The following is a 72,089-nucleotide window of genomic DNA, read 5'->3' as shown; positions in this document are numbered from 1 at the left end:
AATTATCCAGTTAATATATTTTGGATGTGGTGGCAGAAAATGTAAATCATGTGATGTGTTAGAGTTAAAATAATTTTTTTTATAAAAGCTTCTATTTCTTTAATCTCCCTAGTCACTTAATATACATGTCCTCCAGCGTTCTCTCGGTAATAAGAGAGAGATAAGGTAATAAGAAAACAAGCCCCTGGATCTAGTGAGATCCTTATGACACTGAAATGTACTATTTGTCAGAGCAATGCAGAGAGTTTCAGAAAGAGCTGACCTTCAAGCTTTTAATGTTTTGCTTCCCCAGGTTAGTGCACTGACTGGAATCCATGGGGGGCAAACAAGCGAGGAAAATGGCCCCCCACCATCTAAGATTCTATTGGGTTACCTCTGAAAAGCGAAGACATGCCGCTCACACAAGAGGAAGATGGCTACAAGGACTTCAAAGCTATAAAGCTTCATCCCAACAGCAATTTGCTGAATAACAAAATTCTTTGGAGAGAAGGGCCCGGATGCCTGGTTACCTAAGAGCCTTCTTTACACACTGGTTAAAATATAATGGCATGTTCCCTCTCATTCCTGTGATCAATTGACTTAGCTTCTATTTCCGCCCTCGAAAAATAAAGCATGATGAGTGTTGTTCTTACTTTAGACCATCTAGAAAATATTTAACTCCTCAGGGAAGATGAGGCCAAGAAAAAAAGTATAGGAATGTTGCAGAAACGTGTGACTTGTTGAAGAACCATGGCCCTGGAGTATTGGCTAATGACTGGTAACCCGTGCTGAGGGAAGCCTCCCATGGAATACTAAAGAGATCTTCCCTTGTCTCTATCATTTCAACATTTTCAACTTAGATGAAGACGTAGAAGGTGAGTTTCTGAAATTTGTGGCTCTTAAAAGGATGAGAAGGAGAACTTGCATAGAGGATTACAGAATCTCCATTTAAAGGGATTTTTCCTTGTTCATATGAAGTGATGGGCCCTCCCCCACCCCCTGTAAGAGAATAGGAATATTATGTTCTAGAGAGTTCTTTGTGCATTAAAAAAAAATCAGATTGCTTTGAATTCATATTTATTTAGGAAAGGTCACCATAAGAGCCATTATCTAAATCAAAGCTATCACATGTCATTCTGAAGGTACCATCAGAACATTTTGTCTGGTTTAAGGCCACATCTTACCTCTGTAAGTGGATGAGGCCCAGGTATTCTCTAAATTCCCTCTGTTCCTTGCATTTGAATGTTCTTGAGGTCAGGGCAGGCAAATTTGCAAAATAAAACATTCCAACAGTAGACTTCTGAGAAGGTAAGGATGAAGATTTCAAACATCTCTCTCTGAGAATCAAAGCTATTAAAATGTATTTAATGGATTAAAAGTGATCTCCACTGAAACTATCTTTTGTATGAGAAAGAAGAAGAAAAAGAATACACAAGTGTATCTGTTCCTTTTAGAGAAAGATACACAGGAAGAAAAGACCAGAAATCCATTAGATTATAGTTACCTACAGCAGGTAGGTTAGAAAACTGAGTGGAAAAGATGAAAGAATAAGAACAGGGAAGAAGACATGGGAGAAAGAACACTTCTTTGAGTAAACATTTTTGAGTACTTCAGAATTCAAAAATACTATAGAATTTTTAGAACCATGTTAATTTTTCTCCTGCTCAAAACTCACAAGTAAATAAATACAAGGAAAACACATGAATTGAATAATGTTTTTTTTAAAGACATTTTTAAAATGTTTATTTATTTTGAGAGAGAGAGAGAGACAGAGAGCATTGGGGAGGGGCAGAGAGAGAGGCAGACGGAAGATCCAAAGCAGGATCTGTACTGACGGCAGACAGCCTGATGGCCTAAGTCAGATGCTTAACCAACTGAGCCACCCAAGAGCCCCAAACTGTATTATACTTTCAATGAGTAACATAACTACACTTGAAAGGGAGAGAGGAAAAACTAACCCAAGGACTTTTACCTTGTTTTTTGAAACAAAAAGTAACTTTAAAGTAACAGTCAATAGTTAAAATTTACTGACAAATTTTATCAGTTTTTGTGTTCTCTATTTATTTGTATCCTATGTCTCCTCTCCAGGCTTACATTTCTTCTCACTAAAGCAATCTTTCAAAAAGCAACTTTTAGTTGAAGTGAAGATTTATTGGTGGTAGAGTTCGTTACACTTTATATGTCTGACAAGAACTTCATTCTGCCCTCACCTTCAGAGACTAATCGAGCTGAATGTAATATTCTAGAATGACAGATCTTCCAACATCTTTTGACTTCTTGTCAGGTCTGTTCCTCTGCAGATCAGCTGTTCTTTCCACTCGATGACTTTTAAATAATTATGGACTATCTTTATCTTTTATACTTTTCAGATCCATTACTCTTGTCTACATGTGAATTTATTTTTTATTATCTAGCTAGGAACATGGAATGTAATTTTGATCTGAGGATTTAGACATTTCTTCAGTTTGGGAAAACCATTTTATTATTTCTTTGGTGATTGTATCTCTGCTAGTCCTCTTTAGGGGCTCCCTTTGGAGTTTCTTGGTCTACCTTCCATGTCTTGCAACTGTCTTTTCATGTTTTTAAAAATCATAGTCTGTGTCTCTGTATGCTGAGCCCTGGGTTAGCTTCTCAGTACTACCTTCAAATGCACAAATTCATTCTTTGTGTTTAGTTTAGATTACATAGTCAATTGAGCTGTATGGTTTTTTGTTTTTAATTTCAATAACTTTACAAATCTTTTCCAACTTTTACAATTGCTTTTTTCACATTTACCCATTTGCTTTTATATCAGTATTTTAAAATATTTTAAAGCGTTTGTTTTTAATTTTTAATGGATATGTTTCTTTCAGAACTCTTGCTGAGAATCCTTCAAATACTTATTTTAACATCTGTGTTAGACTTGCTTTAAAGGATTATATTTGAGATGATCTCATGCTCTGAGTATTTGTTGACTACCTCTCTTAGCATTTGATTTCTTCTGTGATTTGGAACCTTAGTTTGCAGGCTCATTTTAAGTCTTTTGTTTTCCTTTCCGTCTTTCTCCTTCTGTGCTCACTTCTCTCCATTCTGCATACACCACCAAGTAGCCCCTGGGTTTCCGATCCAGAACATTATCTTAAACTGGTTTTTGGAGTTTCCACACCATGATAGTATCATGCCTTTCAAAGCTCCAATCATCAGTCAGGATGACTTAACTTAGTTACTGGCTTAGTTACTCCTCTGTCTCTTATAGACCAGCAGATACTTATAAATCAGTCCTAGGGAGCAGTGGGCACTATCTTTTGAAAATGGAAGTACATAGGGGCGCCTGGGTAGCTCAGTTGGTTAAGTGTCCGACTTCAGCTCAGGTCATGATCTCCCAGTTCCTAAGTTTGAGCCCCACTTGGGGCTCTGTGCTGACAGCTCAGAGCCTGGCGTCTGCTTCAGATTCCATTTCTCCCTCTCTCTCTGCCCCTCCACCCACTCAGGCTCTGTCTCTCAAAAATGAATAAATGTTTAAAAAAATATTAAACTGAAGTACATACATTGAAATACACAGATCTTAAGTGTATGGTTAGATTAATCTAGAAAAATACATATGCTTGAGTAACCCACACCCCCATCAAGGTATAGAACATTTCTATCATTACAGAAGTTCTTTGATATTCCTCCCAATCAATTTCCCCTCTACTCCAGCAGCCACTCTTCTGATTTTATCACCAGAGATTAATTTTGCTTGTTTTAGAACTTCATGGAATCATATATTGTCCTAGTCAGTTCAAGGTGTTGTAGCAAAAATACCATAGACTGACTGGCCAAAATGAAAACATTAATTTCTCACAGTTCTGGAAAGTGGGAAGTCCAAGTCCAGGGCACAGATTCAGTGTCTGGTGAGAACCCACTTCTTGGTTCTTAGATGGCTGCCTTCTTGCTGTGCCCTTGTGTCGCAGAAAGAAAATGAAAATGAAATGATAGAGCTCTCTGGGATCTCTGTTATAAGTGCAGTAATCCCATTCATAAGGGATCCACCATTACGATTGAATCATCTCCCAAAGACTCCATCCAAATACCATCATATAGGGGATTAGGCTTCAACATATGTGTGAAGGATAGGAAGGATGCAAACATTCAGTCTATGGCTTATAGCATGTACTCTTTTGTGTCAGGTTCCTTTTGCTCATTCATGTTGCTATATGTGCCAGAAATTCATTCCTTTTCATCATTGAGCAATATAACAGTATTTGTTTACCCATTCTCCTGTTAATAGACATCTGGGATATTTTCAGTCTGGGGCTATTATGAATAGAGCAGAGCTGCTTTTTTGGTGGATAAATGTTTTCATTTCTCTTGGGTAAATATCAAGAAATTGAATTGCTAGGTAATAGGGATACTTAGTTTTAAAAGCAACTGTTGTGCCTTTTTCCAAAGTGATTATATCATTTTATACTCCCACTGACACTATATTAGGGTTCTAGTTGATCCACATCCTTGTTACCTGATGCAGTGTTTTTTATTTTAGCCATTCCAGCAAGAGTGTGGTGGTAAGAAATTTTGATATTAATTTACAATTCATAATGACTGACGACATTAAGATTTTTTTCTGTTTCTGGGCTCTGTGTGTGTGTCTGTGTGTGTGTGTGTTCAAATCATTTGCCTAATTTTTTTGTTAGTTTATTTATTTATTTTTAGAGAGACAGAGATAGCACAGGTGGGAGAGGAGCAGAAGGAGAGGGGGGGAGAGAGAGAGAATCCCAAGCAGGCTCTGCACTGGCAGTACAGAGCCTGATGGAGGGCTCAAACTTAGAAAGCTGCAAGATCATTACCTGAGCTGAAGCCAAGAGTCAAATGCTTAACTGACTGAGCCACCTAAGTGCCCCATTTGCCCATTTGTGTTACTACTGATTTGTAGGAGTTACCTATATTCTGGACATCAGGCCTTTGTCAGATAGAAGTATTATGAATGTATCTTCCTTTGGGAAGTGTCTGTTAGAGTCTTTTGACCATTTTGGAAAATTCAATTGTTTCTGTTTTTATCATAACTTATAGGAGTTCTTTATGTACTTTGGATACAGTTTCTTTGTCAGATATATGTTTTATGAATGTTTTTTGCCACTTGGTAGCTCAGCCACTTTTTATTGGTGCCTTTTGAGGAACAGACATTTTTAATTTTGGTGAATTCAATCTATCAATTTTTTCTTTGATTATTGGTATGTTCTCTGTCTTGTTTAAGAAGGTTTTGATGAATTCAAGATCATGAAACTCTTCTTGAAGCTTTTTAGTTTGGGCCTTTATTTTAGGCTTATAATCTATCTCAAATTAGCCTTTGTGTGTGGTATGAGGCAGTATTTGAGGCTGTTTAATTCTCCTTATAGACACCCAGTCATTCTAACACTATTTACTAAAAACTTTCTTTTCCCTGTGGACTCACTTGACTGTGGAAGTGTGCACCTATACCATTAAGTTTTGCAGTGATTTTTTTTAAATGCACTTTATTTATTTATTTGAGAGAAAGAGAGAGAGAGCAGGGGAAGGGTAGAAAAAGAGGGAGGGAGAGAGAAGGAGAGAGAGAGTGAATCTTAAGCAGGCCGAATGTCCAGCACGGAGTCCACTGTGGGGCTCAATCTCACAACCATGAGATCATGACCTAAGCTGAAATCAAGAGTTGGGTGCTTAATCAACTGAGCCACCCAGGCACTGATGAAGTAATTTTTTTTTAAACAGCAATAATAACTAGAAAAATTCTATGTTTTATTTTTTTTCCTTAAGTTTATTTATTTATTTTGACAGAGACAGAGACAGTGTGAGTGGAGGAGGGGCAGAGAGAATCCCAAGTAGGCTCTGCACCATCAGCACAGAGCCCAACACAGGGCTATGTTTTATTTCTTAACTATTTTTTTTCTCCTGTGCTTTGGCTTAGACACTTTCTATTGATTTGGCATCAAGTTCACTTATTCATTCCCTGCTAACTGCACTTTGCTGGTAAGTCCATTAAAATAATTCTTCATTTCCATATCATGTTTTTCATGTCTGACACTTGTACTCATTTAAAAAAATTTTTTTTTTCACTGCTGTTCCTCCATGTTGGTCGTGGGCAATTTCTACATCTGGTTCTTTTAACCATTTCCTCTTTCTTTAAGTTTATTTATTTATTTTGAGGGATAGTGAGAGAGAATGAGTTAGGGAGGGACTGAGAGAGAGGGAGAGAGAGAGAAGTCCAAGCAGGCTTTGTGCTGACTGATGTGGGGCTCGATCTCATGAACCATGAGATGATGACCTGAGCTGAAATCAAGAGTCAGACTCTTAACTGACTGAGCCACCCAGGTGCTCCTAAATATTTCCTTTCTTAAAGTTAGGTCACATGTTCTTGTTTTTTTCACCTGCTTATCATTTTTTATTGAATGTCAGATATTATGTACAAAAGAATAGAATAGACTAATGTAAATAGTATTTATGCCCTGAATAGGTCATATATCTTCTTCTTCAGGCCACTAGTGTGAAGGATTGAGTTAATCTAGGCTGCATTTGAGCTGGGTTTGGGCTTTGCTGTTATTTTCAGTACATTTTGTTTACCACAGTCTCAAATTACTTAAGAACAGGAGCAAATCCTCTTTCGCAGGGTCTGATGGCCTCAAGATTAGCTCTCATTCCTCCTGCTCTGCCCTCAGCCTTCAGCTACATAGGAAAAGGCTCCCAGATCTCTTGCCTCTTTCCCAGTAGCAGGTAGTCACTTTGTACTTTTATTTTTTTTTAATGTTTATACCTAAAGGAGAACAACCTATAAAAGCTAAAAATAGAAGGTATGTAGAACAAGACATCAACAAAACAGAAACAAAAGCTAGTGTGGAGCAATAAAACGCAATGAGCTATCAAGCCATAGAAAGACATGGACACACTTAAAAGTTTCTTGTTAGGGAAAGAAGCCAATTTGAAAAGGCTGCATACTGTAGGATTCCACTTACGTGACATTCTGGAAAAGGCAAAACTGGAGACGGTAAGATCAGTGATTGCACTGGGGCTGGGGGGAGGAAAGGAGGAGGCATTGGGGGAACACAGAGGGTTTTTAGGTCAGTGAAACTGTTCTGTATAAGACTATATTGATGGACACATGTCATCATATATTTGTTAGAATCCATAGAATGTACTACACAAAGAGTGCCCTAATGTAGACGATGGGTTTTAGTTAACAATAATGTATTGATATTGATTCATCAGTTGTAACAAATTGTACCATACTAATAAGAGATGTAAATAATAACGGAAAGTGGGTGGTGAGGTAGGGATATGTGGGAACTCTGTATTTTCTGATCAGTTTTTCTGTAAACCTTGAACTGCTCCTAAAAATAGTCTATTAACTTTTTAAAGGCGGTAGTGTTGAAATCAGACAAAGCAAGTTCAATCAATGCAAAAGCATTAAACTGAACAAAGATAAATTGAGATTGATAACAGGTATAATTAATATACAACAGTCATTAAACTTTATGAATTGAAAAAAAACACCACTAAAACATAAAGCAAAATGTGATAGAAATCCAAGCACAAATACAGAAAAACATAGGGAATATTTTAGCATACTACCATTTTTCTATGATAATTTAAATAAACAAAAAGAGATACAGAGATTACATAGTCTGTGATCCAGTGAGGAATGGATGTTTCTGCATGAAAATCTGACTTTCATTTATCTTTCTCATTCTGTTTCCCTGAGAACTTGATAAAGGTAAAAGGTCAGCTAAGTTTTAGGCAATATTATTTATGGTAGAAATAACCCTTAACAGGTAAATTGCTGCTGGACTAGGAGATACAATAAGTGAGCTGATTGGGACATCATAGCCTTAGGCTTCTCTGAATTTTGTGACTTTTGTAACTGGGCATGTCTCTACAGGGACTCAGGAATCTATGCCTGTGAAGTGATTACAAAAGGTTGGCTAGTGGGGGCTTGGGGCTTCTAAGCCAGGGTGATTCTTATACCTTCCTGATGTAAATCTCATTCCTTCACACCTGAAATGTCATTTGGGGAGCATGGAAGAGCTGTGTAGAGTGTTTCATTGTATTCAAATTGTATTCAAATACAACAGGCACTCCTGACATTGCTTAGTGTCAAGCTTTGGTTTCTATCTTATGTATCTCTGAGTGAATGGTGCTGAATGAAGCAGGTGAAGGTTGCATAAGTCTGAAAGTTTTGTTAAACTTAAGAAGACTCCCTGGTGAATACTGCCAAGTGGCACACTCAATTTGGTTAGTTTGGGGGAGTTTAATAAAAGTATTGTTTACATTGGGCAGGGTAGAGGGAAATAACAAAAGGTCATTGAATATACCAAGGCTAGTAACTAGTATCTGAAAAGATAAGAACCTGGAAATACACAGAGCCATACACAGAGAACTGATTGACAGAAACTGTGAGTTCTCATTGAGAAACTCAACCAGTTTTTCCTAATCTTGCATGGAAGGAGCCAGAAGAAAAAAAAGTCCTGACCTCACTTTCCTCCTTTCCTTTGTTTTCTTGTGGAGGCTTCTGATGGCTGAACCTAAAGAAATCAAGTCAGGCAAAGATTTTTTTAGGCAGAACATAAAAAACACAAATCACAAAAGAAAAATTTGAAAACTGGACTTCATCAAAATTAAAAGCACTCATTCTTTAAGAGACACTTTTAACAAAATGAAAAGACAAGCCATGAACTAAAAGAAAATATTTTCAAAACACATATTGGGTAAGGGATTTACATCCAACACATATATAGAACATTTAGAAATCAGGAATAAGACCAAAAAAAAATTTTAGTGAGCAGACTATACAGACACTTTCCCAAATATAAAAATGTCCAGCAACCACACACTCAATATCATTAATTATTAAGGAAATGCACATTAAAACCACAATGATATATCACTACCCACCTGTGGAGTGACCAAATGAAAAAAAAGGCTAACAATATGAAGTAATAGTGAGGATATAGAATACCTTGAACTCTCATACATTGTTTGCAGGAATGCAAAATGGTATAGTCATTTTGAAAAAGTTTGGCAATTTCTTATAAAGTTAGACATGCTTACTATGTGTCCCAGACATTTGCCTTATGTATTTACCCAAGTGAAAGGCAAAAAGTGTCTATGCAAAGACTTGAATGTTCATAACAGCTGAATATTCAAAACACTGAGTGTCTCTAACAGTTTTATTCATGATGAAAGAAAGAAAGAAAGAAAGAAAGAAAGAAAGAAAGAAAGAAAGAAAGAAAGAAAAGAAGGAAAGAAGGAAGGAAGAAAAAAGGAAGGAAGGATGAAAGAAAAGGAAAACTTGATACAATCCAAATATCCATTAACTGGGGAGCAAAAAACAAATTATCGTATCTAGACAAATAAATGTTCCTTATCAGTATAAAGGAAGAGATTACTGATCATGCAACAAGATAGACGAATCTCAAAAGCATCATGTCAAGTAAAACTGGCAAATACTACAAGATTTATATTGTATTATCCCACCTATATGATACACTATAAAAGACAAAACCATAGAGACAGAAAATAGGTTAGTTGTTGCCAGGCACTGGGGATGGGGAGGAAGAGCTCAACCTGCAAAGAGTTACAGGAGAAATTTTTGGAGTGGTGGAAAGGTTCTCTATTTTGACTATGCTGGTAGTTACATGATTGTTTACAGCCAAAATTCTCAAACTTGACACTTAAAAGTTGAATTTATTTTTGTGAAGAAAAAGGAAAGGGAAGGAAGGAAGGAAGGAAGGAAGGAAGGAAAAAAAGAAAGGAAGGAACAAAGGAAGGAAGGAAGGAAGGAAGGAAGGAAGGAAGGAAGGAAGGAAGGAAGAAACAGAAGAAAGGAAGGTAGGAAGCAAAGAAAGAAGAAAAAATGGGGGCACCTGGGTTGCTTAGTCAGTTAAGCATCCGACTTCGGCTCAAGTCATGATCTCACAGTTCATGGGTTCGAGCCCCGTGTCAGGCTCTGTGCTGACAGCCAGCTCAGAGCCTGGAGCCTGCTTCAGATTCTGTGTCTCCCTCTCTCTCTGACCCTCCCTTGCTCATGCTCTCTCTCTCTCTCTCTCTCTCTCTCAGAAATAAATAAAACATTTAAAAAATTTTTAAGCAAAAAGAAAGAAGAAAATATGGAGACATGTTTTCTTCCTCGTTCTGCATCTCTCCTTGAGATTTCTAACCTTGGTACCTTTCATGAAGAATAAAAAGAACATAAAGTTTGATTAGATGGACTCCACCCCTAGCTCATAGTCAAGTCTCTCAGAGATGCAATTTCCCCTTTTGAAAAGTGAGATTAATAATCACCTATATCAGAAGGCTGTTGTAAGGATCCAGTAGGATAACATTTGAAAATAACTGGCAGGAACAAGTGCTCAGAAAGTCCCATTTATATAAAAGAGATAAACCAGGAAAGGCATGGTGGGGGGCGGGGGGCAATATGTTCCCTTCCTAGAGCCTTTTCCAGCTCATCGTGACATTGGTACAACTTGTCCTTTTCTTCTGATGCTCCCAGAGTTAGGTGATGAGTCACCTTCCCAGAAGACAATCTAGTTCTGGGGGTCTATCTGATTGATCATGTCCCCCAGCACCCAACTAATTTACACATTTGTTCTCCAGTTTGGAACATCAGCTGGCAAAAATAATATGGCAAGTGCTTCTTCAAGAACCCTAGCCCTCAGCTTTTATTAAGACTGCATAAAAAGGTAATTTCCCTTATGAGGTCGGGTCTGCTTTGCCTTTCTCTCGGTTGGAGCAGCCTGAGGATAAGGGCAAATGCCACTGAGATCTTGGCTGATCTCACTTGGACATAGAGCTCAGGCTTATTGTTAGGGAAGCACTAAGAGCCAATTAATTTAGTGGCTTTTTATCATGAATTCAGGAGTAGCTCAAGTTTTCCTTTCAAAATCATTCAGCCATTAAAGTTGCATAATCCTGGGAGGTTTTGAAGACACTTAACTGATAAATGTTTTTCCCCTCCATACATTCTCTCTCATGTTTACTCATGAAGAGTGAAGCAGTTTTATAATTTGCACGAAGGTTTGGCGTATGTAGGCCCTTGTGTTGAAAAAGGAGAAAGGATGGTGCCATCTCCAAAACCACTGAAGAGGGGGATTTGATGTGTGAAAGCAGAAAACTCTTTACCAAGTTCTGATTCCCTTGCTTTGGCCCACAAGAGCCTGAGACCTATGGCACCAAGAAGCTTCCTTGACACCTAGGCAGGCAAACGCTTGTTGGCCCGATGGTTAAGTTGTGAACAAAGCAAGGTTTGTCTTTGGAAATTTCCATCCCTTCATTCCCTGTTTCTAAATCATTGTCTCTTGTAATGGCCTCCCCACTTCCTAACATGCTTCACCCAGTCCTGACTTTGAAGGGTACCCCAGGCTATGGACCTGTAGTTCCCAAACTTGACTCCATGTTGGAGTCGTTGGGTGATCTTTTAAATATTCGTCTGCCCTGGCTGTACCATCTGATCAGTTACATCAGAATCTTGGAGGGGGTTATAGACATCAGCAATTTTTTAAACCCCCCGAGATAATTTCAATGTGCAGCTAGGATTGAGAACAGCTGTTCTGGACCAGAGCTTCTCCAAGCGTGCTCTGAATCATGGACTCTCCTAGGGTATTTGTGGAAAATGCAGACTCCTGGGCCCATCACCTCTATGGGCACTGGATCTTGTGGTGAGATCTGGGAGATCTGCAGTTTAACAAGCTCCCCAGGGGATTCTTAAGTGCCCCAGTGTCTGAGGACCACTACTAAACCTTTCACTAGACTATTTGTTTCTCAAGGTATGGCGGGTCTTGCTCCCCACCAGCCATACTAGTCTTTCAGTTCCTCAAAGACAACCACTGAACCTTTGTACATTGTATTTTCTCACTTGGAAGGTTCTTTCCTCTCTCTCTTTGCAATTAGAAAGTTGGTGAAGAGGGACACCTGGGTGGCTCAGTAGCTTGAGCGGCCGACTTCAGCTCAGGTTACGATCTCATGGTTTCATGAGTTCGAGCTCTGTGTCAGATTTGCTGATGTCAGCCTGTCAGCACAGATCCTTTGTACCCCCCGTCACTTGCACTATCCCCCCCAAAAAATATTTTTAAAAAATTGTTGAAGATAACACTGATGAACTATATTCCCCCAGAAAGTCATTTCAAAGTGCATGTTTTGAGGGAGAAACGAGTAGACTCTGGAGGGCCAAGATCCCAGCCCTTGGGACAGTTTGGTTTTTACTACATTATCTGCTGTCACTGGAAACCATAGAGAGATTGCTCCAGAGACAGTGAGAGAAAATCCAGTAGGCTTGATGTAGGTGGGGAAGGAACAGGAGGGAAGACCAGTGTTATGGTGCCAGGTTGGATGTATTAAAATGGGAGCCCTAGGCATTCAGTGAGAGAAGGCTGTGCCAAGAGACACATTAAAGGTAACCAGGGGGACCAGGACATAAAGCTTGGGCCTGTGACTGGGAATGGGTGCCACAGGGAAGAGAGGGGTCAATGGAGAGAGGAACAGCAAAGGTCAAGGCTGAGTGGTGGTGGATGCACCCAAATAAAGGGCAAAACCACTCTATCCACCTTGAAAAATTATTGATGATGGGAAAATATGAGTGGAAAGTTATTTTAATCTCTCTCTATATATTGTAATTGGGAAAGTATAATTTAATTGAAAGCTGATTAAATCAACTACCTATCAACTGTATATCTTTTAAGAAAGCTTCCATTCTTTAGGACAGTGTTTCTCAAGCTTTAATGTGCACATGAATTAACTGGGAATCTTATTAAAATGCAGATTCTGCTTTAATAGGTCTATGGCAAGGGCTGAGATTATACATTTCTAACCAGCTTCTGGTGCCCCTGGCCTGAACACTTCCCTTTGGGCAAGGAAGTTTGAATATTTGGGACTCATCATTGGGCTCTTGGGATAGCCAAGTCCAGAGAAGCCTACTGAATTATCAACTTTTATGCTACATTACTTTCTAGTTGAATATTTGCACGCGTTCTAATCCTCTAAAAGTTCCTATTCCAAAAATGATACATGATAGCTCTCTTTTAACCAAAATACCCATTTAAGTGGAAATCCCCAATTTTGACATACCAGATAACAAAATTTACTGCCATTTTGTTGACCTGCCCCCTGAATTGTTTAATTTTTTTCTTTTTCGTAATGTTTATTTTTGAGAGAGAGAGTGCAAGATGGGATGAGGCAGAGGGAGAAGGAAACACAGAATCTGAAACAGGCTCCAGGCTCTGAGCTGTCAGCTGTCAGCACAGATTTGCTTCAGGGCTTGAACCCACAAACTGCGAGATCATGACCTGAGTTGGAGTCAGTCATTTAAGCCACTGAGCCACCCAGGTGCCCCATGAATTGTTAATGTTGAGATAGTGGGTATTGACTAGATTATCTATGCTTTTGTGCCTGACACAGATGGATTATTAAATATATACAGATTTAGACATGAGGAAACATTTACACAATTTTCTTTTTTAACTTTCTCTTTTTGGTCATTCATGCACTGACTCATTTGGTAAATCTTTCTTTCAGAAATGGGGAGACAGGGCACTGAGTAAAGTATAGTCTTTGGCAGTTCCCTTCATTACTGGAATTATATTAGGAAACTATCAAAGTAACTAGATTTCACAAGAGGATCAATCAATGCTAACTTGTCATGAGCATCACCTCTGGTTTCTGCATCATCAGGCTGGCACGGATGTGCTGGTCAAGTTCACCAAGAATCCTGCCAGCATTTAATCCAAGTGTAGTGTACACTGGGTAGATGGAGAACAAAAGTCCATAATGTCTCTGCAGCTGCCGTGTGACAACAGGTACAGTAACAGTAAAGCAGGTTGGAAAGGAAGCCATCCAGGGACACTGGGAGCACATGGAAATGTGTCTTGTGCATCAAGCATCGGGCTGAGATGGGCTGGTGAAGGGTGGGCTGAGCCCATGTAGCTTTTCCAATCAAGACCACAGCTGTACTTCAGGAACAGACTAGACTGTGTGCATATATGTAGGTAGATTAAAACACTCAGTTGGCTGAGACTTTAAAAGTTCATCTAGTCCAACACATTGCATCAGAAAGTCTCGCATAATTTCCACGCACACAGGAACCCCTTCCACTATGAAACCTCAGCATACATGTTGGCTTTACCACGTTCCCCGCAATGACCTGCTCTGGCATCTCCCATGGTCAGGAAACATTTGTTTATGTTTAATATGAATCAATTTTTAAAATGTTACTGAGCTCTTACTAAAAATCTGGAAAATGCTTGGCTCTGTAGGGAACCTTGGCATGTGTAAAGCATGGTTCCTGCCTTCCATTCACTGAAGGTCAGCTCTTCTCCCAATTTTAGTAATGCTTCATCCAGAATTAATTTTCCCCCAAGCTCCCATACTTTATTTACAAATTTGTTGTAGTGTTTATCACATTATGCTTTTTATTACCTTTTGTGTGTCCATGTGTACACATATTATCTCCTTGCTGGATCAATATGCTTTTTTTTCCAAGTAGGCTCCATGCCCAATGTGGGACTTGAACTCATGACCCTGAGATCAAGAGATGCATGCTCTTGGGACAATGTGCTTCTTTAGGTATAAAATGGAGAAGTTGAGATCAGCTTGAGGATCCGTTTTGTCAAACAATGTGAAGGAACTTAAGAGAGGATCTCTGTTTTACTATCCAATGTTAATGCCTTTGATAGAGCAGAAACTTGATAAATTCCTGTCAAATTAGAATGAACATTCTGTGCACAAGAAGTAGATATAATATTATTCACTGTGGCCTTATTTGCTGAGGCAAACAATTAAGCAGCCTAAATATCTATTTATAAGCTGCTGGTTAAATGTAGTTTGGGACACCTTACATAATAAAATACCCTAATGAAAGGATGGAGGCAGTCTATGCATACCAATATGGAACAATCTCTAAGATATGGTGTTAAGTAAAAAAAAAAAAAAAAAAAAAAAGTGAGATGCAAAATGATGGGTATGCTAATATTTGTAATTTTTGTAATTTTTTTAAAAAGGCTCGCAAAACTGGCTCCAGTGAGGTGATATGAACTCCCTTCAAAGCACACCTCTAGACACAGAGGTGGGAAACTGGGCCAATTTCCCACTGTAAATCCTCTGGTACAATTTTAATTTCTGATGCCATATTTGGATTGACTATTTAAAATGTAACAAACTTTGAAACTTAGAAAAATTATCATGATTAGATTGCTGCATTCTCTTAGCCTTCTCTTCTCCAAGAGCCTTAGTTTTCCTTCCTTGAGAATACCTATTCCGCTCTCCCGTACCTGGCCAGACTTTGTTAGGCAAGGTATCGATGCACCTTGTACAAAAAGGAACATTTCTTAACTGTAGCCTCTTGATTATATAGAGAAGGTGGCTACCTCCTAATTGTGCAAGCTGCAGGAATATTCAGGCGAGGAAAGAGCCACTTCCAGAAAGAAGCTGTTGGTGAAACTGGGACTCACAGCTTCCAGCTTCCCAGCAGCTGTGTGAGTGTGACAGTCGTCTGCTGGCCGTGCCAAATAGGGGCGTCTCCCTCACAGTGGTCCACCTGAGTGGATCTGGGCTTCAGTGAAATTCCTCAGCAGTCTCCCATGCTCCTTCCTGTCCTGCACCCCGCCGGCCGAAGTGAGGACAGCCAGGCTAGAGAGGGGACATCGGATATGGGCAGCCAAAAAGATTCCTTCTTGGGTCATTCTAGAAGCCATCTTGCACCAATCTCCACATCTGTTTTTTTTCACGACTGGGTTCAGTGTGTCTAACTCCAAGTGACTCTTCAGTTTTTAGCTAAAATATTTCTTCTAAGGCTGTTTCCTCTGTTATGACTTATCACTTATCACAACCGTCAGTTTATTCAACCTGTCTTTCTTAATCTGCTGAGCCCAATGCCTGTCTTTTTTTTAAAAAAATTTTTATAGTTTATTTTTCAGACAGAGAGAGATAGAGCATGAATGGGGGAGGGGCAGAGAGAGGGAGACACAGAATCTGAGGCAGGCTCCAATCTCTGGGCTGTCAGCAGAAGCTGATGCGGGGTTTGAACCCACGAACTGTGAGATCTGACCTGAGCTGAAGTCAGATGCTTAACCGACTGAGCCACCCAGGCGCCCCCACAATGCCTGTCTTAGTTAGCGGCATATTTCTAATATCTTGCACAATGCCTACCACATCTATTAGGTACTTGAATGCATGCTGGCTGAATGAATTAATTAAGTTATACTCCATGCTCACAAAACTTTCAAAAGGAAACATCCAGAGACATCTAATAAAAGGAACATTTTATTTGGAGAGAACTTGATCATTATTTTATCTTCATTTTCCATTAAGGCAGTAACAATCTTCCTGGTGGCAGGTGGGGGAGAATCATCTGAGGCTACATTAAGTTCAGTCAAAGATAAAGCCAACCACTTTGTGTTCAGATGCAGCAGAAATAGAGATTATGGGCTGGGAGAAGCCACATATTGGCTTCTCAACCCGCTGCCAAGGAACAGATCCAGGGGTGAAGCATTTCAATTGCTTTGAAAAATGGCTAAGTTCCGTGACATGCCATTCCATAATGAAGATACCTCGGTGATGAGCCTTTTCACCATGATGGAGGGACTCTAGTGTTGGTTCACAGTACTCTGTGCCTTTTTAGCCTTCAGTATTTTTTCATGGAAATTGTATAATCTATTAGGGCTGCTCAAATTCACACCGTTCCTCTGGTTTTGTTTCAGAATTCTTTAAATGTCACATCCTGAGCAGAGGATGGCGCTGTTCATTGGCACATATTGGCCCCTTGAGCTTGGGGGTGGCAAAAAGTTTCTACAGTACCAAAAAAGTAAACGTTGATAGTATGGCCTTGCAGCAATCAGATACACTAAGATCTAAGAGCAAATGAGAGCAGAGCTGAATAGTTAGCCATACCACAGGCAGCACCTCTGTGGGTGGGGATAGAGGCTTTGCTATGGCTCTACACTTCCCCCTAGTGGTTTCATGCTCAATTACACCCTCCTTGGATGTAACCTGTCTATACAGAGTTAACAGTCTTTCTGAAGGCACAGTATTGAAGATGTTAGACCCGGTGTGAGCCCAAATTCTAGAGTTAAAACCAGAAGCTTCCTATTGGTTAGCAAAACCAAAACTTACGACATTTGGGACTCTAGTTCTGAGGAAAGGTTCTGATGATGTTTTACTTCTGCAGGTCTCCAGAGACTCTTGAGACCCCGCTCCCCCCGCCCCCCCCAACTGCCTGACTGGTTTGTCAGATGCTCCAAATGGCCCAGACATGAGGATGGGCAGCAAAGGCAGGCCATGGAGAAGGCGTGGTTTGGAAAGAGTGTAGAGCAAAGCGAGAGGAGACAGAGTGTAGGAGAAAGGGAACGGAGGGTGAGGCTTGTAACAGATCAAATGCTGGCTTCCAGAAACAGACTTTATGGACTGGTTTGATGACTTCCCCCCTCCTGGTTCTCACCTTGAACAAAAAAAGCAGCCAAATTAAGCCAGTTTGAAGTATTGTTAAAATTAATAACACTGCAGCTTCTCTATGTGACTAATAGCAAAAGCATGAAGGATGACTAGAAGATAAGTTTTTTTCTCTAGATTTTCAAAGAAGCAATAAATTCAATAATAAAAAAATATTTGTAAGAGGTTGGGTTTTTCTTTTTTTGCAAAGAATTAAGCATTTCCTTTAAATACAGGACAGGATACCTGACTGAACAAATATACACTTTTGGAATCCTCTATCATGTCACCAAGTTGAAAACTTTGGAATGGCTTGAATCGTCCCCCTGCTTCTTACAGGTACCCCGTACTCAGCAATCAGGAATGTGTGCGTCACCTCCCCTCTGGGCCTTACACCTTCTTCATTCCTTTCCCCATGAGGCAAGCAAACACTGTCATGACCATTTTGGGATTCACTTCAACCAGGTCTTCTGGAAGGGCATACACTCTCGCTCCGATTTTTCGGGCCATAGAGATGGCATACCTAAAAGGGAGAAAAGAAGAAGAATGAGGGGAGCCTGAGAAACAAAGGATGAAGGGGATCCTGTAGGATCATAGTTACAGTCATTCCACATACTCCATACCACACACCACATGCCACACACCACATACTATCAGGACTCATTCCGGGGATAGCTGGAGCCAGTCACTGGCATCCTTCCACTTTTGTAAGCAAATCTTGGCTCAACAAAGCTCCGGACTCTATCAGGCTTTCTGTCTCAACTCATGATAATTCCAAAATTTATTTGTCCTTAGACCTCCCTAGCTCCCGCCACTTCTGATGCCTTCGTCACGAGTAGTCTCTTGGGCTGCAGAGCAGCAGAAAAGGTCATAGAGCTGAACAAGAACGTGTCCTGAGAGAAGTCTGCAGATCACATTTCAACGACAGAAACATTTTTACAAGGGAAAAATGAGGGGAGATGCACCTGTAATACTTTGATATCACACATCAATTTTATTATTTGTCCCGTTCCAATCCTTGCCCACATAGGCAGGCATTTATTTATGTCACTATATATAACACCATATATAACACTACAATAGCCAGAGTTTGATATTACACATTTTTCACATAAAATTATCATAGCTCCATTGGAACATTTTGGTCTATTTATAATTATAGGAAGATAATTTTTATGTTATAATCTATTTTCAAATGAGCCCACACTATTACCTGGAAACTCTTTTATTCACCTCATAGATTACCTAGTAACCTCTTACAACAACTACTCCAGATTCTCCATTCTACGCAAGGCCCCATTATGCTCTCTGCCTATAAACTAACTTTACTCTTACTCTATTGATCACATTAAATTAAGAGCATCAGGCAGGAGTAGTCCTCATTTTTTCTCCTTGCTCATTTCTGGATCACTACCTCTACATTAATTATCAATGAAACAAAAATGTATTTTTCTATTATAGAACACAGAGGGAAATTGTTGAGAAATTAGAAATAAGAGCTTCAAAAATCATGCAAATCTCACCACCGTAACATAACCATTTTTAGCATTTTGTAGAATTCCTTTTACCCATTTTTCTAAGTAATTCTGTATCATGTCCTTAGAGAAGAGTGCTTGGGATTCTGGGCTCTGAAGTCAGACTTTGAACCTCAGCTGGACCACTTAGTAATCGTAAGACCCTGGGTTCTGTAAGCTAACTTAAGGTACTTCAAATTCCTTAAACCTAATCATATTCCCCTTTAAAAACTAGGTCTAAGTCTTTTGTTTTTCCCCCTTGAGTCTTCACACATATTCTTCCCTCTACCTGGAGTATTCTTTCTGCCTCCTTCCCCTGTGTACCCTCCGTCTTTCTTACTAGTCTCCTCAATTCATCTCATCTTAGATGTTACTTGCTCTGTAGAGCTTTGTTTCCTTTCCTGTCCCCTCCATAGCACCCTGTAGCCCCCCAACCCCATCTTTTATAACTACCATTCATAATTCTAGCATACAAGGAACATAGGACCTCCACTTTCCCAAACTGTGAAAAGAAGCATACTATTGAGGTTATGAATAAATAGGGCTGCTGCTATTCAACTTGTTAATTCTGGAACTCTGTGATGGGTTGAATTGTGCCTCTCCCCTCCCCCCAAAGATATATGGAAGCTCTATTCCCTAGTACTCAGATTATGTCCTTATTTAGGAAGAAAGTTGTTTTGGATGTAATTAGTTAAGATGAGGTCATGCTGGAGTAGAGTGGGGCCCTAATCCACTATGACAAGAGACCTTAAGAGAAGAGACACAGACATGCACACAGAAGGAAGACAGCCACATAGAGTCATAGACACAAAGGGAAGATCATGTGACGATGGAAGCAGAGGCTGGAGTGATTCATCTACGAGCCAGGACCGCTGGCCATCACCAGAAGCGAGGAGAGAGGCATGGGACAGACCCTCCCTCACAGCCTCAGAAGGAACCACCCCTGCAGACATCTCAGTCTTGTCCTTCCAGCCTCCACAACTGGGAGGGAATACATTTCTGTTGTTTTAAGCTGCCCTGTTTGTGGTATTTGGTTGTGACAGCCATTGGAAACTGATACAACCTGTTCTAAGAAAGGCACTACTCCAGAGGACAGGTCAGCAAACTTTCCATAAAAACTCAGAAAGTACATAGTTTAGGCTTTGTGGGCTTTGTTGCAACTACTCAACTCTGCCCTTCTAGCAGGGAAGCAGCTACAGAATATATATAAATGAATAGGCATGGCTATGCCAATAAAACTTTATTTATAAAAGCAGACAACATATCAAATTTGGCTCACAGACTGTTGTGCGCTGACCCTCACTCTCAAGGAGCTGCCCTCAAGCTGGTAAAGACTCTAGTCTTCAACCCCACCTCCACCCATACATATCCACAGGGTGGATGTTTATATTTGGGCCTGCCATGTACTCTATTTAGAAAGTCTCCCATAGATTATAATTAGGAAATTGGTTTTAAGAAATTATAGACTTGCTTCTTGTTGTTCTTGGTCTTGTCCCCCTGCTAATACTAGGACTCTAAAGCTGCTATTGTACAATATCTAAAATAATGACGATGGGACACAGTAAGTAATGAGAAAAAGCATCAACGGTGCAATAAACTGTGCAAAGCCACAAACAATAGACTTTAAAGCTATCCAGTTGCCAACTGGGTCCCCCCTACTGCCTGGCCTCACATTTGTTTACGTACTTTGCATTGTTGAGTTTTTCTTCATCATTCAGGTTTTCCGTCTTCAGAAGGTCATAGTTAATGGAACCTGGTTGAATGGCATCAATGAGATCCAGAACAGGCAGACTTGTGCTAATCTTCGGGTCCTGCGCAGAGAGAAAGAGTTGGTTTATCAGTACGCCCCCAAGTTACTTCCATTCAGCTCAAGGGAAGTGGCTGGTTCTTTCCTCTTAAGTAGGAAATGTATACAGCCTGGTGTGGGAAATGCCACAGTGTTCCACACAGTGTTTCAAGTCAACTGTAGTTTCTGTAGGGGCGTTACCAACTTCCTGGTGCCTCGCTAAAATGAGGAAACCCAAAGTCTGCCAATAGGCAGGGAGACCTTCTCAAATAGTGAATGGGAAGAAGTTTGTATTACATCCCAGAAGTGACTGGCAGGGATCGTAATGAGGGCCCCGCTGCGCAGGAGTTTCAGAGGACGCTCCTTTCTTGGAGAACTCTGGCAAAGAATAGAGTCCGTAGGTCTAAGTAGGTGGTTGTGGCAGCTGGGTGACTGAATGCAATGACAGTCACTAGCACTGGTCAGTGCCTCATTGTTTGCCCAGAACTTTCTCGTAGGCTACCTCACGTGTCACCGTAAGCCTGAGATATAGGCGTCTCATCTTAATCTATAGTGAGTGAAGAGAGTTTCGGAGGTTAAGTGCCTCTCTGATAAGTAGTAGAACCGGGACCTGAACCTAGGAACTTGGATGTAAATCCTGGGCTCTTTCTCTGGCACTGTGAAACGCTGTGATTTTCAGGCCTAGAGCCATGAAGGCTCCCATCTGCTCTCCCCTGTCCTGGGGACCTGTGAGCACATGTGGAGAGGCAGCTGGCCATCACCATCGGAGCACAGTCAGATCCAAACACTGCACACATTGTGGGTCCACAACAGAATAAATTCTTTTTTCGTAATGTTTATTTTTATTTTTAATTTGAGAGAGGTTGACAGCATGAGTGGGGTAGGTGCAGAGAGAGAGAGAGAGACAGAGGATCCAAAGTGGGCTCTGTGCTGACAGCAGACAGCATAATATGGGGCTTGAACTCAAAAACTGTGAGATCATGACCTGAGCCAAAACTGGATGCTTAACTGACTGAGCCACACAGACGCCCCTCAAAATAAATTCTTAGCACGAGACAAGCTACAGGACCCTTGCAAGATGCTAAGTCTCTAGAATTGGTCCTTTGGATAAGACAGAGAATGATATTTTAAAAAATATAATGGGTCCATTTTTATTTACCCCTTGGTAACATGAGAACTACCACAAAAGTAAATCAATATGTAATCACAGTCTAATTTCCAACGTTAGCCTGAGCCTTGCTGAACAGCTGCAAGGGAAGCAAAATGGAAGGGTTTGAGTTTGGGCATCTCTCCTGCTTTCTGCCACCATCTTGTCAGTGCTGATGTGCAGAGATGGCCAGCAACTAGCGGCATTCACAGATGAGGAGGGGACCAGGACTATTTCTAAAATGGTTAATCAAGAGTGAATTGTGTTCATTTTTAAAAGGTTTCACTTAATTGGAATGTGAGGCTAATCTGACTTTTTCTGTGTGTGTGTGTGTGTGTGTGTGTGTGTGTGTGTTTACTTAATCAATTCTATAATGACTTGGTGAGAAGACAGGAGAAAATTAGCCCAGAGCAACACAAGGAGCAAATGAGCTGTCAAACATTCCAATGAGTAAGTCCCACGAGAAGGCTCCAGAAGCCACAGGGTGACCTAGTGGGCCTCCGAGGGAGGTAGCTGTTTTACAGAGAGATTGCACTTCTGGGCTAACGACCCAATCTCCACCCAATTCCTGCATAGTAATGGTTAAGTGACCTAGAGATGCACACTGCTCTGTAACCTCGCCCTGCAGGTAAAGGTGCATTCCACTCACTGATGGATCATCCCCTGCAATGATTAGCTGTAACCTCTATTCCCTGAGCTCGTTTCCTTACCTATTAAGTGAGGAAAACAGTAAAGCTGCCTTCACAACGTCTGTCAGATGATACGAGACATAAACAAGGAGCGCCTGCTACTCAGGGCACATTCCATACTGAGTGTGCTCCCAAATTTGGCCTGTTGTCTGCTTTTATAAATAAAGTTTTATTGGAACACAGCCATGCCCATTCATTTATATATTTTTCCATAGCTGCTTCCTTGCCACAATAGCCGAGTCCAGTAACTCTGACAAAGCCTGCCTTTCCAAGCCTTTTTTGTTAGACCTTGTTCATGCCTCTCACCAGCCTCTGCTCCTACCTCTATTCAGCTCTCCAGATGGAAGGGTAAGCCGTTATCTGTGATGAACTCACAGGGAGTGGGCACTCCTTCTAGAGCACAACTCAGAAATACTTCCTACTCTTTTCGGTGGGGTGAAATTTTAATGTTTTTTTCCTGATTTTGAAGCAGAAGACCGAATCATGACAAACCACCTCAGCAATCCTATTAATACAAATTCTGAAGGGGTCCCCTGCCCTAACTTCTGACCTTTAAACCAAAAAAAACACAGTTAAGACGGCCCAGACATTATGACACGAATCAGGTGCACAAGTCCCTAGAGGAAGGATCCAACTAATGTATGAAACGCGAGTTAAGAAATTTAATAAAATGTAATGCTGTTTTTAATAAAAATAGGATTTGGCTACAAGTACACAACTACTTTTCTCTGGAAAAATATCACACGGGGAGATCTTTTGGCATTTTACATTTCACCATCATTATGATAATAATCTGAATTGTGGAGCCGTGCACATTTAAAAAATACTATATTTTATGTTACTTTGGAAGAAACATGCCTAAAATAAGGTGCTAAAACGATAGATTTTTAAAATAAATTATTTCAGTAGAAAGTGACAAGAAATTTGTCAATGAAACAGCCCATGACCATCAAAACAATAATGGGCCATTCAAGCAAAATCAAAATTGGAGGGGGAAGCCTCAGATACCTCACACTGAAGGTCACTTTAAAATGGAGTGAAAACAATAAAGATTAGCATAGAGCTCAGGTGGCTGTGAGCAGTAGACTAAGATTTTTACCTTGAAACTGGAGATGGATGAACTTTTCTCCGCTTCCTTCAATGTTTCATTCACCCAGTTGACAATAATGTCATCATTGACCTTCTGCCCGCCTCCAATTTCTTCAAGAATATTCAGTGTGTACCTGAAAAAAAAATCAAGAATGATTTCTGGAGAAAAGTTGCTAGGGAATTCAATAACTCAGAAAGTAGCCAGGGTAGAAATGTTCTTTTCTGGCTAGTTTATGCCTCAGCAGGTAGCCCAGATACTGTTAGGTTTGTGGGAAAAAAAATAAATTAAAATAACAACAATATGTTCCTTTTAGGATAACTTAAAGTGTAGCTTAATCACTGTTATGGTGAGATGCAGAACAAATATGGCCTTCTAAGCACTGTCATTGCTCTGGGTAGGAAGAGAAAGCAGAAGAGAAGAGACGGAAAGGAAAACAAAGCAAAGGATTCAAAACAGTGACATGCTTCTTAACATAAAAATAGACGAACAATTCAACGTTTAAAAAAAAAAACCCCACAGGGCCAACATAATAAGGAAAAAATATAAAAGAGTCTCCTTCTATCATAAAAGAAATATTAGGAATACATGGACTAAAGTTAATCTCTAGTCTGAGCATAAGAATCACCCTAGACACATACTATTATGAGAACTGAGTTTTGGGAGGATTAAAAAGTTGCTTCAAACTCTAGGAAATGAGAGACTGGAGGGGAAGGTGCAATAAATAAAATGACTTCCTCCCACAGAACCCAAGGGGAAGGTCAAGATGAGAAATGCTTAGTCTGGGCCCAGAGATAGGATCAAATGCTGAGGAATTAGTGGATACAAATGGGATAAGTCTAGGTAGCTTTTGAAAATAATCCTCTTATAATAAGGCCCTAGTTTTGATCAGTTCATAAAGATGATGGTTTCTGGTATACCTGGCTTCTTGTTTCCTGAGAGTGAGCAGGGAGATTGAGTTATGAGCATTTACTGTAACACTTAGGAATTTCTGCCTGGTGAACGTGGTAAGAGAAGTAGATGAACTCATGCTTCATCGGGTCATGTCTATATGCAGCCTCATGGGACAAAGTGAGTTCATCTGCTGGAGGCTCTACTCATCTCAGGGATGTATTCTCACTTTCCCTTGTCAGGAGGCCCATACTGCTTTGTTGACAGGGTAGGGACCAAGGGCATAAAGATTTTGAGTTAAAAAGCCATCTAGGGGTGCCTGGGTGGCTCAGTAGGTTAAGCGGCCAACGTCAGCTCAGGTCATGATCTCACAGTTTGTGGGTTTGAGCCCCGTGTCAGGCTCTGTGACACAGATTCTGTGTCTCCCTCTGTCTCTGACCTTCCCCTGCTCACGCTGTCTCTCTCTCTCTCAGAAATAAAAAACATTAAAAAAATTTAAAAAAGAATAAAATAAAAAATAAAAAGCCATCTAAACCCAGCAGATTCAAGAAAAGCTCTTTACCTCCCCCTAGAACTGCCTACAAGAATGTAGATAGAGGGCCTGCTCCGGGAAGAGAGCTGTCCCATAGATAATTGCTTGCATTATTCTCTGAACTAGGTGCGGTAGGCAGGGAGGTACGAAGCAAGTCCTATTCGCTCAAAGTCCTCCATGTCCATTGTTTATGAGAGGCCCACCAAACATTTGTTTACCAAACATTCACTTTTTTTCACCTTTCTGCAAATTGCGTTCTTCCCTTTGAAGTCCCAGACCCCTGACCCCGTCTCCTTATTTCTGAAGGATGTATATACCTCATTTTGCCTGACCATCTTTGGAATTTCCATGTCTGTGTGGATTCCTGTTCACACAAAATCAAATTTGATTTTCTCCTATTAAGCAGTCTCATATTAATTTGGTTCTCAGGCAGGCTAGAAGGGTTTCGAAAGGCAGAGGAAATGGTTTCCCCCTGCCAACACCCTAAAGTGGACAGAAGCTAGGGAAGGAAGTGGTACACACAGGCTCACCTCTATACAAAAGTCTATCTGTGCAAACACAAATAGCCAGCCACCAAGGAACAAGGAAACTTAGAGACGTGCAGAAAATCATGGAGGCAGCTGACTGCAGTCAGGGGTCTGAGTATGGCCCCTCGTGGTGACACAGAGTTCTGCTGAGTACAAAATTGCCTTTCCCCCACCTCAAGGAAGGTGTAGCTGTTTAAGTGGAATCATATACCCACCTGGAAGTAAAAATGGTAAAAAGAAAGGACAGAATTAGGTCGGAGTCTCAATTCTGGACAGTCCACAGAGTACTAATTGTAGATTCAAAATTTAAAACAAAAATCAATTTGGCCCATGTCAACCTAGGATTTTCCTTGGCAGGAAGATAATCACTCCACGCCATCAAACATATTTGATGTTGAACTGGAACCTCTGGACAGGATCCCAGTATCACTGGTGTTTGCAAACTGTGCGGTGCTGAAAAGCCCTCTGTTACAGTGAAAGGGTGCCGTGAGCTCTTGCTCCAGCCACTGCCTAATTCAACAAAAGAGGATTGATGAAGGGGGCATGTGCAGCGCTGGAGGGTCTGTGATGATTATTCGCTTGCTTTTCTGCCTTCCAAGGCTTGTTTGATTTACTTAACTTCTGACCCAGAGGGACAAACCGTGGTGTTTTGTTTTGCAAGGACCTATCCCAAATTCACTATCCATGGCCTGTTTGATTTGGGGTGAATTCCTCATTTGCCTGCCTCTTTGTTCATTTGCTGGAGTCTGTCATTGCTGTCTGCTATCAGCTTACTTCTATCCAGCTTTTGTCTCCAAATTTATACACACACTATTTGCCAGCTTTCTAATCTGAGTACGATTTCCAGGCTACTGAAGGGGAAAGGGAGGTTTAAGCACAGGTCTCTCATTTGTTCTTGGGGGGGGTGGGGGGGGTAATGACATGCCATTTATTGGCCAGATAAATGACCAAATTAGCACATCTGTGCAATCCGATGAAATAAATTCCAGCTAGAACTAGCTCTAAATTGAACAGATCTGTTAACGTGCAGCACACAGAGAAAAAAAAAATCCCTTCTGGTGGCATTTACATAATTATCAGTCATTTCATCGCCTTCAACAGTAATGCATTTGTCTGTTCACTTTCTTATATGCACCATGCTGTAGTAAATGCTTATGAGAAATGTGACTTATTAACCAAGTGGGGACAGCAGCTGCAGTCTAGATCTTATCACATATATACCAGCCATAAAGTATGGCATGGGGCCACATTTCTATAAGATGTACAGAACAAAGATGCTATTACAAGGTGATTTTCAGGTATTATGAAATTCAAAATGGCCTGAGTATTTTTTTATCATTAAAACAGAAAATATAAAAGATTATTTCATATTCAAACCCAAAAGTTAACTTAACCATAGCAGCTAAAAAGACTTTTGCTTTGGTTTTTAAAGCAATCAGGGCACCTGGGTGGCTTAGTGGGTTAAGCGTCCAACTTTGGCTCAGGCCATGATATCATGGTTCAGGAGTTCGAACCCCATGTCAGGCTCTACGCTGACAGCCTGCTTGGGATTCTGTCTCCCTCTCTCTCTGCCCCTCCTCTGCTCACTCTCTGTCTCTCTCTCTCTCTCAAAATAAATAAATAAATAAATAAATAAATAAATAAATAAAACATTAAAAAAATAAATAAAGCAATCAGCAGCTGAAGCCAGTCTATTACAAATTAAAAACACACATGAAAGGTAATAGAAAATAAGTCACACATGTTTCTGAAAATATGCTGGTAGGGCAGCCCTGGGGCACTTTCAGTGATGTTTTAAATGCATGCAGCAAAATAAAAGATGTAGCTGATGTTTCTTTAGTTCTGAAGTCTTCTGTGCCAGAAAAGCCTTGCAACACCTGCCTTAAAATTTCAAGGAGACCTCAGTTTAGAGATGGGTGGTTGAGCACTATACCCGGTAAAGCAAGTGAGAATCAGGTAGTGAACTCCATTATGATCATTACTGATTATACAACATCACCTGCAAACACTGACATACTTTGAGGACCATTAAGAATATCAGGACCTACAGACGGTGGCTTGGGAATAAAGCCAGAGTGCCTAGAGACACATGCCTCGTCTTTGTCATTCACTTGTTAGACATAATGTAATGTGACATGTGGTCTCTGGAACTTCCTTCCAGGTAGAAAATGAATTTAGTCATAGTAACATAGATTCTAATTAAGGGATGTAAGATTTCTGCCTGGTCAAGGCTATCAGTAGAGGGGAAAAGTGTGAAGCATTTAAAAGTAAACTGTTTTATACTTACAGATTTGCTCTCTTAAATTCTTCCTAGGCTCATGATTTTGTACCAAAAATTGTTTACTTTTATGATAATTTATTTTCTACTTATATATCATATTCTGCCTTGTTGCCACATGGTTCTCACATTGATCAGGTTTATATTAAACTCTAAAAGGTATCTAAAATTATCTTGTGAAGAACTAGCAGGAAATTCTGCTTCTTTTTTTGTACATTTTCTTTTTTTTGCTTTTTTAAATTATTTTTTATTAATTTAATTTTTTTTAATTTAAAAATATGGAATGCCTCACGAACTTGCATGTCATCCTTGCACAGGGACCATGCTATTCTTCTCTGTATCGTTCCAATTTTAGTGTATGTGCTGCCGAAGCGAGCACAGGAAATTCTGCTTCTGGCCATGATGTGGTGACAGGGACCAGATTTACTCTTTTGCCTTAAACATCCAAACACAATGAAAAACATATAAAACAATGTTGCTCAGACACTGGACAATAGGAAGCACAAAACAGTCATTCTTGAAATTAGGAAGGTAAATCTGGCGAGCCCTACGATTGTCCCAGCTTATTGCATGTAGTTTCCAGGCTGCAGTGCAGGGAGAGAGAACCCAAGCAGAGCACCAGCAGTCCCTCTGAGTTGAGAGGACAGGACTGACAACTCAAGGAAGCCAAGGTGCCTGGAGCAGAGTATCATAGAGGAGAGAGCTGCCTGGAAAGCAAAGAGTCATCTAGAAAGAAAGCTCCAGACATTTTCAGAGTGTTTGACACAAGTCTTTAGCTGAGTAAAGTGAGTAAACTCAGCACATGTGTGAGAGAAAACTACCAAAGACTGGGACCAGAGCTGTCAGAAGCGAATGGGCAGAATGATTCTTGGGACTCACACAGCACTGTAACTAATGTGGTTCCCACCAGCTGGAGTGTCAAAACCCTCATGATACATGGAGCATCAAGTTCAGTACTCAGAGGGGATTATCTCAGTATGGAGAGACAAAATTAGCTCAAAACTAAGTGAACTTAAAAGTTAGGCTCAAAAGGATCAAACTGCATTTAAGTAACTTAACTGCATCCTGGGACAAAATATAAGAATATTTAAAGGCAAACAGATATATCCAGCACATAGCAAGGTGAAATTCACAACGCTTCACACACAATAAAAAATTAGTAGGCATGCAAAGAAGCAGTGAAGTATGACCTATAATGAAGACAAAAATCAATCAATAGAAACAGACCCATAAAAAAATCACTATAATTATGTTCTATATGTAGAGAAAAGAGATTCAGGAGATGCTGAAAAGACCCTACTCAAATTTTTATACATGTAAACTATAATGTCTGAGATTTAAAAAACTATATATACTGGATGGAATTAATGTAAAATTAGACACTGCAGAAGAAGAGCTTAGTGAACTTGAAGACAAAGCAATAGAAATTATCCCAAATGAAACATACTGTGGAAAAATGAAAACAGAGGGGGGAAATGAATAGAGTATCAATAAACCCAGGGACAACTTCAAATGACCAAATAGGTGTGGACTTGGAGTTACCCAAAAACAAACTGGACTGGGTGGTACAGGAAACATATTTGAGGAGATAAAAGCCAAAAGTTTTCCACATTTGATTTAAACTATAAACTCTCAGTTTCAAGAAGTTCAACAAACCTCAAGCCCATTATACCAAAAGCCCATTATAATCAACTTGCTTAAAACCAGTGATAAGGAGAAAATCTGAAAATATGCCACAGAAAAAAGACAGTATATCAAAGGAATGAAGATAAGAATAACAGATTTATCACTGGAAACAATGCAAGCCAGAAGACAAAGAACGTTATTTTTAAAGTACCAAAAGAAAAAAAAAACTATCAACCTAGAATTCCACACTCACAGAAAATATCTTTCAAAACTGAAAATGAAATAAAGACTTTTTAGGCATCTGGAGGCTGAAATGCATCCTCACCAGTGGATGTACATATTAGAAATATTTCAGATAGAAAGTAAACTAAATCAGATGGAAATATAGATCAACACCATGGAAAGAAAAGCACCAGAAATGGCAAAGGTGTAAGTAAGTATAGCACATTTTCCCCTTATTGTGAAAGCCTCTTTAAAAGATAATTGACTTATTTATATAAATCAAAAATATTGGACAAAGATATGTCATGCCAACATTAATCAAGAGAAAGCTGGAGTAGCTATATTAACATCAGGAAAAGTAGATTTCAAAGAAAAGAATATTATCAGGAGTAAACAAGGTCATGCCATGATGAGAAAGGGGTAACTCATTAAAATGACAAGCCATCTAAAATATTTAGTAATCTAATAACAGAGTTTCAAAATACCTTAAAGAAAATTTAAAGACTTGAAAGGAAAAAAATGACAGGGAAATAACAAAGCACCCCTTTGGTTTTAAGTTTAGCTTAAAATAAAATAGGAAAAAAATAACAGGAAAATAAAAATTGGGAAAATAACAGGAAAAAAAAATAGGAAATTTTAAAAAATACTCCTTTGGTTTTAAGTTTAGCTTACAACGTAGTTTTGCTGGTTTATATCACATTCCTGAAAATGTGCTCATATTTTTCCAGGTCGATAAGATACCCAAAAAAAAGCCACTTCCCTGATACATTACCTTCTCATTAACTGCCATATCAAGGCTAATGTTAGAGTACGATTTCCTTCATTGAGATCTTGTCCACCGATGCCAACCAGAGAAAACTTAGCTTGATTCTTCCCCAGCTCCACTGCGTAGTTACAATTCTCAAGCTGTTAAGGAGCAAGAAGGAACGCATTCTAATGCCATAATCTCTATGGTCAGAAATACCAGATGAGATAACTTTTAAAAAAGACACAAAATGAAATAAATATCATCAGACTGAATGGTCTCTCACGTCTTGTCTGGTTCTGCAATTCTAGGATTCTAATCAGTCAAAGTATTTGCCATCTTTTCTTCCCTAGAACCCCTTGTGTCCACCAAAAAATATTTCTAGTGTGCTCCAAGTGCAAAACCAAAATGAATTCATTATTATGAATACTGTCATGGCTATATCACACCACAGAAATAGAGGGCCACGCCCAGTTACCTGTCCATACTATTCCTAGAACAGCTGAATTTGTGGAGGCCGACATGGAAAATCCAGATCCTCCATCTTACACGCACATAATGGCTGACGTGTGGGACAGGTATTCCCATGGCTACGCTTGGATCGTAAAGAGCCAGAGAGACAAGAGACGGTGAGAAATATTTGTGCCAACCCCATTGCTGTTTTTATGAAACAAAGTGTCCCCACAGTTCTTTGTATAAGTCAAACTGTCTGTATAAAGCTCTAATTCTTTAGGAATTAGAATAAGGATCCTGCTGGTGGAAAAGCAACCCTGTAGTTCTGCTCGCTCTAATTATCTTAATTAGAATTTTTACATCATAATGTTTAAAGACATCCGACATGGAATTATAAATAAGTAATCAACTGAAATAATGGACTCACTTTAATGAAACTATTCAGGCTTCTGATTGCTGTACTATAATTTAATCCTTGGATAAACATTACTTATGTAAGTATTCACAGGGTGCTCCTGCAGGCTTATGGCTTAACCTGCCTGTTGGAACATCAAAGAGTCATTGTTTACCTTCTTCATGTTGCCTCCCAGTTTGGGGTATGGTGGTTTGTTTACTCTGTTCCAATCAACAGGGACTTTAATCTTTTCATAGAGCTGGAAGATGACCAGGGCATCTGATAAGTCACTGAACAAAAACAAACAGAAAAGAATTCTCAGGTCGCCACCATTTATTAAGGGCCTGCAGTGGGCAGGTACTTCTTTATACATCAGCACAAGGGATATTTGCGATAACCTGGCAAAATTGGTATTAGCAGCTCCATCTGTAGAGGTGAAGAAACTCTTGACTCAGAGAAACTGAAGAAACTTCCTCAAGGTCTCTCCCAAGTGTGACTGCTTATGTTCCCATAAGCCAGAACACGCTGCCTCCAGGAAAAGAAATATGGCTTCAACAAATAGCATGGGAGACCAAATCCCATACACTTAACTTTTTTGTTTGTTTTGCCTGCTCATGAGCAGATCGCAGGCTTACAATATGTAGTAAATCTGTCTGTTTGCTGGATTCTGATTTTTCTACTGGACACACAGCAAGGATGGTCAATGGAAGTGAGTTTCTCAGCTGAAGACACAACACGGGCAGCTCCATTTGGTATTATTCCCCTTCTCATCAAGATGCACACATTTGGGGAAGAGAGTTGCACGCCATAGAGGTATCTGAAATCCCAGGGATCTTTCAAGGTCTCAGTTCTCACGTTAAAGATGAGTCCCTACATGGGGCGCCTGGGTGGCTCAGTCAGTTAAGTGTCAAACTCTTGATTTAGGCTCAGGTCATGATCTCACAGTTCATGAGTTCTGGCCCCATGATGGACTCTGCAGTGGCAGCGTGGGGCTTACTTGGGATACTCTTTCTCTTTCTCTCTCTCCCTCTTTCTCTGCTCCTTTCCCTCTCATTCTTGCTCTCTCTCAAAATAAATAAGTAAACTTCAAAAAAAAAGATCTGTATGTTTAAAAAGAAGGGATGAGTCCCTACATATTCTCACCTGTACAAATGATTGACTCGAGGGTTAACGCCCAAGGAATTCATCCAGTTCCTAAATGTCCGTTCTTCTCTCGTCTCACCTAAATTAATAAAGACCCATTATCTTTCAGGCCCCTAAAAAAATAGGCATTTTTCATGATCAAAGTTTCACTAAAGAGGTTATACTAAAAACTAGACGAAGAATGAAAAAATTAATTCAATAAACCTTAATAGATTTGGATGACACTTGTGCTGTGTTAATTCTTTTCTCTATTCCAATTCAGTGACTGTTTCTGTAGCATCTATTAGTGTATGAGCTCCTGTCCGGAGAAGTGGTTCAGAGTTGGTGCTTAAAAGGCTAACATTCTTTCAAGGACAAGACTTCTAGGCATCAGAGTGAGATCATGCAAGCTAGAGAGCCAGCATAGGAGGTAAATATATTTGCTATTTGAGTTCAGATAGGAGAGAGAATAATGTGGGCTAAATTTGGAGGGAGTGGAATTTGAGCCTCACCTTACAGGACTAGTCAAATCTGGACCTCAAAGAGGAAAGGGGAGAGGATTTGAGGGAATGGTAAGTGGTGGGGAGAGGAGACAGGGTAAATAGGAACACAAAGGGAGCGAGAGGCAAGGTCTGTGTTAAGACCATTAGGGACTCGTTTTTCAGGGATCTGTGTTATACATGGAGATAAGGCTGTCGAGCAGCTGGAACCAGAATCGGGGATCTCTGATTGCCAGCTACCAGATTTGGGTTGATATATTAAACAATGCCAGCCATTATGGGCTCTCTTTTTTATTACTATAATAAATTCCTGAGCAAGGCAGAGATATAATGATGGCGGTACTGTGATGTGCCTGGCAGCAGTGTGCGAAATTACTGAAAGGCAACGTGCATTTAAATTAAACACGCAGAGGGGAAAGCGTGTGCCACTGGCACATGGGTACATTCAAGTGCCTGATAAATGGAGAGACAGGCCCCTAAGACCTATTGAAATGATTGGTGTATGATTTAATAAGAGCCCAGAAAGCAGTAAGGAAAAATAACAATCTGAAAGCCATTCTGCAAGAAGAACTATTAGTATTTTACTAATTCAGTAGACTTAGAGGCGAAGAGGAAAATATCAAAGCAGAATCCAGGGTTGTGATGACTGAAGAAAAAAGTGGTATGAGTAGTGAAAATGGAGAATTTCTAAGGGAGAGCGGGGAGATGGTAGCAAGATGGGGATGCATGTTGCAGGGTGGGGGTGGGGTGGAGGCAGACAGGATAAATTCTGCTTTGTGTTTGCTGAATTCCAAGTGATGGCAGAGGAACCAAATGGGGATGTTCGAGAGGCAGCTGGAAGTGGGTGATTAGAGGGCTTGATGTATATACTTGGTAATCAACAAAACGCCTGGACCCCTGACCACAATTTATCAAATGATTCAAAGGCACCACTGTTGGAATACAGATTGATTTTGCACATCCAGCTTGGGTAAGGCATTGCAGAAAAAGAAAAATCGAGATTTTAAATCTAGATTTCCTTTCTTTGGTTGGATTCATTTCATATCAATTTTGTCTTGAATTTTTTTGTCTCAATATTGAAACTAATTCACGACAGGGAAAAGGACCCGACTACAGCTACATGCTTTTTGTTTGATCTTAGGGCACTAATCCCCAAGTTCCAACTGTTAGAGATTCTGCCTCAAAACTTTACTCTTCCCCACCCTACCCCCAAATCCAATTTGAAGTAACAAAACAAAAACCCCACTAAGCACCTCTTAGCATTAAGTTAAATATTTTTAGATGATGAGTGGCTGCAATCTCTTGCCTCCAGGAATTAACACTCAGTCCATTAAGTACATAAATTAGGTTTTTGGAACTCAGGATTTATTTCATCTGATAATTAAATGCATTGTCTTCCCTAAAACATTTAATTCTGATAATGGATGAAGCCTATGTATAATGGACATGATATAATGGTATTTGATTATTCCTGCTAGGCTGTAATTGACTTGATTAATCTATTTATTCTCTTTGTTATATACCAGAGAATTGCTGACCTGTTTGCAAATCTTCCCCACTGTGTGAGGGATTTACATTTGCTTAGCAGGTAATTTCAAACTGCCCTTGAATTAGAATTGTGAATGCCTTTACGAACCTATAAGCAACAGGTTTCCAATTACCTTCAAGAGCCCCCCAGTCGATGTCCTGGTTCTCTGGTTTGTGCAGGGCAGGGTATCTGTTAAAGAGGTTGGCAATGAAAGCCAAGTTCAACTTGGGGTTGCCTCGAACAACATCTGTGGCTGTGACAAATTGCCGGCAGCCCAGCCTCTCTGCCTGCTGCAGCATGCACTCTGCTCTCTGGATGTCGTCCTTCTCCTGTAATGATGAAGGTCAGGTCAAGGTTGGGTCAAGGCTCTCCATGCACAAAGTAGGCAGGGTAACATGAAAAAGGAATGGGAACCATACTGAAGTCCTCAGTGCATAACCTCAGAGAGACACTTAACCATAGCATACTGTTACTTACGGTTGCCTAAACTGAAATCAGCAAGTTACACGTAAAAGGAATCTCAGAAACTGAGTCTCTCATCTCTATACAGAACTATTTCAGATGAATGCGTAGTTGTCCTGTTTTTAAAGAGATTCAAGAGATTCTACAATCCATCATTTAAGTTGATCTTAATTATTTTCTATGATTAAGCTTCCTTTTTATTATTTGTTTGCAGAGTCCATGATATTTTGTCTATCAAAAGTGTTCATGTGATCATCAAAAATTATACTCTTCCGTTCATCAAAGATATTTACACCTGTCAATAAGAACTTCTGATTAGTATAAACACCTTTTCCAAACTGAGTTGGTACACTTGCAACTCAAAATAAATGTGACACTAGTTAGGCGAGCTACATAGTGTCATTGAAAAATACATAAGAACAATTTGGCTTTTGTACACTTCTTTGAGGATGTGATCTATTAAAATTCTATTCAAAGAGTTGTAGAGGATCTCCAGTCCTTTTAAGTAGACTCTTATTAGAAGGTAAAGTTTTGTTTAAATGTGGTCCACCATTCTTAAAATTCTTAAGAGTCTATGAAACCACTAATTTTCAGAAAACAGAACTTAAATTGAATTATTTATTAATTGAAGTTTTACTAGATAACACTGAACATGATACATTTCATGAGCTTCTCATTCAGAAATGAGTTAACTTTAATGTTCACTGATTGGACTTAACTCTAATGATTTCAAATGAGGCACAAAAATGGATAAGGTAATCTCTCAAGGTCAATATTAAAGTGATAGAAAAACTAAGGTCTGTGTTGACTGTTTTTAAGAATCCTCAAACCAGACACTTTTTTTTTTTTTTTTTACAAATAGTTTATTTTCAAGTTGGTTTCCATATAACACCGAGTGCTCATCCCCACAAGTGCCCCTCTCCGTACCCATCCCCCCACCCCAAACCAGACACTTCTAAGAACTCACACAATCTTATCCAGCCCTTTTCTCCTATTATCCCCACTGATGTCATGAGGCAGGGTTGTGGCTTGATGAATATGGGAGCCATCCTGGGTTTAAATCTTTTCTATGCCATGTACCGGCTCTGTGGCCACAAGATGATTTTTAGCCTCTGTGACCTTCAGTTTTCTCAACCATAAAATAATTATTAACACTTAGCTTAGTGATGTTTGCATGGGTTAGACACAGTGTATACAACATGCCTAGTATAGTACCTGGTACATAAGACCAAAGGTGGGGTGTTGTTTCCTTATTATCATCAGAAGAAAAGGACCTCAGCCTTAGATCAGATAACTTCCAACAGTCTGTCATATGATCTTGGACATACTAATTAATCCTTCTCAGACTCAGATTTTTTTATTTACAAAGTGAAAGTTTATTTATTTGTATAAATATCCCACTGATTTCTAGAAATAATACTCGGGTACCTAAACGTGAACTAATCATACCTCTTGGTATTGTTGTGCCCTATTAAATGATGAACCATATACAGAAATGTGTGGCATTGGATTGGTGGTAGTTTCTTTCTTTCCTTAACATCCATTTTCAGATTCAATTTCCCACAGTTGTTACCCTGAACCATTAACTATTATTAACAGTTTTAACAGGGCTTCACGCAGAGATCTCCACTCATGCAGCCCCAGAGTCAGGGTCACGGGGGGCAATGGAACTACCAACTTAACCTCACGTTCTCTAAATGCAGCTTGGGACATGGCCTTACCCTGAGTCCTGACATGTCGATAACGACAGCAGGAATGCCTTCTTCATCTCCTTTCGGAGCCACCTGTTCAAGCAGGTGGTAATAAGCTTTGGAGTCCTGTGAGAAATTAAGAAATTACAATTTCAAAACAGTGCAGCTAATTACATACTTAGCAAGACAGTAATTTCCCAAAAGCAAACATATTCTATTTTATTATTTGACTGTCATTTAAGAATGCAACTTAATTAACAACGCTGGAAACATTCACTAATTTGAGTTTTCGATTTGTCTGTTTACATACATATTGGACTTTCTTTTTAAAAAGAGGTATAACAAATATATGACACACACAGAAGGCAACCCAAAGAGGCAAATGCTACTCTGCGGTACTTAGGGGAGAAAAAGACTTTATGTATATGTATTAAATTGTATACAGAAAAAAAAATATACCTTTATATTGCTGTAGAAGTCAGTCAGCTAAGGTTGAATTAAAAAAAAGTGACAGAAAAAGGAAGCAGAAGTTTAAAGCAGAGTTTAAAAATACATTTAAGTGGACAATCAGCAAAAGAAAAAGAAAAATTTCAGAGACAGAAGGTTGGAGCATTAACAAGCAATCTTTACATAAAAGGAGATATTACTATGACAAGTGCATTTAATGTTCATCACAAAGTTGAAAAAGATTAAGTTTCTAGCAGATTGCATATAGATACTGAAATCTCATGTTTCTACGAATATGCTTATTGACAAAAAGAATTCTCAGAATCTTAGTCTTAAAATTATAAACTTATGCTCATTTGGTAGAAGCATGCACTATTCAGGTAGTTTATTGCAATCATTTAAATGCATCTTAATTTCTCTTAAAGACTGAGAAATCAGCTGTTACTCTTTTTGTTTTTAAAACTAGACCAGGCCTGGGGAGAGCAGAGGTATGCTCTCCACCTGTGATATTAGAAAGATCAGAACACAGGTAAGCCAGCCCCTGATGGTGTGCCTGGGGAAACCCATTTTTATCTCTCCCTTGCACCCACCCCTTTTCTTTCTCTGTAGCTATTTTGAAGTCAGTGAAAGTTCCATGCAGGTGTTTGGCACAAAAGAAACCTGCCTACCATGTGGTATATCTGTTTAGCTTTGCTGAGACTAGCCCTGTTTTATCTGACCCTAATAAATCTCACTCACTCAGGGGCAGGTGTTTCCCCTGCGCCCAGCTGTGCTGACTCTGTATGACTGAAACCCCTCAAAGTTCCAGGTACTCTGACATACATCACAGCCCTGACCTTGGGCGGGATACAGCTGTTCTTTGGTCACAGGCACAACCCTTGTATATGCTCAGCTTGCTAGTTCTGATGATTATTATTCTAAAAAACACAGTTTTAGTAATTGGAAATCAGATAAATTTATGGCTCAGATGAAGCAGCCTAATTTTGGAAGAAAAGCTTGGAAATTTTGGCTGAAACAGGTGCAGAGCTTAACAGCTGAGCACAAAGGAAGATAATGCCACTGTCCAGCTCCTGTTAAATCCCCCGTTAGATTAGTGGCGCTAGATTAATAATAGCCAGTGAAAGTTACATGGTTAGAAAAATTAACTTGTCATTATTAGCTTAGGTCCTAAGGAATGGGGGACTGCGTATCTAGAAGCTTCACTCTAATTGGCACCAGGCCTGGCAGCCACTGAGTCCACAGAGGGGGAAGCTGAAGCTGTCACTTACAGAAATATAAACCAGGGTTGACTTTTGGTGAGTCATGTGACCTTTCCTCTGACTCCAGGGAGAACTTTTCTTTAACTTTTGAGAAAGTGGACCATTTCTCAAGCTACATCCCAGTCTCTCACACCATTTACTACTAGCGCCTGCCTTATGAGCCTCCTGGCCTCTCCTTAAGCTCTTTCTACCTCAGCACTTCTGTCTTCAGTGTCAACCTCTGTCCTTCACCGTGACATGGAACTTTTCACAAAGTTTTGAAACCACAGGGCATGCTTCCCTCAGCCGTTCCCCCTTTGGATCTCTGTTGTAGGACTGATTGCTCTTCTTCATGTCCTGGGGTCAATTCTCATTGCAGATGGTTTCCAGGATCATCATCTTCTAAAACCCACTCTGGTTTCTACAAATGAAAACCTTTCAAGGAATCCATGAATTGTTTTAGACAGGCAGTATGTCTGGTGGTCCAATATGGGGACCACGGAGGCTGACTGCTGGATCTGAATCCGATCCTGTTCCCCAGCTATGTGAACTTGAACCAATTACCTAAAATTCTCTTTAACCTCAGTTTCCTTATCTGTAAAATGAGAAAATAATAATCTTTATCTCAAAGGTTTACTGTGAGGATCAAATGAGCCAATTACATGCATAAAGCTAGTAGAACGGTGCCTGGCATGCACTAGACACCGTGTTTGGTATTCTTAGTGTAATTAGAAGAGTAACTCTTATTTAATTTTTTTAAAGGACTCTCACCTGATGCTCCCACTGAAAACATGAGAGAGACATCACAGGCCTACACGTACTCTGTTCCTTGAAAAGCAGTCTCACCTCTTGCCCTTCCCTCCCTTCACTTGCTGACATTCCAGCTCCAGAAAGGGCCACCTCCCTTCCACGCTGCTGCATCAAAGTCACTAGTACTTTGGACAGATCTGCATGGGGCCCAGAGCAAGAGCTGCACAGGGATCCCGCAGTTCGCAGGGCACCAGCCACCCTCTAACTAACCCTAGAGGTTCTGAAGTGACATAGCCTGAGTCTTTGCCTTTTCTCCATCAACGCCCCAATCCCCCTTCACGGCAGCAGTCGGCCGGCCGTGTTCGAAGCACACGCCTCCTACCTTGATGTCCGTGCTGAAGTTGTTGATCTTGTTGCAGCCTGCATTCTCCAGGTGGTAATTAGCCCACCTCAGCAGGAGCTCCTCGGGGGAGAGTTTCATCAAGTCTTCCAGACTCTCCCCTTCTCTCAAAAGGGCAATCAGAGCTGAAGAAGGACAAAAGCCGAATATAGATAAATACAGGGGATATTTGAGATTCGTTAGAACTTTCAGTGGGCTCTGCTGGAAAGCCAACATAGCAATGTTATTTCTCTGAGGTAAAGGTATTTATAAGCCTGTACTGTGGAATAAACGCTTTATTACCATTCCCTGAAAACAAATGTAAGGTATTGAGATCTTATCTATTGTCCTCATTTTTCAGGTGGGGAAGGCAAGTCACCAGTGAATCTCAAAGCTGTGCCTAAGAGTATCAGAGCAGAGACACAGAAATAACCAAGATCATCGGCTCAGAAAGCTCTGCTGGCTCCATCAGACCACATTTCACAATATGACAACAGTTTTGCTTTTAAGAGCCCAATTTTATAATAATGACAATTGTCCTCTTTTCTATTCCCATAGGGGTTTTGAATTTCAAATGCTTGCTTGAATAATTATAGCATCTCAAAAAGTGTAATCAACTCTTTCCTCTATTTTTCCCAGCTGAATAAATATATTTTGCTCAGCTAGAAGGCTTAAATGCAGTTGAGGTCATAATGTGCAAATCAATATTCTTTCTTGTGGGTTCTAAGTTTCTTATTTGCTTTTTCTCCTCTATATCATGCTTTATATATTGGTTTAAATGGCAGCCCAGGATCCTTCCCTGGTTATTGTGATTTGGAGACAGAAATTTAAAAGAATATATAAATCAAGATTAGAATTTGGCTACAGATTTCATATTCTTGGGATCTGTACCAGAAAACTAAAAAGTAACCCCGTTTTTTGTATGATTCTTATCACAATCTACTACTTCTGTCTGTACCACAGGGCTGTGATTGTTTAAATGAGGGAGGATGCTGACAGCAGACAGGATAAGATTGACAGCTATAATGTTTAGCTGAGAACTCTGAAACTCTCAGTGTAATCCTCCATAGTCTTGGTAAGAAATAGACCAAGTTTCTCCTAATCTGGCACTATCACTGCAGTATATGAATCAGAATTGCTTCATAAAATACAAGTTAAAAGAAGTACTCTATTTGGGTACAAAGTATCTAAAGGCAATGTGAACCCAGAAAAGCTCTTGAGGTTAGATCCCAGACAGCCAGACTGGGCTCTAGGTTCTATACAAGCATTACTATTAGCTTGCGGTCTTAAAAAGCTTTTGCTCTGTCCTTCTAAAAAGCCCGGTCAGTGTGGATAGAAACTGTTACATTAATGCAACAGATTCAATACAACCATAGTTTTCAAAAACTGAGGATTCTGGGCTTCACTCTTCCTGACATCTTCCTCTTACAGCCCCCAACACATGCATTAATAAAAAGCCATGCCATTAATAACATTTGTGGCTCAGCTCATACCTTCATTTCTGCTGAGCTCAATGTCAGCAAACAACCCAATCTTGATGACCTGCCACAAAAGTCCCAGGACCAGGTAGGGCTTCCCCTCCTTCAAGTCCTCAGCCCCGATGTTAACCACGTGGCATCCAATGGCTGAGGCAGAATTCAGAGCCAGGTTCAAATTCTCCTGAGGGAGGAAAGTTGTACAAATTTGGGTTTTGAGTTTGCAGATGTCAAATGGTCAACAACAATGTTTTGCCTCTGGAAAGTTCACAGGTCTAGAGGCATGGTCTTCACTAAATTTTAACATTGAGAAAAAGCAGTGAGTAACAACTGAAGGGGGAAATCTGGTAACCCAGACAATGGGCTTACGCGGTATCTGTTCAATCAAACCGTCTCCCTGAGCTGAAGGCCCATCCTGGCCCGGAGGAAACTAATGAGTCTTCCATTTTTCCATTTTGCCCTGGGATGGAGCGTATCCACTCAGCAGCTCCACTGGCCAGACACAGAGGGGTACCTTTGAGAGTTGTCATTGTCTTGTCACTGGCTATCATTAACAACACAAGTGTTGATGTAAATCAAGGTCATAAAAGAGAGTAACAAAACAGCTTTTTGACTTTCAGATTGGGTATTAAGAGAATGAAAAAGATACAAATCGAATGCCTGGGAAAGATAGAGTGGTGTTCAGTATGACAATTTACTGAGTGTCCATAATATCTGGGGACCTTAAATACACATATACCTACACACACTCAAACACACACATGCACACATGTTCTTAGAACTAACAACAATGCATGTGATGTATCTCAAACACAGTTGGAACAGAATCCATGAACTTTTCAGTCTAGAATCTATATACTGTTCTTGGGTCCATAAAGGAGAAGATGTTGAGGCAGGGACATGCAGAAGTTGTTTTTATGACAAATTAAAAACACAACACGGGCCACAGTGACTTGGAAAGGGAACTATCGGGGAAAAAAGTGGGGTTTTGCCTTAGTGTAGGGCTCAAATGATGAATACAAATACCATTTCTATTTATAGCTAGGACTAAAATTTAACATCAAGGTTTAACAGTCTGCACGTTCATATACATGTAATCATTGTCCTCACTATGGTTATTACTTTCATTTTAAAAGTACACGGTGTTGTTTACACCAGACAGCATAATATATCGTTCATGATTTAAGTAGTGAGACATGGTTTCTGAGCAAGAGAATCACAATAATGTTAAAACGCTGGAACATAACATAGAAATATAGCTTACTTAACCATGGGTTACTGTGCCAGTTAATCAACAAATTGAAAAACCCAAGTTATATTTATCACCCCGCCGACCGTGGCCAATCCCGCTGTGAGGCTGCCAAAGCACTTCCCGTCTTTCAGCCCTTCAATTCTTAGAAAGGCTTATCTTTTCAGCTAAAATGCGGTGTGCCTGGCATCGGCTCAAAGATAAATTGCTAAGGAAAGTTTGAGTTGAAACTTTAGCCAATGTGAATTTTATTCATAATTGCCAAAACAAAGGATGTCCCACGAATACTAATACCCCACCAACATTCCCCCTCCGTGGCCCCCCTGTTCTATTAATTAAAGACAAAGACAAAATGTCTCTGTATCCCACTAGTCATGACAAATTACCAGCCGCAAACCTGTGCTCTGGAATAATGTCCAAGCACCCGGAAAAGGTGGACTCTGCAGTTCTGGGGCTCATGCATTCCAAGTACAATCCTATAGTCTGGTAATAGAGAGAAGACATACCTGAATGGTGAAGGGGGTGAGTTTCTTTTTGTTGATTGTTCTTTCGTCAATTGTGTCTGGCACTGACAGGTTGATCATTTTACTGAGAAAGAAACAATTAAAGAAAGCTGACTTCCAAATAGCAGAGTCCAGTAATATTGAATTTGAATTCTAGCAATACCATAAGAAAATAAGACAATGAGATTGTCTACGCAATCCAGTGTTTAGATATCAAGTCAGTTATGCAATTTTGACTATATTCACACTATCTATGGGAAAGGTTAATGTTCCTGAAATCAGACGAATATATTGAGGCAGGAAATAAGGACCCCCCACTTCATTCATGTATCTAAAAAGCTGCAAAATCATTCTGGTTTCCTTAGCATCTTAGGAAATTCTGGGTAGAAAGCCAAGGCAAACTCACCAGGAGAACTTTCCTTTCTCAGCTGTGAAAATTGTCCCTAACATATAAATGACCATCTACACCTTTCTGTCTAAATTTCTTTTTTTTTTTTTTTTTTTACAAATAGTTTATTGTCAAATTAGTTTCCACATAACACTCAGTGCTTTCTGTCTAAATTTCTATCGACACCTGGTGGAACACTACACTTTTAACTAAGTGGATGATAAAATGTTTTATACCCTGCTTACTTGCTGTACCCGCTGGTGAATCAGTGCTTGAGAAATTTCACCCAGTGAAGTGTCTACTATATTGATCAGACACCTAAAGTAAGCAGTTATTATTCATGAAAAACTGATTTTACTCATTTAGCTTTCGTTGAACAACTTTGTTGGAGCATAAAAAATAAATTTCCTTAGGTCACTTCCATCTCATTTAAAGAAAGGAAGTCAAAAAATTAAATCCAAAGGAACAACAACAAATTCATAGAATAGTAAACTTGACTGTGGCTATTTGTTTTTAATGAGAAGTCAGCATTTACATTTTTTCCTAATACTTTTTACACAACTACCTTTTTTGTGATGGTCTTTACAGATGTATTCCCATAATTTTGTCACGTGTGTGTGTGTTTGCATATATTTAAATAAAAGATACTTTATTGCAATTCAGGCAAAACCACCCCCTAAATTATTATTTGAAAAATATAAAACTGTTTGTGAGCTAGAAGTCTTGGGAAATGGTGGGAGGGAGGAGTGATTAAGAAAGTATAAGGTAACCCTTCTCTTGAAAATCTTATGGCTCAATTATAGAGACAAAATATATTGATATGAAGTTACATGAGTCCAAAAGAAGAATGTTATGACAGCTTTCAAAGTACTACAAATAATGCTTTAAGAACCCAGTGAAGGAAGAGACCACTGGAAGATTGGAATAGACCAGAAACTGTCATGGTAAATGGATCTCTATAGGAGGAGAGGATAGGGAAGGGCATTTTTCCTTTTTTTTTTTTTTTTTTTCTTTAGAGTCTGTTTATTTTGAGAGAGACAGAGAATGTGAACAGGAAAGGAGCAGAGAGAGAGAGAGAGAATCCCAAGCCGGGATTCTCTGCACTGTCAGTACAGAGCCTGATGTGGGGCTTGATCTCACGAACCACGAGATCATGACCTAAGCCAAAATCAAGAGTCGGATGCTTAACCAACTGAGCCACCAAGGTGCTCCCGAGAAAAGGCATTCTTAAAAAGAAAAATAAAAGGCAAAGCCAGTTTCATTATGAGCAGGACATGTATGGGGAAGAATAAGTATGGTTGCTGATACAATTATTCATGCAGCCACTCACTCAGTGCCTTGCACTGGGTCCCTGCCTGAGTCATAGGTGTCTTAGGAGATAAAGCCAGTAGGAGACTGAGGGAAGATGATAGGGTGCATTGTGGGAAACCTAAGGAATTAGGATTTGATCCTGCCCACATTTTTTATGTCCTTTTTTTTTTGGCAGTTGAAACATTTTTTTAAATTTGTTTTTATTTTTATTTTTTTATTTTTGAGACAGAGAGAGACAGAGCACGAGTCGGGGGAGGGTCAGAGAGAGAGGGAGACACAGAATCTGAAACAGGCTCCAGGCTCTGAGCTGTCAGCACAGAACCCGATGTGGGGCTCGAACTCATGAACCATGAGCTCATGACCTGAGCCGAAGTTGGACGCTTAACCGACTGAGCTACCCAGGCGCCCCTTTTTTAAAATTTTATTTAAATTTTTTTTTTTATTTTTGGCAGTTGAAACTCTTTAAAATGAAATCTAATGGTGAACTCTAATAAATAGAATACCAAAAGCAGAAGTGCTCGGCTCAGAGCAGGGATGAGTTAGTTTTAAATCTTGCCCATCCATCCTTCCCTTCAATTCCTGAGCCCACCTGAGACTGGGTATTTCAAGCCTTTTGAAATACCATGTCTTACAATGGTATTAGAAGCTGCTAAAACAAGAGCTACAGAAGCATTTCAAAGACACCATGAGGACCAAATGTGTGTGGAGACCTTCCGCAAACAGAATACATTCCTCTTTTCCCAGGTGTCCTCAGCATGTGAATTGCCTGTTTGTGTGCACCACTCAAAAGTCTCTGTGTAGGGACTTGCACTGGGTTGCTTCAATCCTCATACTGCTATTATCAATTTATGTACTTTCAGGGTAGGTCATGTTCAGATGAAGCCAAGTGGCATATGTTCCAAAAATAATTGTTTTTGACTTTGTATTCTTGCATGCCCTCTGTGTTTGTTTGTCTCTGTACTATGCATCCCTCTCCTCCAAACAAGCGATAGTAGCTTTACATTTCTCATTATAATTTGCTTTTGAAATTAGTTTGCTTTCTGGGACCTGCCAAGTACAAGTCAGAAAGCATTTCTAGTCCCGCTGAGCACCGGAGGAAGTTGGCCTAGGATAAGCACAATGAATTGTTGGTATTCCAGAAAATTCCAGGAAAACCTTTGGAAACCAAGAAGGAAGTGTTATTTACCAAAGGACAATGCCATCCCCAACGGCATTGAAGAGATCATTTGTGTTTGGATTCATTGGGATGACATGTCGACAGTCGGGGTCATTTTCCAGAGCTTTGTTTATCCAGTTGACAAAGGCATACTTCTCTTCCTCTGCAAGTAAATGATAAAAATGGCTGATTTGCAAAGTGGAATCCGACATAAAATTATACACATGGATCTCAGACTGCCACGCCCAGGAGAGCCACTGAGGTGCTATCTGGTCCCGTAGCCTATCATCTTACATTTATTGACATTAAAAAATCTCAGATGACTTGGAGAATAGAATAGAATTTCTATTCACTCCAAGACATAAAACATAGGGCAAGCTGATTTAAAAGATATATATATATATATATATATATATATATATATATATTCCCAAAATTGTGTGTCACTGAAAACAACAGTGTCCCCCAGAAGAATATATATATATATATAATACTCTATAGAAGATATATATATAATATGTAACATATTAGATATATTTTATTTGTATTTAGATACAATTTAAATATGAATGTGATCTAATGGTTACAGGATAAAACTCAGGCTGCCTTCAGCCCAGCCAATTCAAATGTGAGATGATCACAGATCATCCCTACAAGATCTTTGAGTTTCTTTATATAGTTATAATAAAATGCTATGAAGTAAAATCCTATGTGATATAATCTTTCTTCCTTATCAATAAAGTTGCCAGAAGTTGATTTTGGAAGTTTTTTTTTTTAATGTTTTATTTATTTCTAGGAGAGAGAGAGAGAGACAGCGTGAGCAAGGGAGAGTCAGAGAGAGAGGGAGTCACAGACTGAAACAGGCTCCAGGCTCCGAGGTGGCAGTCAGCACAGAGCCCGACGCGGGGCTCAAACCCACGAACCGCAAGATCATGACCTAAGCGAAAGTCGGACGCTTAACTGACTAAGCCACCCAGGCGCCCCTGATTTTGGAAGTTTTAATAAAACCTAATGTTATGTCTTACAGCCCAGTACGGTGTTTCCCAAATTGTGTGTCACTAAAAACAACAGTGTCCCCCAGAAGAATTCTGAGTCACAAAACTTTGAGTTCTCATTGTCTTGAAGATTCATAATGCATATTTACATAATTTCTGTTTTTAAAAGTAAAAGATTAAACGCTGCCTTCATAATTACAGATGGTACTTAACCATGAATTTATCTTTAAGATCAACCAGTGTGTTAAAGAACTCAGTTTGGGATTTGTTGGATTACTGTGGTGTTTGAACTTTTGGTAGTTTCCATTAGGGCTGTTGGATGGCAGCCTTCAAAATAAATACACAGCTTCCTTCCAAATCAGTAAAAACATAATAATCTTTTTTTTTTTAATTTTTTAATGTTTTATTTATTTCTAGGAGAGAGAGAGAGAGAGAGAGACAGCGTGAGCAGGGGAGGGTCAGAGAGAGAGGGAGTCACAGACTGAAACAGGCTCCAGGCTCTGAGCTGGCAGTCAGCACAGAGCCCGACGCGGGGCTCGAACCCACGAACCGCGAGATCATGACCCAAGCGAAAGTCGGACGCTTAACCGACTAAGCCACCCAGGCGCCCCGTAAAACATAATAATCTTGACCAATCAGTAGGCATTGAGAATAATCATGAAGTTTGGAGAAGATAAAAGCCTGAAAAGTTCATTTTATCCATAAGATTTAGAAAGGAATTCTGGCAGCCTCAATGTATTTTTTAAATGCTGTTGAGATAATTTGGTATTAGACTCTTCCTAGAACCAGGATTGCTCCTCCTACATCATGTCCCTGGAATTAGCCCGCCAACCACAGGAAAACAGCCATAGTCAATACCCTCGTGTTGGCTTCTGTCTTGGTTCACACCCCCGAGGTTTAAGACCAAGTTTAGAATCTGTAGCCCCAGAAGGCACAGATCCTTTCCATATGGCTCCCTCTCCGACTACTCCCCAGTCTCCCCTCACGCAGGCACTCTCCCCAATTCCACTCCCCACCCCGGGGGACAGCATACCTGAATATGAGTGCTGGGTGCCCACGCTGGACTGCTCCGAAGTACCACCAATCGCACAGATGCCTTCCTTCTTATTGATTGCCTTCCTAAAGGTCTTGGCAACATCTGTGCTTTTCAGGCCATGGAAAACCTGCAAAAATGTCATGTATCTTTAGAAATCCAATCTGTGATCAAGAAAACTGCAAAGGGAAGAATATGTAATATTGAAGTGGGAAGGGTGGGAATGCATTTCTGGGTATTTTTCAAATTAAGATTCCAAGTTTCAAAGGCATCTCCTCGTGTTCTGCCTCATACTTACCTTGATAAACTCATCAAAGCTGATCCTCCCATCCTGGTCTAGGTCACCTGTAGCCATGAGGTTTTCTGTAATTTCTCTCACTTTGTACCCAGGCAGAGGCAAGCAAGCAGCCTTGAACAAGTCATTCAATTCATTGCAGCTGATGTACCCATTGCCGTCGGTATCTGCAAGGCAAGAAAGGACCTGAAGTTTCAGGGAAGTTCAGGAAACAGGACGGAGAGGTGGGGGAAGGTGAGATGGGAGGTGAGTGGGCTGGAGAGGCAATCATTCAGGGGTCGCAGCCTGACGCCATGCAAGAATCAGAATCTCACGAGAGGCCCGTTTCTGTTGGAGATGGGCATCAGTGTCACTTCCAACATCCATGGGTCATAACGTCACAATAGAGGTTTTGGCAACAGAATCCAAAGAGACTTTTACAGAAACAGATGGGAAAATAAATCACGAGCTTAGAGATACAAAGAAAAAGTATGAAATAGTAGAAAAACAAAGGAAACCAAAGATATCAGACAAGAATATGAGAAAAGCTGCAGGGTTCAAAGGGTCCATACTCCATGTTTTGATAGAGAAAGAAGTAATTTCTTAAAGTAGATTTTTCAAAATTCAGTTCCCTCAGCTCCTTTAACCAATACCGCCATATTCCTTTCATTTCCACTATTTTGCTCATGTTGCCAGTTCTTTGAATCTGTCCCGAAGCTACTCAGTACAGAACACAATTATGTGACCTGAATTGCAGGTCTACTCACCAACTTTGGCAAAAGCTTCTCTGAGCTCCATCATTTCTTCGTCGGACACTGAGCCTCTGGCCATTTTTATTGCTTTACACAACAGATCTGAGGAAGGAGAAGAACATAAGGAATGACTTCTGTGCTCTCAGATCTTAAAGCACCACAGTGAGCAGCAATTTCCACTTATTAAGTGAAGAAATATCCCTCTGTATCCCTCGTGATTTATACAGAGCTTCCCGATATGTAAGAAATAACCTTATTCATAACCCTCCATGTGGTCTCCAGTTGGCCCTCACCACTTCTCCTCTCCCTGTGTATACAGACTTTTCCTCACATCATGAAGTGGAGTTGATTTCCCTCCCCTTGAATCTGGGCTGATCCTGTGTCAGCTTTGACCATTGAGAAGGCAGCAGGAGCCATGTCTGGGACTGGAAACTTCTGGCTCCTTCCTTTGGGAATGCTCATTGTTAGGATGTTCCCTCTTGGAAACCAAGTGCCATGCTATGAGATGTCCAAACCACATGAATAAGAAGCCAATGCAGAACTGGGCACTCTGCCTAGGGTCCCAGCTGACAGCCAGCATCAACCACCAGGCACCACAGTAGGCCACTTGGGACCTTCCAGCTAATTGGAGACCCTGGATGTCCACAGTCCCTGTCAAATCACACGAAGCAGAAAAACCAACCAGCTGTGTCCAATCAATGAACAGAATCGAGAGATATGGTAAAATGACTGTTGTTGTAAATCACTAAGTCTTGGAGTAGTGCGCCACATGGTAATGTACAACTATAACACTTAAGTTTTACATAAATACCTTTTTTAGAGAGGATGTCATGCTTGCATTTATAATTAATGTTAGGCCAAGCCAATAGGTAACTTTTATAACTTCAAAGGGAGTTTCCAAAGTTCTCTCAGTATTTAGGGAAAGAGGAAGGGAACCTGACCCTCTAATAATTCATACATGGGAATCTCGGGGACTTACTAGGTATTTGAAACTTAAATTCTAGTGCTGGAGTTAATTTCCCCTTCCCTGTGCTTTATTGCTGCCCTCTTGTGGGCAAAAAGAGAATGAAACAGAAAACAGATTATATTCTCCATGTCCTTGGCTAATCCACACCAGAATATTTCAAACGGCAGTTCCGCTAACGTTTACTGGATTTCCTGGCAGTGAAGGGATGAGCAGGGAAGGAGCACAGATGATGGGGCATTTTTACATGTAATTATAATTTGAACATTTTAGTGAAGTTACTGATTTTTACAAATATTTTACATGCCAGGGTGGCTTGGTCGGTTAGGCCTCGGACTCATGATTTCAGCTCAGGTCATGATCTCATGGTTCATGAGATCGAGTCCCACATGGGGCTCTGCCACTGAAGAATGTGAAGCCAGCTAGCTATTCTCTGTCTCCCTTTCTCTCTGCCCCTGCCCTTCTCGCTCACTCTCTCTCTCTCTCAAAAATAAACATTTAAAAAACATATTTTATATTTGTTACAGGATATTACTTTAATGCATTTCCTTTTCTATGTTTTCACAGCATTTTATAGTGCTATACTTGCTCTTACTGCCAATCAACCAACAATCACATAAAATAGGGAACGGTTTTAACACTTAAATCTATAGGCCAAAAGTGCCTCATGCTCCATTTGGCAAATCCTCTGCCATTATCCACCAACTTACTATTTAGTTATGTACACATATCAGTGGTTTCAAACTTTGGTTTTCCCCCAAATCCTTTGTTAACAGAAGCTTTACATGTAGATTGAAGTGAACAAGTCAAAATAACAACGCTGAGAGGTGTTGGGTGAAAAAATCCAAATGTTTCCCTGTCTCCACCATCCCACTTCCTCTGACCTTATGTACCAGTAGGAACTCCAGGGAGAATGATTGAAAGTCATAGACTCAGGGGCGCCTGGGTGGCTCAGTTGGTCAAGCATCTGACTTGGGCTCAGGTCATGATCTCTTGGTCCATGAGTTCAAGCCCTGCTTTAGGCTCTGTGCTGACAGCTCAGAGCCTGGAGCCTGCTTCAGATTCTGTGTCTCCTCTCTCACTGCCCCTCCCCTGCTTGTGTGCACTCTCTCTCTCTCTTAAAATTAAATAATCATTAAAAAAAAGAAAGTCATAGAATTAGATACTGTTGTTATTTCAATTCCTCTAAAATATGGTTTATTATGAATAATTTTATTAGTTACCTCATGCATCTACAAATGTTCACTGGGTTCTCTGAAGGAAGGTAAAACCACGTAGAACTTAACTATAAAGCAAACACGTACACAGCACAATAACCCTCAGGGACGGCCAATGGCTATCCGACTTTCTTGCCTTCTTCACTCCTTTCCTTTCTTTCTCTGCCTCTCGCTGTCTCCCTCCCTTTTTGCTTTTTTCTTCCTTTCCTTCCATCCCTCGTCCTTTCTTCCTTCCATCCATCCTTCCTTCCTCCCTCGCCAAGCCTTGTTCCAAAACCAATTTAAGCCAGGCTACAAAGTTACACCCAAGCGGAAGAATTAAATGAATAAAATCACGTAATAGTTAAGGAGGAGGGGCAAGCATAGGTAAGACAAGATAATGGCAGAGGAGCTTCAATCTTTCCACAGTGAAGACCGCACATTTGCTAGAAGCAGGCTGAAAATCTAGTTCCAAGTTCTCTAGAAGTGAATGCAAAAAGGGAAATCTCATCAGTCACATACTTCATTCTATCTATAAGAGCCAAAGAAGCCATTTTTTTTTTTTTAGGACCACAGAACTGAGGTCTGACAGTAATACCTCACCCAGGAGAGAATACTTATGAGATACAGTAAACACACGCTCTGTGTTTATTTTAATGTCCCTCAGTGAAATCTGATGGCAAAAATATATACATTCCCATTTTGTAGAACAGGAAACAGAAGCTCAGAGAAGTTAGAACACATATCTGAGATCACACAGCCAGGGAGAGGAGCAGGCAGGATTCCAATTCTCAGTCTTTTCTCTTCCCTCATTCTGTCTATTCAGGTTCAATGCTTTCCCACTTCTGTTAGATGTTCATTTTGTCCACCCATACGCTCACTCAGCAATGATTTATTAACCATCTCATACATACACTCCATGGGAGATTAAAAAAAACCATAACACAGAAAGCCTATCTAGTATGCCTAGTTTAGGAAGGTTTTGCTTTCATGTGTTAAGAAAGCAATGCCTCTGTGCTAAGAAATTAGTACATAAATTTGTACCCTTTACTAAATCCTTGTGACTAATTTGGCCTGGCTTTCCTTTATGCCTTTACAAATATTCCATATATACCTTGAGGGAAGGCTCTCCTCCATCACATTTTCACAAGATCTTTGATAAAACCAAAAAGGGCCTTTAGACCTAGAGCTGGCTGGCCTTTCTTGTTCTTAAGCGTCTTAACATTTCCTGGTTCATGGGTGTTCATGGGGCTATGAGATAAATCCATTCATTTACCAATATTTTCCAAATGCCTGCCACAAGCCACGTGCTGTTCCTCATTTCAGGTGAGGCAGGTCTACACTGCCCTACTTACCCTAAAAGCAGGGAACAATGTTAAAGGTAAGAAGCACGAATGGGATCTCTGAGTCTAAACTTAACTCTATCCTTTGACATGAGAGTTTCAGACTGTTGAGCACTGTAAGGGGCTAGTGAGAAACACAAATAAAGGCAAAAATGAGACTACATTTTAAGGGTCAAGAGCAGGGCGAAAGGAGAAACAAAAGAGTTACTGTATGAGTATGAGATGAGATGAGAAAGAAAATCTAAAGACCATGGCGCAATGGAAAAGTTGAGAAAATGAATGGCATGGCCCTTTCAAATTGAAGATCGAGAAGCGGTGAGGGAAGCATGATTTTAAAACCATGTGATTTTTAAACCACTGCAAGTAGGTCAAGATGAAAACCCTGGGCATCTGGATAACTGTATTTTTTAAGAGATTTATAAAATGGGGAAGATCAACTTAGAGAAGCCATATAGTGAGACAGACCTCACATTTTAAAATTCCAAAATTCTTGAGTGATTTAAGAGCTAAAGGAAAATTCATTGAAAAGGTGAATTGGAGAAGGAACAGTCAACAGCCCAAGTTACTGTGAGGCTGTGTTGTATGGGGGCCCACACATGAATATGTACCTGGAGAGGGTCTCTTTTACTATCAGAATGAGCCGTAAGTCCTGAAAACACAAGTCAATTTGAGAACACAATTAAGAAATAATTTATTACAACTCTGTCATTCTCTAGGCCAGAAAACTAACATTTCAATGAGATTAAATGCTTTGTCTACGTACAAGTTCTCAAAGCAAGGCTAGAGTTCTAAATGCAGTTGCTGGTGAGCCGGGCAGGAAAAGGGTGGACGGAACATTAACAGGGCTATTAAGGTCCATAAGTGAGAAGAGACCCTTTAACTAATTGCACCGAACGTGCAAATGGCAGCATTTTCACAAAGCAGAGAAGCGGGAAGAGGAGGTAATTAAAAGCATGCAGATCAGACCATTTCTAAGAAGGATATTGCTGGGGTTAGATTCAAATATTAGGTACTTTACACAGTCTATTAATGTGTTTGCCTGGAAAAAATATCCCCAGTGCATGAACATCTGTATTAATGTTAGTCGGATTCATAAGGATAGTACGTCAGGGTTTCAGCTGGCACCGGGTCACTGCAGTAATGAGATGTGCTGAGCCATTTGGAGCCTGAAACGAGTGTTTGAGGAAAACGTGTTCCTTCCAGCTTCCACTCCACTGCTCCCGCATTAAGAGAGCCCCCCCCTCCCCGTTTTGTTTTTTCAAATTTTATTGGGAAATACCTGACATACATCACTATGTGAGTTTAAGGTGCACGGCATGATGGTTTGATTGACATGTGATCAGAATAGGTTCAGCTATCATCCATTTCCTCATACAGATACAATAAAAAGAAAGAGTGGCGTTTGGGGGGCTCAGTCAGTTAAGCGTCCGACTTCAGCTCAGGTCATGATCTCACGGTTCATGGGTTCGAGCCCCGTGTCAGGCTCTGTGCTGACAGCTTGGAGCCTGGAGCCTGCTTCAGATTCTATGTCTCCTTCTCTCTTTTTCCTCTCTCCCACTCATGCTCGCTCTCTCTCTCTCTCTCTCTCAAAAATAAATAAAAACATTAAAAATTAAAAATAAAAAAAAGCAAAGAAAGGAGAAAGACTACAGGGGGAAATTTCTTCTTCTTGTGATGACAACTCTTAGGATTTACTGGCAACAATTCTCATATATACCACACAGAAACGCTAACTGTAGCCACAGTGTCGCGTATCACATCCCTAGGACTTACTGATCTTACAGCTGGAAGTTTGTGTCTTTTGAACACCCTACTCCAGCTCCTCCTCCCCCTCCCACCACCTGCCTCTGGTAACCACAAGTCTGATTTCTTCTTCTGTAAGTTTCATTCTAGCTGTTTTTATTTGTTTATTTGCTTACTTATTTATTTACTTACTTATTTTAAGATTCCACAAAAAATAAGATCAGGCAGCATTTCCCTTTTGCTGTCTGACTTATTTCACTTAGCATAATGCCTTCAAGGTCCATCCACAAGGTCACAAATGGTAGGATTTCCTCCTTTCTATGGCTGAGTAATATTCCATTGTATATATATATCACTTCTTTATCCCTTACTAATGACTGTATCATCTAACTATGCCCTCCCAGGAACAATTTTAAGGTCTCTTGCAAATCAGGGGTGAATTCTGGAACCTTATTTTAGAATCACTGCCCAAATCATAACTCTAAGAATACAGACTCCCACTATTCACCTAAGTGACATCTGGCTGCCGGTTTTTCTGTGAGCACTTAAGTTTATTAAATCGATAGCTCTAAAATCCCAAGACACTTGGCCAAAGAAAGGACCGGTGGTTCACTTTTATAAGATTATTTCCAAAGCCCTAGGAAAACCAAATAACCCCCAAATTGCAGAAGCCACAAAAGCTGCTCATTTCTTTAGGTGAGTTTTGAGTCCCTGCTTAGAGGAGGCTGGTATTTCCCACGCGGCAGTGAAAGAGAACTTCTGATCATGACTACCTAAGAATAAAAGCACCTGAACTCAAGTTCCCTAAAGCTGGAATACAGAAGCTATTTGTGGGAGGCTACTACAGAACACAGTGCTGTAGAATTTACGGAAGGAAATATAGTACATTCTCAAACATAAATGCAACCACGTAAGCTGAACTTTCACTGGGGGGTTTCCTGACTGACCATGAAATGCAGCAGAAAGGAGGAGAAAAGGTGACCTGCCCAGAGTGAGATGCCCGTGGCTGCATTTATTCTGAGAGGTGGTGGTGGTGTGCTGGTCAGTATTTCGGTTTGATATATTGATGCCCAGTTATATAACTGCCAGGATAAGGGAGGCATCTGTGACCCGGCATCACATTGCCACGGACTCTTTTGAATGTGTCCTACTTTTCCTGCAACCTGACACACTGGGTAAAATAAAACTGGAAACTCAGGACCCAGATTCCTACATTTGCCTCAATAATTTCAGTACGTAGCCAGGTGAAAACTGTACAACTTCCGAATACCTGAATGAACAGCTAATAACCCGAAACAACATGTAATCGAAAACATCATTCATATTGCAACCTTTAGTATTAGACATGCTCACTGAAGAAGAGGACCCTAAAACACATAGGACTCTGAAGCCAAATAAAATGCCCGTAAGTTTTTCAGAAGCCATCATGATAAACTATGAGACAAAGAAGAAGCTTTGCTTCACTGAATTCTGTCCCCTTCATGTTACAAACTAGGGGAGCTAACCACCAGTAATTTACCATATGTTCTCGGGACTCCAGTCCTCCACACATACAGATATTCCAAAGTTTAACATAAAGGACGATTCTGAAAATGTATTTTTTAAAAAAAATTTTTTTAATGTTTTCTAGGAGAGAGAGAGAGCGTGAGCAGGGGAAGGTTGGAGAGAAGAGGGGGTCACAGACTCTGAAACAGGCTCCAGGCTCTGGGCTGGCAGTCAGCACAGAGCCCAACGCGGGGCTCGAACCCTCGAACTGCGAGACATGACCTAAGCAAAAGTCGGACGCTTAACCAACTAAGCCACCCAGGCGCCCCCTGAAAATGTATTTTAACAATGACTTTGTTTTTAAGAAGCCAAGTAATTATAAATAGCTTCAAATACAAAGGACCACTTATGAATTCTTTTGTCAAGTCAAAATCTCCTGGAGATTGTCTTTTTTTTCTTCCTACAGATACACTGATTTGCCCAAGGGCTGTCCCAGAGCACAGAACTGGAATCTTTACTACCCCTGCCATGACCGACCATGACCTTGCAAGAGTGAGTCAGGGGGACCGGCTCAGTGGCTCTCTTCTCTAGCTATCTCGGACCTTAAACTCAGCCAGCCAGATTACTCTAACTCTGATGAACGTGACGTTCTGGGGGCCTCTGTCATCTGGTCACAGTTGAGGGGCTTTGGAAGCTGTATATAACATTGCACACAGAGCCTGACTCAGTTACCAAGGGAGGAATGCCCATCTACCTGCCTCCCCTCCCCCAACATCCTGTCCCCACGCTGCCTTGGTTTTCTACAGAGCTGCTCAGAGCCATTAAGGCTGTGACCCAGTGGGCGCCTGGGTGGCTAGGTTGGTTTAGCGTCTGACTCCTGATTTTAGCTCAGGTCATGATCTCATTCATGGTTCATGAGATCAAGCCTCGTGTGGGGCTCTGTGCTTATAGGGGGATTCTCCCTCTCCCTCCCTCTCTGCCCCTCCCTGCTTGTGTTCTCTCAAAAGAAAAAAATAAAAAAAGACTGTGACACAGAACAAAACTCTTGCAAGCAAAGGGGATACTCCAGGCTGGGGGGTCGCGGGGGAGGCCCTCACTGTCTTGCCATCTCTTTCCTTCCCTAGGGCATAGATAAGGACTCTCCTGGTGTGAACATCTTGAAAATCCCTTCATTCTGCATTCTACCACAAGGACTTTAAGATCCAGACTCTTCCTTACTGAAAGTTCAGGGTATCCTTGGATTTTTTTTTAAAAAAGCTGAATATTGTTATGGACTAGTAGATCACTCACTATTCACTTCAGTTACCTCAATATTAGACATCATTGATTCATCGTTTGCTCATTCATGCATTCTTTCTCATCATCGACTAGTCTGTGTGCAAAGCACAGCTCTGTTTGCCATAAGCATGGGGCTCCCAAAGCCTCGGGCTTCATGAAGCCTACAGTTAAATGTCAGGTTTCCAGTGTGACACAGAGATTATAGCTCACTTATTGCAAAATGGTGAATACGATGGGAAAAGCTTTGAAGATCAGAAATGAGTAGGTGAAACAGGTCTGCAAGGGGGAAAAAGATAAGAGTAAGAAATTAACACAGAAACTTATCAAAAAATAAAAACAGCACGCATCTTAATCAGCCATAAAATAAAGACACCCACATAATTTATACACTTGTACATCTCCAAGGAAACCATAACCAGAAAAACTGGCAGAGGGAGGAAGAAAGTGCCGAGCGTGGGCCTGGGAGACCTAGGTTACTGCCTGTCTGTGTAACATCAGGCTCTGTGTTGCCTCCCTGGGCCTCTGTTTCCTCATCCACAAACTGAGAAATGGAACCTCTTCCGTGTGAAAAGTTCCAGAGGTCTATTCTCTAGCTGGTAAGTGTATGCACAAGTTAGAGCCCGGAGAAGGTGTATTTCAAATGAGCCTAGACATAGGGGCCGGGGTGATCAAGAGCTGTGGCTGTCACCCTCGTGGGCCCGCTCTGGGAGGCGCCTCCTCTGTAAGGGACCCAGCCCGTCCCCGGCCCTCCTGGCTTCTGTTCTTACCTCGGCAGCAGGGAAAGCTCTGGCCTCACGCATTCTCCTCGCTACCCAGGCAGGTGCCCACTGCTCGACTGCTCATCACAGAGCAGGGAAGTGACCTGAGCAGCACGTGGGATCTGCTTTCTGGCATGTCACCGTGTACAGCTCAAGACACACTGATCCGGTCCCCTCCCAGTTTCTAGGCAAGACTATAGGCAAACTGTCCCAGAAAGAGAGCCATCGACTATTTGCTTAAAAATATCCAAATAAGGAAACCCTACAACCTCTCTGGTGTCTCATATCCCTACCCTGTAACCGAAATCTTTTCTGATACGATTAAAGCTTTCTCTCTCTCGGGCTATTCTCAGAGGGAATTATAGAAGCTGCTCGATTCATAAAAATTCTGTCACATGCCTCAACGACTGACACCAACCCTTTCAAAACAATTCTTTTAACCTGGTTTTGGGGGCTTGTCTTCCAAATCTTTAATAGTTTTCTTTGCCATAGTCTGGGTCTCTGCCCACTTCCTTAAATGATGACAGAAGGATAACAGAGAAACAGAAGGTAGAGATGAAGGGACCACAGAGATGATCTGTCTGGCCACTCTCCTCCTGCCACAGAGGAGAGAAATGACACCCAAGTTAAAGGATGCTGTCAGAGTTCATTAGGACTGGAGTCCAGGCCTCCTTATTTCTCCCCTTTCCTTTATAAGTTTTCAAACTGCAGAGGTAATGGTGTTCTTTAAGTAAGACTGGCTCAACATACAGCAAGTATAATTCCCCCAGGGTTTAAAATGTTTAATATATATAATTTCATGTATGTTTCCCATACACGAAGAAGAACTGAATCTGGGTACTGAGAGGGCACTGTCCAGGCTACGGAGCCCCAGGTCTGGGCTACCAAATGTGCCAAACCCTATGTTACGTGCACTACTGGCCCCTTCTAGGTTATAACGACCAAGGCTAGGAGAGTGCATGCCCCTAGGTGTTTTCTCTTGACTTTGCATTTAGACCCTCTGATTTTCCTTGGCAACCAAAAAAGAAAACCACGTAAAAACAGCCCCCTCTGAGGCACACTGTTCAAAAGACAAAACGCCAAATTCACATTTAACTATGAAGAGGATGCCCTCAGACTCCTAAAAACAGTCGGCATGGTTTCAGACATTCCATTCCTGTTGCTCTTGGGTGGGGATCAGGGAGCTCTTCCTCTGAGCTCTGGGCCCGACCTGGGCAGTGGCTCCTGTGTCCACATCCATCTCTTCCAGCAGGTTATGAGATCACAACCTAGAAGTCTAGACCAGCAGTCGTGTCACGGAGCTGCCTCAGCATCTACCACGTGGCAGGGACTCAGGTGCACAAACAGTCCATCGACTGACGGTACACGGGGCTTGAGAAGTCTCCCATCACCTCCTGTGAGGAGTTTAGCAACAACATTCTGGGCGCATGCTTATAACCCCCCCCCCCCCCATGGAAAGAGACAAACTCCTAGAGCGAGGCAAGTGAACGCTTCAAATCTCAGAAAACCATTTTACTCTGCTGAGTTGATATGGGAACCACAGAGAGATGAGTGTCCCTAAGCAGTCTTTGAACTGCCATAGAATGTTCCCTGGCTCCACCCTGCCAGCCAGCAGGTTTCTGCCTGGGGTAGCAGAGCTGGGGCTGGGCCCCCTCGCTGGTTTATAAACGCTGCTGGCCGCCTTTCATGGTTGGCCATGGGTCTCCAACTACAGTGTCTGACTCTGAGTGGACAGGAAAGGAACTGTGGAGACAGAGCAGTGGCAGGAAGAAGGGTAAAACCGGCCAGGACGCTCCAACTCAGTGAGCCAGGAACACGTAGGAAATAGCGAGGAACGGGTGCTAGAGTTCACCTGGATGTAATCTGCGTATCACTGTCTGGACTATGAACTCCTCTGGCTATTCTAAGTATCTGCTACTAAATAAATTTATATATCTGTACATGTATTGATTTATTTATTTTGAGAGAGTCAGAGACAGCGCGAGCAGGGCAGGCGCAGAGGAAACAAGAGAAGGTCCCAAGTAGGCTCTGTGTTGCCAGTGCAGAGCCCGATGTGCAGTTCAATCCCACGAACCGTGAGATCATGACCTGAGCCGAAACCAAGAGTCGGTCGCTTAACTGACTGAGCCACCCAGGTGTCCTAGCTCTTCTTTCAGTAAATATCTGCCAAATACCTACTATATGCCAGGTCCTGGGTTAGATGCTGGCAATGCAAAGCTAAGATGTGGCCATGGCCTGGTTAGTAGGGAAGAGAGACACCAGTCACTAGAATATAGAGGGAAATTTAGATCCATAGGAAGGGGGAAAAACAGCTCTCTCCCGGAGAGCCAGGCACAGCCCTCACAAGTGTCATGTGACCTGGATTTCCACAGATGACAAAATGCTTAGAGTTCAGTCATTTTCTTATTCATGCAGGATGATTAATCTATATTCTCTCCATTTTTGTTGGAATCCAAGAAAACAACGGCTAAAAGACAAATGGGAAGGCCAGGTAACATTCACTGAGTGCTTCTTCAATGCTAAGTGTTTTCTATGCACTTAACTCTAGCAACCGTCCTGGGGAACACTGTTGTGGTTTCCTTTTCATAGTTGAGGGAGCTGCAATTTTAATAACTGGCCCAGGGTTATCTTGCTATGAACTAGGGAAGCTTCATGCTTGCACCAGAGCCTGGGGGCAGGGGAGCAGCCTGCACCTGCCTCCGCACTACAGGTCAACACGATGTAGGTCTTACTGGAGGCAGCTTTCCTTATGCCTTCGATCACTGGATTTCTGTATCTTAAGGTTCTCTGTTCTCCTTTGGGGTTACTCAGCTCTGACCTCGAGTTAACTAGGGATACACACATTCGGCAAGATTCTACCTATGTCTAGGGCTCTTCCTGGGATCTTTGGAAAAGTTCTCTTCAGTTCCTCAACATCTTGAGGGGAGGGTGAGGAGCACGGACTCCACCAGAGTGACCGTGCCCACTCCTGCCTGTGCCTCCTGTCTCTGGGGGACAAGGGTCCTCTTCATCAGTACCTCCACACCTGTCATGCTATAACAGTTGATAAAGCACTGGCTTTCTTCTGGGGCTGGAGACGCAACGATGAAGAGCAAAGAATTCTTGCTCTTAAAGGACACACAATCTTGTGAAGGAAAATGCCTATTGCAACTTAGAGGCCAGATTGACCTTTACATTCTAAATGTGTTATTATCATGGTGCTGTGGGAGCAGAGAGAGAGAAGCACTTAACTCTGCCCCAGAAGAGAAGGGCAAGGTCTCCAAAGAAGGAAATATTAACTGTCATTGAGCTACATCTCAAAGAACCACTTGGAATTTTCCAAAAAGACAAAATGGACAGCGGCACTCCATTTCTCCATACCGGGGTCCCACTGATCCCCAGGGGATACATTCCAAGACCCTCAGTGGATGCCTGAGACAACGGGTAGTACCAAACCCAAGCAATACTATGTTTTCCTTTATACACACACAACTATGATAAAGTATAATCTATAAATTAGGAACAGTAAGAGACTAACAACAATAATAAAACAGAACAATTCTAACAATATTCTGTGATAAAAGTTATGTGAATGTAGTCTCTCTCTCAAGATATTTTATTGTATGTACTCACCCTTCTTGTAATGCTGTGAGGTGATAAAATGCCTACGTGGTGAGATGAGGTGAGGTGAATGATGTAGGCGATGGGATGTAGCATTAGGCTACTGTTGACCTTTTACCTTCTGAAAAAAAGTCAGAAGAAGGATATTTTGCTTCCGGATAGTGGTTGAACATGGGTAACTGAAACTGTGGAAAGCGAAACCGTGGATAAAGGGGGACTACTGTGTAGGAGAAAATAGCCCTGCAGAGGGAGGAGTCAAGCAAGAGACGGTCACCAAGGAAGCTGGTGGGGGATTCGCATGACTGGCCCAGGAGGCAGCCCCTAGAAGAATTTGGGGGAAGTGCCAGTGTGGTTGCCTTCCTCACCAGCTCTTGTTTCCGGAAGAAAAACCTTGGTGACCTAGGCTCCCCTTGCTATCTTCAGTCACAATGCTTACTGCACGCCCTTTAGATCATATACATAGTCCCCAACTTCCTAATGCAAAATGATTGTGTCTAGAAGCCATTTTGGGTTTGTTTGTATGGACAGAAATTCCTCTTAATATCACCATCTCCCATCTAGAAAATTCAGCCCTACTAAGTGAGGAAGGAACTGGATATGTTAGAAAATGGGAAATGGGGCCCTGAAAAGTGAAGTTGCTCCCCAGAGTCTCAAAGTGAGTCAGTGATTGGACTGAAAAGAGAAGTTGAGCCTTGAGAATTATAGTTTGCTTTAGACACGATCTGGGAAAAACAGAAGTCAATTAACATTTAACCAACACAATAGACTTAAAAAAATACCCTAGAGATGCAAAAATCCATGAAATGTACTTATATCTTAGGTATGTTGATGGAGAGGAAAACAAGGGGAGAAGTGCCTTCAACCACATCTTTCAAGACTGGTATAGACTCCAGCGTTTACAGCTTCACCTATTGCTACAATACAAGCTGCCTTTCTCCTAGTAAAGCCAGCAAAAAGCCATCTCAGGCATCCCACAAACCTCATCCAAATGCTAATGATCCGGTCTTCGTTTGTGAAATTACATATATAATTGTATATTGACAATAAACTAGGAAGCAGCATGGTATGGTGAAAAGATGATGAGTTTTCTATGCAACTGCTTCTTGCTGTGTTTTCATACATGTCCCTTAAATTAAAAAAAAATTTTTTAACATTTCTTTAGTTCTGAGAGACAGAGAGAGACCGAGAACGAGCAGGGAAGGTGCAGAGAGAGGGAGACATAGAATCCGAAGCAGGCTCTGGGCTCTGCGCTGACAGGCTGTCAGCAGTGAGCCTGACACAGGGCTCAAACCCATGAACCGCGAGATCATAACCCAAACTGAATTTGGACGCTTAACCAACTGAGCAACCCAGGTGCCCCTTCTTATAAATTTGTTTTAAGTTTATTTATTTTGAATGAGTGAGAGAGAGAGAGATTGAGTGTATGTGCACGTGCATGAGTCAGGGAGGGGCAGAGAGTGAAGGAGAGAGAATTCCAAGCAGGCTCCAAACGCAGCATGAGCCTGGCATGGGGCTGGAATCCAGGAACTTTGAGATCATGACCTGAGCCAAAATCAAGAGTCGGATGACTAACTGACTAAGCCAACTAGGTGCTCCTTAAAATTTCTGAGCCTCAGTTTCTTCATATGTAAAAAAGGGATATTAGTAATGCAATTTACAGTGCTCACAACATAGGGTTGTGTTAGAATTAAATGAGACAAAGGATTTCAATTGTAAATTTTCAATTGTGCTTGATGAAGCAAGGAAAGAAGAAGGGAAGGAAGGGAGAAATGAAGAGGGAAATAAAAAAAAGAATTTTCACAAAATCATCTTGGGGAATAAACCCAATTTCCACCATAAATTGTATCAAGTATTATGTCACCACCCAAAATCCACAGTTAATTGTATGTTTGTTATATGCGTGTCTGTGTGGGTGTCAATCTATATTTCACATCTGTTTTCTATCTACAAATGGTCTTCGTTTGGCTCGTTTTGGTTCTTTTACCCCATTTCTCATTCAGAGTTCTTGAAGTCAGTTGCAAAAGGTATTGCAGAAATGCTAGATGACATAAACTAGAAGTCAACAGCATTGGTATTGGCTGATCTGAGGTTGAGTGGTCAAGGGGCTTAGTCTTGCCTGAAATACTGAGGGTGGAAAGTACCTTCTAACAGTTGAGGAAGTGAGGCCAGAGTGGGAAAATGTACAGCAATCTTAAGAAAAGCCACATCTACCATGAGTCACAAAGAGAGAGAGAGAGAGAGAGAGAGAGAGAGAAAGAGAGAGATCTGTGAGTATCTGTGATAAGGACCATCAGGCAATGCCTCCTTAGTCACAGGTGTCCAGGGGACTAATTCTGTAAGCCTGTGCCCTACTTCTATCTGCTCTCCACTCCCTCATTCTCCAGGCATTTTCTCTATGATTGCTGGAGCTGGAAAAATACCAAGACAATATGCAGCACACATTTGTATGTTAGCAATTACAACAGAAGCTTCTATTTATTCTTAACAACGTGACCTCATTTTCTATAGGCTCCTCGGGGTCATTGTTGTAGAATCTCTAATGACAAGCTCATTCTCATAAAACACAAAACAAGGACTAATAGATTCACAGAGGCAGGAAATTTGTATTAATTTGATGGGCTATACATATTTTTAAAAAAAATTTTTAACCTTTATTTATTTTTGAGACAGAGAGAGACAGAGTATGAGCAGGGGAGGGTCAGAGAGAGGGAGACACAGAATCTGAAACAGGCTCCAGGCTCTGAGCTGTCAGCACAGAGCCTGACGCGGGGCTCGAACCCACAGACCACGAGATCATGACCTGAGCCGAAGTCGGCCGCTTAACCGACTGAGCCACCCAGGCGCCCCGGGCTATACATATTTTTAGTCTGTTGGAAGCCAGTTTAGTTGGCAAATATTAACCAATATCAATTTATACTGGGATATGTAATATATATCATTTCTTTTGTCAAAATTTTAAATCACCTTTAAGAAAGTGTGAATATAAAATGGGAAAGAGGCAGGGTATAAATCTTGGTTCTGGCACTTAAATGGCTCTGGGATTGTGGACTTAATCCCCCTGAACCTCAGTTTGGTCATCTGTTATGAGAATATGACAATATCAACCTTATGCATCTTTTGTGTTGAAATGGAAGAGTAACTATATGTCAAACATTCAGCACAACGCCTAGCAAAGGGCTCAGTCAGTCTGTAGTGATGACGAGTATAGTAGAGTGAATGTGCAGATAGACTGATGACATGGGGACATGGAAAAGGAAAATGACCCCAAGAACAGATCTAGGAAACAGATACTACTTTCCCCTATTTTATAGATGAGGAAACTGAGACTCGCTCAGTCTCCACACTTCGTTAAAGGCCAAAATATGAATCCAAATTTGCCTTCAAATTTGCTCTCCCTTCTGTATATCATACTTGTTTGTTCCATGCATAGAAACTACAGACTCACAAACTTTAAAAAAAACTAAAGTTATATACAATATTAAATACATTCTATATCATATACATTATATATGATCAGACAGATTAAGTATCCCAATTGCCTTTCTCTGTGGTCATAGGAAAGAGGCAAAGGATCAAGGATATTTTGATGAAAAAAATCTTAATTTGAAAGACAATAAGGGAAGGGAAAAAAAATCTGAAAATTTTGTCAAAGGTGACCATAATCTTTCCAAAGGGAAATTTTTTTTATGTTTATAAAGCATTGGAAATGACGGCAGAAGTTCATTTCACACTCTTAAGATGAAGACGGTGGGGTGGGGGGGTTGGGCTCAATAACGCATAACAGCATAGACGTTGCTCATTTTGTTCTTACTTTCACTTTGCCTGTACTGCCCAGATTTCTCCCTAAGGACCCTGCCAGTGAAAACGTGAGCTGATGATGTCAAGGAGGCGCAGAGGACCAACATTTTAAAATGTTACACTGGAGGTTAACAAAGATGCAATTCTCAATTTTGCTGGAGAAAAGGAAGAAGATACAAACTTTATACACACACATTTGTGCACCTCTTTGGATTTGGATACACAGCTTAGATACATTTTGGTGCTAACTATCCAAATGAGGGATCAACATGCAGGGTGTTGTTTAAATGCAAAGTAATTAGTCCATTAATTCACTTCCCTCTTGAAAGTACAACCAGAGAAAAAAAGAAAACAAATTATCCAGAGATTGAGATTCACATGCATAATTAATTCACCTGCAGAATTTGGCTTTTCTGCCTGTGGAGATCATAATCTCTTTTCCACTTTAGTTCAGCCACTCAGGAAGGTGTGTATGTGTGTGTGTGAGAGAGAGAGACAGAGACAGAGAGAGAGAGAGACAGAGACAGAGACAGAGACACAGAGAGAGACAGAGATAAGACAGAGAGCATCCACTATGTAACTGCTGCTGGACTAAAACAAGACTCAATGTTGCAACCACAGGACTGTGGTTGTACTAGTTCCCCAATTTAACATTTTAGCTCTTCCTTCCACCAGAAAAAACCAAATGACCATATTTGAGAAACAAGCCTCCTTATAACTTATAAATGGGGCTGACACACAGCTCTGAAGTGGAGCAAAACTTATTTTAAATCTGTAAGTGAGTAACTTTTTATGTCTATTTTTCACCTCACAATGAAAACAATCCTGCATTGTTTCACAGTTTTTAGGACGCCTACACTTGGCCAATACTGTGTAATTATAGATACGTGTGTTTCAGTGTAAATACTAAATTGTTTAATTAATTGTGTCTATCAGTCACAACTGTCAAAAATGTGAATAAAACTTGACTGAAAGTATTCCAACCTTTTAAGACCACGAACTTTTCAAAGCTTTTGAGGATGGAAATCATATTATATGAGCCATGCAGAGATCTAGAAATTGGTAAAAACTAGTCAAGTGCAGAGAGATGCTGGCTAAATATTGATGGTGATGGTGATGAAGGAGAAGAAGGAAAAGAAGAGGAGGAAGAGGAATCTGTTTGATAAAAGCAATAAGAATACAGATAAATTTATTTGGGATAAATTATGATTATTTGAGCTCAACTCAAGAGCTTAGGTACAAATAAGCACCAGATCTGCTGCCTGTTTATTCCAGGAGAATATTACTCCTGGAATTCAGCAGTTATATAAAAAAACTGATTCAAATGTAGAAAATTAAATACGACATTTGTGAACTTCCTTCATATATGAAGATAACACCAGTAACTACCTCATAGGATCGTAGTGATGACTAAATGCATCAGGATCGTTAAAACACTTACAAAAAACCACTCAGCCCAAAGTGAGTAGTACCTGAGTCTTAGCTATTATTATTAGGGTGATAAACTGAAATTCTTTCTCCTCCCCACCCCCACGCTGCTTGCTGTATCTTACAAGATGGAGGGATGATGAAATTACTGGGAAGGCTGATGTAATCACTAAAACCTGGCAATCCAAAACAACGGGGACAGTCAAGAGTTTAAGGAAGTTGATTCAGAAGGGAACTAAGGAAAGCCACGGAGATGACATCTGGGAAGCCCTTGGTCTGCAGCAGCTGGACGGAGATGCCCCTAAAATATACGAACATCTAATCTGGTGGCAACTTCTCAGAACTTCAAAATGACAACAGTGTGAAACATGAACACTTCTGATTTAAATGCCTTGCCATCTGGCAAAACAGGGAACCTTGAAACTCTTAGAAGCTGTTGACACTGGTTAGTTTGACACTTTGGTGGAGTTCTAATGCTAATTTTTATATGCCTGCAGGGTACAATATGCACAAGGCATAGCATCATTTTGGTTGATGATTTCTGTGAGTTGGGAAAAAAGCCCTAAAGAAACAATTAGACTAATATAAAGTCACTCTGCTACAAAATCTATTAATGATAAACTCTGGTGCCTTTACAATCTTACTTTATGAATTTTGACTCTTCATTCATATAGTCTTATGAGCAAGTTTTTAAATTTTATTTCACCTAGACTGATATCAAAATTTATTTGCCCTCTCTCCTATATAGATGGAGGGTCTTTATTCTATAAGTATTGAGGAGAAGTTGACTTGAGAACTTTCTAGAAAAATTCAAAGTAAGTAAACAAAAGTTAGTAAGATCTGTTCTTACGTTCTCTGTTATCGAAGAAGCCCATTGTCAAGTACAATAGTTTTGTTAAATGTAGCTAAGCTTGAGGTCAATGAATGTGTTTAGACCAAAATAACAAGATTGTAATTTTGTCCATTTGGGATGGTCACTGGGCAATTTCCTAAATACTTTGAACTCAATGTCCATTCAGTGCTTTGAGACTAAAATGAAGAATAGTGCTTTGGCAAAGAGGGAGCATGGTAGAATGGAAACTACTATATGACTACTGTATCTTCTTTCACAGCTATCACTGGGGGAACTCGGTAAATAATAAGTTAATAAGCGAAATCAAAGAAAAGACTCCCATGCATCTCTAAGGAGCTGAGAGAAAATACTTGTGATGAATGTTCAATTCAATAAATTAGTGTCAAACATGTGCTAGGGGAACTAGAGAAGGAGCTCAGGCCGTCAGCAAACAAGGACTTGAAACTCAAACAATTATGATTCCTGCTATACTTACTCTAAGGTCAAAGCATTAAGCAGACACACACAGAAGAAACCATTAGTGGGGCCGAGGAAGATGGCAGAAGGGTTCCATAGGAAAGACATCCAAAAGGACTCATTTCTTGAACTGAGTCTTGAAAACTGACTGTAACTTTTATAAATAAGCAATTGGAACAACAGTTGGAGCAAAAAGAAGTGAAAGCATGGAACTTTCTGGTGGCTTGTGGTCTTGTGCGCCCACAAGTGAGGCAGAGTGGGCAATCGAGGGGGGGTGAGAAGATGGAGGACAGCCAGAGCAGAAGGAAGTGACAAGAAATAGGTTGGGGAAGTGGTTGAGGCAAGTTTGTGAAGGCGTATAATTCTTTAGTAAAATTACATATTAATTAAAAGAAAACACTTCTTCATTCTATTATTATATGAAACCCACAATGATATCTCTTACTTACAAAGATTTTAAAAAAAAGCTTCTGATTTTATTGCAATTTTTTTCCTCTCTTTCTCTTTCTTTCTCCCCCTCCTTCCCTTAAAATTATGAGCACCCAGGTCCTTTCAGTCAGCTTCAGAAATCAAAGCTTCTAACGATCTACATCTGGGAAAAACTATGCTGGTGTGGAAGAAGGGATCTAGAACAGACAGATGCTTAGAGAGAAGCAATGTGGAGCCGGAAATCATGACGATCTACCATCCCTCCACCCCTCCAATTGCCCATTGACAGTGGGCCACTTCCTTCCATGGTGAGCCCACTCCTAATGTTGCAGGGCATTACGTGAGATAATGCATAAAGAGTGGCTGCATGTTGTAAGTACGCATAAATATCGTAACATAATAATATTGTTATTACTTTTCTTGTCCTCTCTAAGTAGGTCATATTTGAATGAGACTTTACTTGTTGGCCTCCCTTCCTCAAAGGGACCAGAAAAAGATTTACAAATCATATTAAAATACTGAAATTGCTTCCCAAATTACTGACTGTTTCAAGGATACTTTATAAGTTAAAGAAAAAAAGATTTAAAATGTGACCAAGAGAAGCATCCTTGAGATAGCTAATGAAATGTTCCATCATAATGGTGCTTGTTCAAAAGACAAGACACAGAAGATTCTTCCCTGATGCTACTAGGGGTGAGCTAGACTGAAGAGAAATGGATATTTTACAACATATCATTTTGACACTTTAACAGTCTAAACTTGATTTAATTCAAGAGATTTTTTCCTCTACTTTGAATTAACTTTTCATATTCCATTTTATTTCCTTCCAAAGTAAGGAAAAGACTGACATACCTTCGCATTCTAATTTATTTTGTTCTCATTAATATTTATATTACAAAGAAGATAGAGCATTTTTAAAAATTTGTGTTTTTCTGGGGTTCAGGTCCTCTCGCCCAATTCCACATTTTTGCTAGTTTAAAATCACTCACAAGAGATGTGTAAAACAATACTGATGGCCACATTTTGCAACTTTCAGAAATTCACACTTATAGCTAAATGGCTAATTCCATTCAAATTTGTCTGTGCAGATGGTTCTTTGAAATCTTCTATTTAATGGAAACCAATGATGATAAATTTACGTAAATTCAAAACTAAAGAGATATGGCGATTAACCAGCTTTGTTGACTGGTTTTTTTAAAAAGTTGCCCTGGGGATGGGGCACCTGGGTGGCTCAGTCGGTTAAGTATCCGACTTCAGCTCAGGTCATGATCTCACAGTTTATGGGTTCGAGCCCCACATCGGGCTCTGTGCTGATGGCTCAGAGCCTGTTTCGGATTCTGTGTCTCCCTCTCTCTCTGCCCCTTCCCTACTCATTCTGTCTCTCAAAACTGAATAAATGCTAAAAAAATTTTTTTTAAAAAGTTGCCCTGGGGAAATAAAGTCAAAAAATGAGTTGCTATCCTTGAATAAGAAAAATTGGGTTTTGATAACTATCCTGATAAATTAAGCCATTCCCAGTCTGAATGGCTTTTATGTTTGTCATCTATCAATGGTTGTTAATTCTGTTGGATAATGATAATTAAATGAAGGCCGATGCTACAAGATTTAAAGTCTCTGTTTCAAAAGAGCTTCCGGAGTAAATACCCCATGTCGACTTTATCAGAATTTCTGATGTAGACAGAAGCCTTTCATCCAGAATTTAATGGTCATTTGTTTGGTCATCAGCCTAAGCAATAGTTCAGACAATTTTGCAAAAACAGTACAATGAAGCCACACAAATTGCTTTTATTACTAGAGAATAAATGAAGAAAAGGCACCTCTGATTCCTTGTGGTTATTAGACACACCCATTAAAACCACTGGCGCCAAAATCACTCAAATAACCAGTAATACACTCAGTAACATATGACTCAAGATGTTAATATATCCACTCGAGGACTGCAAAGAAACTTTTTAGAAAAACAGAACCATGGGAGCTAAAATTAAACTACTCCCACCAGGCCAATGAGTAGCACAATCTAAATGATCAATACCCACTTTCCTGAAAACATTTTAAAGTAGATCAAATCACAGTAAATAGCTTCCCTGAAGTAAAGCAAGAGAAATAAATCAAAATATGGTTTGGTTTAACAGGGGGGAAAAAGGGGCACCTGGGTGGCTCGTTCCTTTGGGCTCCGACTTCGGCTCAGGTCATGAGCTCACTGCTCGTGAGTCTGAGCCCACGTTGGGCTCAGTGCTGACAGCTCAGAACCTGGAGCCTGCTTCAGATTCTGTGTCTCCCCCTCTCTCTCTGCCCCTCCCCCAGTCACTTTCTGTCTCCCCCTCTCAAAAATAAATTATCATAAAAAACTAATAAAATAAAAATAAAAGGGAAAAAAGAATCATGGTTTTGGGGGTGCTAACTGTGGATAACTGGAGAAGAAGCCACCCCACAGAACTGAGGGGTCCGATTCCGGACAACTACATGAGGTAGCTACAGCTTGGTTGGGCAGTTAAACGGTGACATGGCTCACATAGGGCTTGGGCGACAGGTGCTCAGATCTCGACCTCCTGAAGGCAAAAACCCACAACCCACAGAAACACAGCCGCCCAACAAGGAAATACATCATAAGCACTTAGAAACGACAAAAAGACATTAAGAAAATTTACCTTGTTGAAAAACTGTCCTCAGTGGTACTGGCGTGTGACCAGAAACCCCCTTCTTTCTGATCTGCAGAACAACTTTGTCAACCCCGGGTGTCGGTCACAAGGCAGGAAGTGACTAGGATGACAAATCATCAGGCAGGAAAGAAATAGATTTTGTCTTTATAAGGACATTTTACCTAACTTTTCTTTTTTTTTTTTCATGTCTCCTCCCCCATAGAATCACCTGACAGGACAGGTCACACTGAAATTCAGAAATGTCTTACCACTTCCTTTTTATAAGCATTTTTCTCCCCTTTCTTTCTCTAGCTGGCTCTTAAGCTCTGGGCTACTTAAACCTGCCTGATTTCAGATAACAAGCAAGGTCAGCCTGCTACCTTTACTACTTGCTCTGACCCCACTTGCAAATGCAAAGCCCAGGTGCCTGGCTACTTACAGCAAAGATAAACAAATGATTAGTTTTTAGTGAAGTAGCCAAGGGAGAAGGTGGAAATCCACCTGAAACAAACTTAAAAGGGATTTCCATGGGAAAGCCCTGCCCCAGCCGCAACCTAACCTCTCTTAAGTGTCTCTCAACAATGATCTTATTGGAGCAAACAAAACAAAATGGTCTCTTTAAGGGGGAGGGCCCAAAAAGAAAGGGCACTATATTATTTACTCACTTTTATTTATAGAACATCTACATGTTAGGGATCTCTTTAACCCAATTAAAGATTTCAATTATTTAGACGTTTCCTACAAAGAGCACCGTGGATTACACAGACAGCTGCCGTAGCTAAACGGGTAGCTGAATTCCTTCATACAGACCAGATTTATTTTTTGAATGCACGTTTTTTAACATTAGCAAGAGATTTTTTTTTTTTTTTTAAAGAAAAGCTGTATTCTATGTCTAAACCCTGGATGTTTGTCTTGAGGGCAAATTCCCATTTTTCAAAAGTAAGTGCTCATGCCTCACAGAGGCTGTGAAGGTTGTGTAGTGCCCTGAGTAATGTTAACTAAACATGAAGTATAATCTCCACATTGCCCCAGACTGTGTGTGGCTCCAGCAGTCGGCTACTGGGGAATGAGGCTATACGGCGGTGCTTTAGTCTGACAGTGAGTCGACAGTGCTTGATCATTCTACATGCTTCTGTAGTTGTGAGGGGCTTAGAACCCCACCCGTGGTCACTCACTCTGGTTGGGGAGCTGCCCTTATACATCTTTTGCTTCTTTGATTTCTCCTTTAGAAAGTTCCTGCTTCCAACAGCAAATGTTAAACCAAGCTGTTTCTAGTCTATCTACTTGATTAGTCAGTGGTGTGGCAACTTCTTGGTCAGAACCACACAGAGGCCATCTCAAAGAAGATGGTGAGCAGAGTAATGGGACGAGATGATGGAGATTCTGTCCATTCGAGAAGTGGCTCACCTCCAAAGAACTATCAGCCCTCTAGTGACTTTCAAGGAACACTGGGAGAGTGAATCAGACCCTGTTTGCTCCATTTTATAATTACTTCCAAGTAATAGATTGGAGAGGGGTTTCAAGAAGCAACTAAATTCTTTTGGGACACCAAAGAAACCCCTGTGCATCCCTGTCACAGTACCAGTCACACTACAAAGC

The 72,089-nt window shown here is 40.6% G+C and overlaps 2 protein-coding genes and 1 non-coding gene across 3 annotated transcripts in view; all 3 read right to left on the bottom strand.

Moving 5' to 3' along the window:
• CPB2 (carboxypeptidase B2) overlaps positions 1-447 on the bottom strand; it is a 48,208-nt gene extending 47,761 nt beyond the window's left edge. Inside the window, exon 1 of the mRNA XM_039254360.1 lies at positions 374-447. Coding sequence (XP_039110291.1) covers positions 374-447 — 74 coding nt within the window. The remainder of the gene's footprint in view (positions 1-373) is intronic.
• A 15,747-nt stretch (positions 448-16,194) lies between these two features.
• Positions 16,195-70,601, bottom strand: LCP1 (lymphocyte cytosolic protein 1). The gene is made up of 16 exons (XM_039254371.1): positions 70,500-70,601; positions 48,536-48,622; positions 47,793-47,956; positions 47,495-47,624; positions 45,497-45,629; positions 42,615-42,696; positions 40,878-41,043; positions 39,388-39,530; positions 36,601-36,696; positions 34,551-34,746; positions 32,411-32,489; positions 31,443-31,557; positions 30,448-30,581; positions 23,612-23,735; positions 20,577-20,701; positions 16,195-17,899 (listed from the first exon to the last, which is right to left on the bottom strand). Exons 2-16 carry the CDS (start codon positions 48,597-48,599, stop codon positions 17,767-17,769), a joined length of 1,884 nt encoding a protein of 627 aa, XP_039110302.1. The 5' UTR covers positions 48,600-48,622; positions 70,500-70,601; the 3' UTR covers positions 16,195-17,766.
• Positions 28,100-28,206, bottom strand: LOC120246750. The gene has a single exon (XR_005532125.1). It is a non-coding gene; the product is annotated as a U6 spliceosomal RNA (small nuclear RNA).
• Positions 70,602-72,089: the final 1,488 nt, after the last annotated feature.

This window comes from Hyaena hyaena, unplaced genomic scaffold, assembly GCF_003009895.1.
Source record: "Hyaena hyaena isolate Hyena2069 unplaced genomic scaffold, ASM300989v1 scaffold_483, whole genome shotgun sequence".
Lineage (NCBI taxonomy): Eukaryota > Metazoa > Chordata > Mammalia > Carnivora > Hyaenidae > Hyaena > Hyaena hyaena.
This window is presented reverse-complemented; position numbering and strand designations above follow the sequence as displayed.

Coding starts and splice junctions, on each gene's coding strand:
- LCP1 (XM_039254371.1), bottom strand. CDS start 48,599: ATGGCCAGAGGCTCAGTGTCCGACGAAGAAATGATGGAGCTCAGAGAA. Junction 23,736..30,447: donor ATATGGCAGTTAATGAGAAG/GTAATGTATCAG, acceptor TTTTTTTTTCAG/GTACACACTGAATATTCTTG. Junction 17,900..20,576: donor GAAAAACTCAACAATGCAAA/GTACGTAAACAA, acceptor TCTCCCTTTTAG/GTATGCCATCTCTATGGCCC.